This window comes from Melanotaenia boesemani, chromosome 12, assembly GCF_017639745.1.
Source record: "Melanotaenia boesemani isolate fMelBoe1 chromosome 12, fMelBoe1.pri, whole genome shotgun sequence".
Classification (NCBI taxonomy): Eukaryota; Metazoa; Chordata; class Actinopteri; order Atheriniformes; family Melanotaeniidae; genus Melanotaenia; species Melanotaenia boesemani.
In genome coordinates, this window is record NC_055693.1 from 12,248,210 (window position 1) to 12,319,653 (window position 71,444).

A 71,444-nucleotide genomic window follows, 5' to 3' on the forward strand; every position below is an offset into this window, starting at 1 on the left:
CTTAAATGCATGATGTTTTTTTTTTTTTTGCTTCCACCTAGCTACCTTTTCTTTTGATTTCACTGAGAGAGGAAACACTTCTTTCAATTCCTCTGGCCTCTTAATCCAAACTTTTGGACAGTTTGGCCTTCAAGGTGAGCTTAGCTTTTAAACGCATCCATATGTGAGCGCTCTGTGAGCTTTGTGTTTATTTGTGTATGACTGTCTGGTTTGACTCCCACTTTCAACAGCTGTGGCAAATACAGCCAGACCTTCCATTGCCAAGTCTCCCTCTTACTCCTACTCTTGCTTCTGTCCGTCTGTCTGCTAGCATTTCTCTGTGCATCCCCCTCTCCTTCACACACACACACACACATGCAGGCACATGATGCACACACCTCAGGCTTGATATTCATAGCCTCCTCCTCCTTTACTTGACATGGGAGCCTTAACAGATGTGCCCCAGCCTTGAGCTGCCTCCCCCTCCATCCCCCACTCTCTCTTACTCTCTGTCTCTGCTACCCTGTGTTTCACAGATTTATCTTATCTCTAGTCTTGGAATAAAACCTAAATTGACATTTAATTTGAATACATCCTCAAATAATGTCTTGAAGGAATGTGGACAATGTTAAAAAGTGCGATGTCAGAAACACATGGATAGAGTTTACCTTAATTAGGTTTATTAAAATAAAGCAACTTTGCATATTGTCTTTTGTTTCATTATTCACACACACTTAAAAAGGACTATTTGCATAAAAATGTATTTAAACTTTGCCAGTAAAGCTTAATCTTTATCTTTCATATTGAAATATAAAATGTATGATTGCGCCTACGTGCTTTACATCATTTCCATTTTTGGGTTAGATTTTATTTTTATTGCTCCTATTATTGCTGCATTTTCAGCCTGATGTCTGCTTAAAACCTCGCCTATTCCTGTTTTGGAGTTTCAGCGGAGCCTCTGTGTGTTTGTGTGTGTGTGTATGTGTGTGTGTCTCCGTTTATGTGTGCGCGCGCAGCCCAGTGCCGTGCGCTGGAGGCTTATGGTAATTGCGGTCTCCCGACTGGCCTTCTGGGTAGAGTCTGCGCGAGTGGGAGTGGAGCGAGTCGTTCGGTCTCGGCAGCGTTCATCCATTCTGTGCGGCACTCCCCGTACAGCTCCGTGCGTCCTCGGTGTAAACCGAGGGCTCCGACCGGACTGTTCTCAGCGATTCTGGAAAGGACAAAAGCGGGACGAAAAGCTTACGCGGAATAACCTTCAGCGAAACCCTTCGACACACGGACTGCGCTGTTTTGAGAGGACATGGAGTGACGGAGAGCGGGAGAAAGGGGCTTTTTCCGAGGACGGCGTGCTCCGTTGAAACCCAACATGGCGCTGCTGCGAGGTACGGCCGAGCTGAATTAATTTCTCCGCGAATCCGCCGACCTCGCCACCTGTATCTTTTGAGGGTCAAACGGCGCATTGCTTTCTGACTTATAGGACCTTGGCGGATTTTTTTTTGTGGATTTCCCCATATCCTGACATTCGTTTCTTTTTCTTTTCACGGCGCAAGATATTTTTTTTGTTGCTGTGTGGAATCCCAAGTGACATTTTTAGCTTATAAAAAGTCCGTTTAAAATCCATGATATGGATGAGAGTTCTTTGTAGACAGTAAAACCAAGCCCAAGATGTTTATGTTTAAGATTTGTTTTGTTCTGTGACAAGTGGATAACCTGTTAGACACTTTTAGTTTTTCTTTGCTCGGGATCGTCTGTCTCCAGCAGACGGGACCGTAACCGGGCCAGTCTAGGTACGCACCGATCGCTGCTCTCCCTGTTAACTTGGGAGAAAAAAAAACTGGAAAAAGGCGTGAGTTGGACTGCGGTTGGAACCGACACCAATTAATCAGGTGAGAAAATCAATGACAAATCAAATGTTATTTCCATCAACATGTGTCTTTGGCGATCTGAAATCCCCTGCCGGAGGACAGAAAACGTGCTGCTCTTTAACGGTACCTTCTGTAAGAGCCGAGATGTTTCTAAACGAGTCATTTCATGTGATGGGTTTTGATTTAAACAGCAGTCTTCTTGTGAGCTTGAATCTGATCGTGATAGTCTGCGGTGCGCAGAGACTGGGGAGAGGATCGGCCACTTCTAAGAATAGCGCATAGGGTGGTCTTTGTGCGTTTCGGCGGGGCAGAGGCATGTGGTTGATAAATAACACACCCGCGCTAGCACACGCGTACACGCACACAATGGTCCCACCACCAGTTTGGTCTCTCTCTCTCTGCTTTCTCCGTCTCTCTCTCTCTATCTCTCTCTTTTAAACAACTGTTCTGTCAACCGGACGGAGGCGAGAAGGACGTCCTGGAGATTAGCGAACTTGAAAGTGGCGCCGTCCTCGATGGTGACTATTCAGGCTCTTCGCACCCTGTTGGGTGACGAAGAGCGTATGCCTTGTGGGGCGAGGGTTGGCGTTTGTATGTACGCGTGTGCGTGCGCGCACACGGAGCTTCTGCGCTAAAAAACAAGGTTACGGAATCCAGCCTCGCCCTTTTAACCAAAGGCGAGCATGCGGTGATCCGTTGACACACAGTTCAGTTCAGTTGGAGGGCATCCCCGCGATGAGTGTGTGCTGTTGTGACAGCTGAGTGTTTGTGTGCGTGGATTCATGGAGGGAGGAGGTGCGTGTTTGGGGGGGGGGCTTTGTTTGTACAGAGTGGACGTTGATCAGTCGTCTCATGGGTCCCTGAGGTGATGGTGGGGGTGGGGGGAGTTGTGGAAAGAGACGGGACGCGGGACTGCACCGCTCACCTTCCTGTCTAGTTGATGGAAACCGCTTTGGCTTTGTGCCAGCTCTCTCTGCCTGGCTCTCTCACTCTCTCATCATGTCTTGCAGGTGTTCTCGGATATGACTTTGCACTAGTCTGTTGTTCCACTCTTGTACGCAGTCTTACGAGACTAGTTGCTGCTGTGCGCACAACAGATCAGTGTAGTGCCAAAGGACTCCCCTCTTTTATATAAAACCGTTATGTGAACCACATCTTTTAAAGTTAGGCTAATTGAAGGAGTGTTGGATGTCATCCAAACGGAATCATAACGATTTTTGGAAGCTCCTCTGCGAACATACACTGTTTTGACGACCAGCAAAAGCGGTATTCAGCCCAGAATTTTTCCTAAAACGAGCTCCCTCCTTTGTCACCCCTTGGCTGCTGCCTGTCCTGGAGCCACACGGGGCACTAATTAGGGGGACGCTCTTCCCAGGACGATCGATACGCCTCATATTGGCTGGCTCCAGCTCATTGACGACCATAGCAAGGGAAGCGAATACTAAAAGAGCACTTCAGCTCCTAGTAGCCAATCCGCGCAGGAATAGACTGCAAGATCGCTTATAACGCGAACGTCTGCACGGCTGACTGCGCTGTAGATTGGAGGAGCAGGACGTCGAGTTGGGAGGTTTCGCAGGAAAACGGGGGGGGGGATTTGATGTAGAATGAGAGATTTGTTGCACTTGGATTAGGCAGTCTCTAATGGCAAGGTAAAGCGCACCTGGAAAGCTTCTGAAGTTAGATTAGATTTTTAAAGCGATTAACAGAATTTTCGCACATGTTGAAATCTGGATGGATGTTTACTTTGCTTTATAGATGCTTCTGCTTCTTTTACTTTCAGTCTGGAACTCTGTAGTTTTAGCCGTGACCTTTAGTTTGGGTCAAATTTTTATTTTATTTTTATGCTACAGTGGTATTGTTATTATTATTATTATTTCAAACTATGAAACCTGCTTTTTTAACATGCAACAAATTGACGACTGCTTTAAAGTAACGGACTTTTCCCTTCAAGTGCATGCTTTGCAGGACAAGTCAAATACTTCACATTTTGTGTGGTCCGAGTTTATTTTTAGTGCTACCCGTTGGACTGTTTTGGGCCCCCCTTCCTGTGCGCTCTGAAGTTGGTGTGGGACAGATCTGTTTTCCAGGTGTTGGCGCACAGAAGGGGAGGGCTTCTTCCCATTCTGCCTTTTAATTTTCCCCCCTTTAATATGAGAGGACTTAACACTTCTCCTACCACCTGTGTTTTATTGCCCAGATCTATTCGTTTTCCAAAATGGGCGTTAGGATGCTAATATTGTTCAGTTTAAAATAAAAAAAAGTAAAAAAAGCCTCACAAATCACATTTTGTAGGCATTTTTCTCTTATAGATTCACTGTAAAACATGCCGCGATTTCAGGAATGGTGTTGCTAACATTACACAGCCGAGAAGCCACGTTTTGTACTTCAGTTTCCAGTTGTTAAAGGGTGCTTGCATGTTGATGGGCAAATAAATAAATAAGCAAATAAAAACTTGAAGGCAGCACCAGCTCCGGGCCTGCTGGGGTTTGTTGTCATTCTGAGTGACGTGTGACAGTGCTTGTGTCAAAAGGAGGACTCCATAGGGTGGATAGAGGACCTGCTGAGTTTAAGGGAATAGAAGCATCCACACCACCTCCATTTTAAACCCATTAGCCTCCTGTTTGTCCTTTTTTTTCTAATCTGGAATCAATAGGGATCACGCGGGGAATATTACGCAGAGAGAGTGAGAGAGTGTCAATACAATCACGGGGCCACTTTTGCTTATCAAACCAAAATGCGTTTGGGAAACAGAGGAGGAAATTATAATTCGTGAAAAGATTCAGCGGTGTTGTATTTAGATCCAGACAGAGGCACGAGATCTGTTTTATTGTTGTCGCGCTTGCTGCTTCTCTTTTTTCCCCTTTGGTCTGGGTATAAAACAGTCTCATCGCTGCCGGCGCTGCACTCGCTGCTGAGGCGAGATGCGTGTGAACAAAAGCTGAGGCACGACACAGAGCCGCGGAGAGATCGGTTTTCCAGGCGCTGCGCAGGTCCCGGAGGAGACGTCACGGTTTGATTGAAGCTGTGCTCCGTGGTGGCCTCCCGGGAGTTTGCGATGAAACGGGAGAGCCCCCCTCTTTTTCTCCCCCCCTCCCCTTTTCCATCTCCCTCTCTTTCTCTCACTCAGCGCTCTACAAAGCTTTTTGTTTCGACGAGGTCCTAAGCGCACGGGTCACTTACCCGCAGAGACGTGTCGGGCCCCCAGAGTACTGTATCACCCGCGCGTAGGGACGAGCAGGACGCAGTCACTTCATATTATTCTCCACTCCTTCAGCTGTCTGGCATTATTAAAGCTGATGTTTCCGCAACCAGTTATATCTGAGTTTTTAAGACATTTTAGGTTCCTTATTATTATTGGTGGTGTTATTGATGTTATTAGTCACCAAAAGCAACATCTGGCCGGGTTCATATATACCCACTAGAAGCAGTGACTTGATTTGAAACGAATAAAGGGATCTATAAATACAATCTAAATCTCACCACGATTGCGCTCAGCTTTGCTGACCTCGCTGTGGCCTATCGGAAGATTGATTTGGCAGCAGAACGCGGATGACACACCTCACCTCCCCTCCTCTGCGTCTGTGCAGGCACGGTCTTGATCAAGCCCTCCTCGTTTGTTTTTAGACGTCGGTGCCTCGGGCATCTCTGACGAAATCCCACAGATTCTTGGCAGCGCAGCAGGGAAATGGCAGGAAGAGTTTATTACACCATAGCCTTCAAAGCTGGAATGTGTTATACTGTTCAGATGGGGTTAAGGTTGGATACAAAGCTTTTTACATGGAATAGGGGGTCCTAAAAGTCAGTGTGGATGAGTATTTTTAGGTGTGAAAGATTTGGCCTCCCTCTTTATTAATGCTACTTTTCTGTTAAGAAAAAAGTGGTCCACAAATTAAGTCGATCAGCTGCATTATCAGATGGTTCAGACTCTCAGCATCACGCGTCCTTTTTATCAGGAATGTCCAATACATGAGAGCAATCCCAGTATGCCAGAATCTCCCCCCAAAAAAAGCTTTGGAAAACGCGGGCCGACTCGTGCATGCGCATCTCTATTACAATCGGGTCCTTTGGTGGCATAAAGGGCCATTTAGTCCTCATTTGGCCCGGGATGAATAGAGTCAGTTCAGCGGCCGCCGCCCGGGCCCCAGTGACAGCACAGGAGGGGTAGAGTAGGGGTGGGGGGTGTTCACAATGTCACCGTTGTTGACGACCGTGCTGCCGAGAGGGGGAATTGAACCGTGCACCGACTTGCATGCGGCTGTGTAGCGGCCCGGGAGGACGAAGGGGCCCCTTGTTTACAACTCGGTCGCTAATAATGTGACAGCTGAAGGGCCGCCGCCATCTCCTTCCAGCTCTGCGCTCCAGCGGCATCAGCGTGCGCCCTCCGTGCAAGCATACACCGTGTCTCCATCATCCCTCCCTTTCGGTTCCCTCCTCTTGTCGTTTTTTTTTTTTTTTATCTAAAACTACACTGAGAAACGACGTGCCAACTCTTCACAGGGTCTTCATTGTGATGATCAATTGGACCATTTGGCACGCGTCAGCCTGATAATCAATAACAATTAAAATTGCGCTGGCGTTCTCTTCCTCGCTTTTTTCCTCATTATGATGCTGGGGTGTTGATGCTGGTGAGAGTCTGGCCTGAGGCGGAATAGTTTGCAGCCTGGCTGCACTTTTTCTTTCCTTTTTTTTTAAATCACACTCTCTTCGCGTGTTTCTCTCAGATTTGTTCCCACTGATTTTCTGTTTTGTTCACCTGCGGCGTGCGCAGAATTCCTGTCGTTCTGGGGGCGCACACACGCATGAAGTTTGTGTGTGGTTTGTGAGAGGGTGTGTGTGTGTCTGTGCGAGAGCTCGCATTTAATCCATGTTTATCCTTACCCCACCCCCGTCGCTGCGGAGATTATCCTGCGTCACACTGCATTTTTTTTAGAGCTGATCGGAGCTCTGCGCTTCAGAGAGCTGGCCTGGCAAAGCTCCAGGGACAAAGAGTGAGAGGGCGCTTACAGCCGACACACACATAGACCTACATTCTCCGCTTTGTTGTTATTCTAGTGAACTTAAAAAAATAACTACACGAAGATCAGATCATAAAATAAGTTTTTTTTTCCTTTCTTACATCTCTTAGCCATCAAACTTGTTAGAGATGAAGATTTTGGTGACACCACACTACTTCTCACACCACCACTGTGTCAAACAGTCTGCACAGGGAATAGAGAGGCCTCAGTCGTGGAGAAGATGAGCTTGGCCGGTGTTTGTTTTAGTTTCCACACCGTGGGTCACAGAGAGTTCAAGTCGCTGTCTTCAGGAGCATAAAACAAAGGGAAAGAGGAGAGAAGACGGGTTGTTTTCTCCATTTGTTTGTCCATCCTTTTTATCTGTGGTTACTGTGTCCTTGTTAAGGCCTCCATTTATAAGCTTAAACGAGAAACAATGCAGAAAAAAGAAAAAGAAAGAAAAAAAGGTGGTTTTGTGTTTAATCATGCGAGACGGAGCTGCGCTCAGCGGTCTGCTTTTTAAACACAGCACCGACCGCTTCTCTCCCCCTGACATCCCCCCGCTAGCTACTGCTTCCGCCGACCACAGTGATGGATTGGACGACCGTCGGGAGTTGTTTGTTGCACAAACTATTCTTAGCTGCGGGGATGGGCGTCAACACACTGTCTTTTCCTCCTTTCCTATCTCCTACCTCTCTTCCTCTCTGTCCTTCCCGTCATGTTGTAATATTATGTCCAGATTTGGTCCCCCCCTCCTCGAAAATCCTTACCAGACTTGCTGACTTCTCGTACAAGACTTGGATATTTGACACCCTGCAGGCCTGCTTTTCATCTCTTCCATAGATTATTGATGTGAACCTTAGATGAGCAGTATCGCCTCTATGATACGTAAAACTTCAAATTGAGTTTATTCAAGCGTATATCAAGGTGATCCATTTGAGTAATTTTACAATAATAAGGTAATATTTTAGTTTTGGTGACACAAATGAGACTTTCCTGAGTGTTGGTGGTTTTTAAGGATTTGAGTACTTCAGGGCCTGTAGAAGTACAAGAAATGTGATTTATTTTCTGTATTCAAGCTGCGCTACCAGTTGCTTATAGCCTCCAACCCCTCATTGTTGCAGAATATAATTATTTTAATAATGAAATAATCAAGACTAAGACGATGTGTTGGTTAAAACACCGTCAAAAGACACCAAAAGTCTTTTAGTTGTTGTTGAGCAAATACGTTCTTCTCTGTGGTTCCCCTGCAGTTTTTTTCCCCCATTTCTGGGGAATTAACGTAGATGTAGGCTATATTTGTGCCGCAGGTGTATTATTAGTCTGCTTAATTGTGGGTTGAGAGATGTCCATAAGGCGTACTGATTCTTCACGTGTCAGTAAACGCTGTGAAGCTCCACTCAGTACACAGGAAATGGGAGAGATGTGGTTTCTCAATAGTGTCTGCTCTTTAGTAGGTGAAACGCACACGTGGCCCACACACACGTTCGTTGCGCTATTACGCGCACACTGTTTCGGTTCCGTCACGCGGATGTTGGTGAATTCAGGACCGCCAGCCGCGGCTGAGCTGTGACCATGAGGAGGAGGGGGGAGATGGTACGAATTTGCTGAGACTGGGAGAAGTCGTGTAGAGGGGGGGCTCTCGGCAGGCTGATTAATGTGCCCCAGGTCACGGCAATAAAAGTGGCGTGCCAGCGGCGCGGCAGCGAGGCGTTTCTCCGCAGTGATCGAGGAGCCGAGTTTCTCTGCTGCTCTCAGCGCTGCTGAGCACCGCCAAAGCCTCACTTTTTCTATTTAAAGCTGCTTCTTCCTCTGCCTCCCACTTCATTTTTTTCTGCTGGCTCTTCTGACAGGGCTGTTTTTGAAGAGAAGAAAAAAAGTCCACACTAAAAAGTAATCAAGTTATCTTTACAATTTTAATTTTTCCAGTAAAATAATTCCAAATGTCCACGTTGTTTTGATTAAACCTCTTCAAATCAGGCAGATTACTTTGATAAAGTTAGATTCACTATAGCTCCTTAAAGTTGTTTTTACCACACAACAGATTTATCATTACCAAATCTGTTCGGTTAGGCAGTTTTTTCTTCTTTTTTTTGCCCAACACCCACTAATGTACACAGCTGTTTAGGCAAATTGATATAAACAGGTTTAACTGTTGCAGCAGTGAATAATTTGTCATTGGCCTATTGGAGCCTCAATGTTTAGAGATTAAAGAATATTTCCTCCCTATTGTCATGTTCAGCACAGTTTTCAACAGCTTAAAAGAAACACAGTTTTCATTAGTTATTTTTTACTTTTTATGACTTACATCTTGTCAAACGCATTCATTTTCCATAGTTGTTTCCTTTTTCCTACATGCTCTACTTTTTGAGTGTGTGCTCTGGTGTGAATGTATTGTTGATCTGTGGCTCTGTGTTGGCGGGTGGTAAATGGTCTCCCACCGAAGTGGTCTGTGATGCATAATCTTCCCTCGCTCTGCTGGCTGAGGCAGCCGAGAGAGCAGGTCAGAGAGGGCACAGAAAAACCAGTGTGTGAGGAACGTGACTGAATAGAAGTGGCCCCGCCGTGCTCGTCTAGCCCACGGGGTGGGCAGATTGAGGGGATAAAGGGAGGGGTGAAAGAGAGGAGGATGGGGGGGGGGGGGGTGTTGATGGATGAGAGAGGAACCCACACAGTGCTTCATTGGATGATGCCATTGTGCTTCTTTGTATTTTCACCCTACTGTCTTATTTTACTTGCACATATCTGTATCAATAATGTATTATAATCTGGACCAGCAATGATGCATAAATGATTATTCAGATATACGTAGCTATTTATCATTACTTGTAGTGTCTTTTTGAGATTTTTTAAATGGGTTATTTTTGTCCTGTCAAATTTTAGTGGCATGGAAACATAGCTGTGGTGTCTGTGACAGAGCCAAGACACTGACTGCTAACTGTTTGCTCATCTCCACAGGGCAACATCTGTTCGTGATGTCGATACTGAGGCATAAACCAACCTGGAACTGAGACAAGGAAACCACATCACACAAAACATGGCAAGTCCCTGTGTTCATTTAAGTACTGATGATACTTATTTGTCAGAAGTCAGTGTTGTGTGGGGTAAAAATCTGAGGTGTTGCATGCAATGTCAAATAGCTCATTAAATATTTTCCTCTGTTCTAATAAACACATTCTTTTTTTCTTTGTTGCTGCAGGTGGATGCAAGGTTGACGCCCCTAGCAGCAATGGGGCTAGACCGAAGCACTCTGTTACACGACGGTCTACGTCTCCACAGTGGAGTTATGTACCCAGGCATCAGAGCACTGTCAGCAGAGAAGAGCCGAGAAACACCCGCCCTCCCACTGAGTTATAACAGGGATGGACTCCCAGAACTAATTTATAAGCCTGATGGCCCTTTGGACAGCCGTAAACCTGCCAATGGATACTTGGGCCTCTACAAAGGGACCCATCCAAGCCTTCACAAGCCTCTACTGGTTCCTGGAGCTGGAGCTGAGGGTCTAAGCTTGGAGCGCAGAGTGGGGCCTGGAGAAAAAGCCTCAGAACTTGGCTTGGCAGGTGCTGGTGGTAGCTACCTCCGTATGCCATGGCTCAGCCCTTACCCCGAAGCGAGCATGTATCCTTTTATGGACACATCCAAGTATGCAGCTCTAAACATGTACAAAGCCTCCTTGCTCAGCCAGCCAACCCATATCTTCCCCAAACACCTGCCTTACCCACCTCTGTGTGCAACCCAGGGGCTAATGTTACCTCTGCTGCAGCTGCCTCTGCTGCTGAGAGGCTGTATTATATGCCTCCCTATCCTCCCTCTCCCATTTCTTCTCCCTGGTGGGCGCCTCCTATGAGGATTCCTACAGTCACAGTGGCCCCCACATCACTGGTACACTGCCAAGACAAAGGCCTTGGTGGTTGCATCTCCATTTACACAGCAGCTTCACCAACCTTCTCCTCATCCTCAGCACCATCAGGCCGCTATAGACAGAGAACCGGTCTCCAAGCAGGAGCAGCAGACCAAGCAGACCTCCTTCTAGGGAAGGGCTCCAGCAACAACAATAACACCAGTAATTCCAGCACCAGTGGCACCAGTATTGGGAATATAACAGTCTGCCCGCTGATTCCTCTCATATGTCTTCTCGCCTCCCTCAAACCTCCCCCCCCACCTGCTCTTATTGACAAAGCGCTGGATATGCAAAGGCCAGTTGCCAGGATAGGACAGCCACCACCCTCCTCCTCGCCTTCAATATCCGTGTCATCCTCCTCTACGCAGTCCATTCCTCATCCTTTCTCTGTTAGCAGCATGGCATCTGAGCAACCCTCTCCTGCACGACCAGCCCCCACAAACCCAGGCCGAGAGATGGGGCCCCTGAGCACAGAGTGTAGGGGTTGAGAAAGGACGCAGCAGGTCTCCTTCCCAAGTCAATTTGAGAGGCCTGCTCATCAACCCCAGGCTACCAAGACTCAGCAAGAGAAGCCCCTGGACCTTGTCTGGAAGAATACTGGAGTTTGGGCTGCCTGCAAAATGGATTCCCTGTTAAAAATGGACACTATAGCAGCAGGCGCACGTTATGGACTTCCACCGAGCGGGAGCTACTAAGGAAAATATGTACCCTGTCTCCTTCTTCCCATCCTCATTCTGTGGTCAGCAGCACTTCTTCAAAGGTCTCTGAGAGGACCAGAGATGATCAGCACTTTACAACTCCTCTTGGGTCGTACCAAGCCCAATCTCCCTCCCACACACCAGCACACATCAGGCATGCCACCCTCTCCGAGGCCTAACACAGACCATGGCCTATTCACAACCCAAAGTTTCCCCCCGCCCTCTGTAATTAAAAACAAGGGCCTAGATAGAGTTCACCCTCAGCAACGGAGCTCATCCTGTCCAAGGATAGGGGGAGCCTAATGCAAATGTTCCCTCCTCTCAACACTCTGGCTCCTCTCTGGCCAACTCTATAGCTATTTCTCCTAAACCCAACGTGAGTGGGTCAAACATAGCCCCAGTCAGTCAGAGCATCAAAGAGAGGGAACAGAGAAGTCCTCCATGTTATGAAGAGAAGTGAAACAACTCAAGATGTACCGTCATACAAGAGACCATGTTTAGAGAACGGTCACCCTTCGGGCCACCTTTACCTTCCTCAAAGGTGAAGCTTATCTGAACCACAGCTTGGCTTATGCCAATAGGTATCTGCACTACCCCATCCCTGATGGAATGTCACTGCACTCTGTGCCTATTTCAGGAAAGGGCCCAGTCTAACCCTCATCCAGTACTGCTGGGCAACACAGCCTTTACCCAACCCACTGGCAGCAAAACACCCTTTAACCTACCACAATCTCCCAGCTGGTCCGGCCGGGAGTAACTCAGTTATAACTCGCAGGAGATGTCCATCCCTTGATGCAGACACACTCTGACAACAAGCTGCCAGAGAGAGCTGATGCGACAATTAAGCACCGGGGGACAGAGAACCTCGGGGGAGCTGTGGAAGAATGTGGGAGCCACAGAGACCACAACACTGGGAAAGAGACAAGTGAAGGCAACCAAATGAGGCCTGATAGGGAAGCAGGGGTTCAAGGCAGAGTGGCAGTCCAAAGCAAAAATTCTCTTCATCTGCAGTATCCCGAGAAAGATCGTCTGCATTGAACCTTGTAAACTCAGACACAGATATGGAGTCTGCTCCAACAGTCCATAAACAGTCCCTTACTGGAGATGGCACCAAGGTTAACCAAATGAATGTCATAGTAACCAAAATTTGACAAAAACTGACTTTGAGCCAAAAACACCAACACCATCCTTATCCAACCCTCACTGGAGAAAGCTCCAACCTAAAGTCGACCACACTGACGGACAGCCAGAAGCTCACCTTTGGGAAAACAAAGATTCATCCAGGATCAGGCTGTCCTGGAGTTCACAATCTAATACATCCCAACTTCTCCAGGGCAGGTGTCCGAAGGAGAGGAGAGCTCGGAGGAGCAGAGCCCCAGCCAGGACCCTGGAGACCAAGACCAAAGCACCTTGCGCTGTGCTCGTACCTCAGGGGAGCGCAGCTCTGGTAAAGACAAAGGAGACAAAAACATCCGGGCTCCTCATCTTATTCAGAACTGCACAGAGTTGGCGAAGGAGTTAGACCGAGACAACGTGTGCAAGAGGGAGGCAGAAAAGGAGGACAGTATTGTTGATCTTGGGGAATTCCAAGGAGAAGGTGATGAGGAAGAGGAAGAGGGTAGTCACACTTCATCTAAAAACTCTCGTAGATCCAGCCTGGCCAAAAGGATAGCTAACTCCTCAGGCTACGTTGGCGACCGCTTTAAATGTGTCACCACAGAGCTGTACGCCGACTCCAGCAAACTGAGCCGCGAACAGAGAGCGCTGCAGGTAAGTCCAACAACATTTATACAGTAAATCACTTTGATGGTGAGCTCTAGAGAGGTCATTATGACCAAAGGTTTTCATGTGCAGACATTTCAGACTTTAAATTGTAACATATAGAGCCTCACAGGAATAAACCCCCCCCCCCCCCCCCCCCCCCCCCCCATGGGCCACATTTTTTATTGCTTGCTGCAAATATTCACGCTGCTGTGACCAATCTGCATGATATTGGCATAACTTTGCATTTACAGCACAGTAGAGAATAATATAAGTGCAGTCATGCTACTGTCTGGCCGTAGGTTTGATTTTGCCCCGAGTTTATCATTGCCTTGAGTTCAGGCACTCCTTCAGGTGTGGGCGGGTTCAAAAGTTAAACATGACTGCCATCTCTGTGTTGACTTGGTGAGCGGCCGTTGTAAAGGTATTTCTTGTGCGTGCGTGTTTGTGTGTCCGTACGTGCTTGTCCTTGTGTGACTGCCATGGGGCCTAAAGCATGTGTAGTGCTGACTATGCTATACAGACACTTACAGTGGCTCCAGAGCATGACTGTGGCACTCTCAGAGTTCACGCTGCCTTTGGCTATGCTTAACCCCAAGGTTAGGGGCAGTGGAGGGCTTGTACTGTGCTTAATGACAACAGCTGCCCTTTTGGGGTTCCTTTAAAGGCTTTCTGCATGCCCCCAACCAACCTCCCACTGACGGTCTGTGCTGCCCTGCTTGGTTGCCGTCCAAGGTTATAATTTTCTCCATCCTATTGGCTAAAAGGCCCCGTTTCCTAACATGCATCACATGACCTACTATTAAACAACACAATTACAGCAATATCCCCCATGCACTTGGCTCTCATCCAGTGTCATTCGTGCACACAGATTGAATTACTCATTTTGAACTGTTATCTCTGAAGTTCTTTAGTTCCAGTGCTCAAGAATACAAAGAAGCTCTGACATATAAACTACTGGCTCTCAGGCAGATATCTTAATAGGTTGCAGATGTCTGTCTATGTTGTGAATGCACTCTAGAAAATGTGGATTTGTCTGTGTCATGCTCGTCAATGCACAGCCGCAACAAAGCTATCAAATGTTGATTCTTGACATGTAAAATTGACAATACTGTTTGGATGATTAAAACTGAATTGGTGTCTGGAATAATTAAAATGATTGTAAACAACTTTTTTAAATTGAGCACCCATACAATTCAGAAATGACTTGATGGCTTTGATGCGGTGTTAATTGACCTGTTGAGTCACTTTGATTGTGTCATTTTGTGGGATTGTGGCTGCCATTTGTGTGTAAAGAAACATGGAGAAAACATTCATTCATTTAAAAAAAAAAAAAAAGACAATGAAATGCTGGACAGATATATTGAGCCACCATTCTAATTGCTTAGATGGAAGTCATTTCACGAGAGGGGAGTAAATATAAGCCAACCTGCAGCTAACTGGGAGGTCAGTTCTTTACATTTCTGATCACATCTGCCTCTGACAGGCTCTGTCTACTTTTTTACTCTGTATCGCTACACACTCCTTCCTCTTTCCCTGCTCCCTCTTCTTTCCTCTCTTTACTTCCCTCTCTCTGCCTCAGGGCTTAGATGTATATGTCCTAGCCATGTTTATGTTTCAGAAGGGAGATGCCAGAATTAAGCCCAAGAGCGCATGGACTCACAGTGGCTGCAGCAGTATTAACCTGTGTCTTGATGCCATGCTTGTGATTTATCTGTCTCCTTTTTTTGTCTGTGTGTGTGTATGGTGTGAGTGTGTGTTGATCTTCTTGGCATTTTCTACTATTTTATGACAGTGTGATTTCTGATGCAGTTTTGCTTCTGTAGCTGTTGAGGCCAGATTGAAGGCTTAGGAGAGGTGTGTGTGTGTGTGTGTTTGCACGGCGTGGGCAGATAATGAGTGTTTTCATGGGGTCCTCTCTGCATCTTTGTGTGTCTGTTGTGTGTACACGCAGCGGGCAATGATGCGGTTCTCGGAGCTGGAGCTGAAGGAGAAGGAGGGCGGGCGGCTGGTGGTGTGTGTGTGTCTGCCTCGGCAGCGGCAGCAGGACGGGAGCCTTGGCAGACGGCCAGCGCAGAGAGCAAATGCTGGAGCACTGCCAACACACCACCAGGCAGGCAGAGAGGGATGGGTGAGTAACAGCAACCACACACACAGACGCACTAATATCTAGAAGAGACACACACAACAATAGTTGCGCGTGCCACAGTCGCTGACATGCACTTGCAGCAAATGCTGAGGCAAGGCTGGGGTCACTCTAAAAAAAAGACACTCTTCTGCACAAAAACACACATTTGCACACACACTCTTACACAAGCCGGGCAGGCCAATGAGCGCACAAGGGAGACAAACGAGGGGGAGTTTTATTTTCAAGAACTCTTTTGTGCTTATCTGTGCGGAGAGACGAAGGAGAGGGAGGGCAAGAAGAGGAGGAGGAGCAGAGATTGCGTGAGTGAAAGCAGGGGGAGAGTTGGTGGGTGAAAGCGGATGGGAGAGCGCAATGGAAAGAGGGGGGGGTAGTTACATTGGCTCGGAGCCCAGCTGTGTGTTGGAGCGAGGCCGCGACTGACGTGTGAGCCTAATTATGGCATGGAGAGAGACAGGAGAGAGAGAGTGGTGGTGGTGGTGGGGTTAAGAGAGTCACGCTCTGTGTGAGAAGGGCGTGGTGCGGTCATGCCGTGGGGGAGGACAGAGAAAGAAGGGAGAGCAGGGATGGGAGTTGCGGTGCGCAACGTGTGCACAGGATGTTTCTTGCCTGTCATTGCTGGAAGTGCAGGCAGGCGGCTGCAGTGTAACCATCAGGTCGCTGGCTCAGCTCACATCAGATTAAAAAGTCTTTACCCCATCAAAGTTTTACTGCCTGTCTTAAAAGCAGAATAAAGCTGGCGTGGTGTTTAACTGGAATTCATCCCTCTGTCAAATTCTCCACCTCTTCTTGCTCGTCTGTCTGGATTGTGGTCTGTCTGCATTTTCTGCTTATCTCTGTCACCTTTTATCTCACTTTACTCATTCCCCACCTGCTCTACCAATGCTTCTCTGCTTTGCTCAGGTGTCCGACCAGCGTACTCAAACAACCGAGTACCAGTTCTCCAGAGGTGTGGGGGCCAGAGGGAGCCTTTGTCCTCAGATCATGGGACTCAGGATGGGGCCTGCCAAGGAGGGCTGAAGGATGGAGCCAAGAAAAGAGACTCTGAGGAAGTCTTTGTGCGCCACCCACTCTGACACCATCAAAAGGGTTCTTCAAAGAGAAGCCCAAGCCCCGGCTTTGGACCCGCCAGGAAACGCCCAGTTGTTCTCAAGGCTGAGGAAGAGACGCAAGAAGGAGAGAGGGGTTGTCCCACCCAGAGAAAAGAGCAAAGCTTTCTACTGGTGAGGAATTTCACGAACGTCTCATCAGTCACACTTTAAATCATCTGCACCCTGTTTTCCTCTGCTTCCCATGCCAACTCTCATTGCGCTGCATTTCAAGTCTGTGATGCTGAGCCACTGTCTCATCCCTTATTCTTTTAAAAAAAACAAAAAAAACAACAAAAAAAAACTTCCTTTTCTTTTGTGGTTCCCTAGTTCCCATCAGTCCCACCTTAAACGTGCCTCCATCACAACCCTGACCTTCCTCCCCTTTCCTCTCTGTCCGCGCTCCACTCTGTGTGGCAGCCAGCTCTGAGGAGTGTGTTTAATCCTGCCTTTGAGCGGGAGAGGGAGAGAGAGAAGCGAGGAAGAGGGACAGCCATTCTTTCTCCTGCCGTTCCTCCGCTGTGCTTACCCACCCTCTTCAAAGCTGCTCTTTTTCCTCCTTTCATCTCTTTTCTTTTTTCCTCGTCCTGTTTGGGTTTACCTTCTTTCTTTTTTTTTTTCGTTTTGGCACGCGGTATCCTGCTTGCTCTCTTTGGCACTGGCAGACGAGTCAAATACCCATCCCCTAGTGAATTTCTGAAGGGAGAATCCTCCCTTTGCATCTCTAGTTTTTTCTTTTTGCTTTTTTCTACTTGATTCTTAACTTCTCTCCTCTTTCACTCCTCAATCTGCTCTTGCCTAAGTGTATGTTAATGGAGGGCTTAGATTGGGTTTTACTAGCCATAAGAAGGGTGTCATGTCTTTGTTCCTAGTGCTTTGTGGCTTTCATGCCTCTCTGTACATGTGATTTTTATGTTGGAATAATGATTGCCTAAAAACAGATTATATTTGATATTTAATGTTTTTTTATTTACCTCTTGCAAATGTGGAGTAAGAAATCTTTTTAATGCATAAAGCATCCAAGCACTGCAGTGTATGAGAACAAATAATGTAAGTTTTATGGTTTTGTTGTCTGCAGATGAGCGTGAGCTGGTCAGTCATGATGAAGATGATGATGATGATGTGCGGAAGCTCAAAGTCTGTATTGAGCTGAAAGGACTGCGGCTCAGCAAGCCTGCTGCAGGTGCTCTTTCACCGGACGGGTCCCAAATTAAGCAGGAAAGGCCGTGGACCCAGCCCCGATTGGTAAACATGGTCCAGAGCCAACGGGAACGCAAGATCAGGGCAGGTGAGCCCGAGGACAGAGCCATAGCGCAGAAAAACGACATCAATAGGAAATGGGGCTGCGAGAAGCTGCTTAATGGTAAGAATGAACCGCCAGTCATACAAACCACTGTTTCTTCTCCAAGTTCAGCTAGGGTAACGGAAATCTATCTTTGGCTCACGTTTCACTTTACTTTTGTTGAGCAGACAGTCTTTAGGGGATTTCCCGAGAGCAGTGTGAGAAGGAGGGGGCAGAGTGAAGCAGGGTAGGGGCTCTTCCTCCTGCCAAATGAAAAGATGGAGAGTCAGAAAAGGGACACAGGGGCCACACGCTTCTTCTTTTTTTCTTTTTTTTTCTTTTTTTTTATTAAAGTGCTTTGCGGCAGGCTCTGTGAAAGATCAAATAAGGGAAGTGGCCATGTGAGATACGCATGGGGCAGGTGTGGTGTGGACTAATGTGTGATCAATGATTTCTCTTCTTTTTTTTCCCTCTTATGACCAGTTATTGAGAAGAGTGGATGGGGGGGTTTGCTTCAGGGAAAAGGGGTCCTATTAAAACTAGGACTCCATAACTGAGGGTGGGCACAGAGAATAAAAGAGGAGGGGAGAGATTAAAGGAAATGAACCAAACAGGACATTTCTGGTTTATATTCACTATAGACACAGCAGGCCTTGATTAGACCACTGAATCTTCTTTCTTTTTTTTTTTCCTTTCACCTTTATAGATAGCAATCACCTGGCAACTTGCTGTTTAACAATGACTGTGGTTATTCTGCTGTGTCTGTCAGGGTTGTATTTTATTTATTTATTCCTAGAATACTACTAATGGTACGAACACAGATAAAAATTTCAGTTTTTGTGATTTTCTTTCCTTCTGCAGGAATTATGTAGAAAGTGTTTCTCTTATTTAACTCTTAAGTACCAGAAATGTGATAAGAAATTGTCATTTTTGTGTTGCTGCGACAGGTTAAGCATAGGCGAGATGCCATAATATCACTTGCTCGCTTTCTTAGTCCAAGAATGGATAAATGAATATTTAAGCTGGTCTGCAGCTTAATTTCAGACCTAAGATACAAAACGGTTTGCAAACAATCATTCAGAGTAAATGTCTTTCTAATAAGCTATAAAACCACATCTTGGATGTTGGGTTTTAAGGGCGCGTATTTTTTATTTTTGCGTAAATATATGAATTCTAAAAGGATGAGACCAACAAATTGTCACATTCTTTTAAAAGGTGATACTTGTAGTTGTCCTTCATGCAGCAGTGAATAATACACAACACACTATAGGGGTGTTTATGTGAGCCTGTGTTGTGCGTGCTAAGGTGTTTTTGATTTGGCTTTCTGTTTTTTTCTTCCTGGGTAAGTAGGCATGCTGTGCTCCCAGACAGCTCTGTGTGCTCATTAATAAACCAACACAGGGCCAGAGATGGCCTTGCAATACCTTCCTGTCCTCCTCTTCCACTGAGCTCTCCATCCTCTTCTTCCCTCTTTTCCTCTCCTCTTGCTCCAGGAGTGGCTGCCTCTGCCCTTCCCCCCAGCCAGCTGAAGGACAGATCACACCCGCCGAACCCCTTCTCAGGTGACCAGTGGCCTCAAAGAGCCCAGGAGGGGCCCCCCCTTCCCCGGCCCCAGAACCGTGCATGGGTGGCAACCCTCCCCTCAAGCCCCGTCGCCATGGTGACACGGACAACCCAAGGGCAAACGGCCGTGCAAGACCAAACACACCAGCCAGAGGGAGCGAGAGCGAGAGAAGAGGAAAGAGGCCGCACCTAATAGCCTGGGCCAGCGCTCTGTGGCTGATCTCGGAGCAGCTGAGGATGACAAGGTGAGTGCTGATAGGGTGTCCTGGCCTCCATACAGGCATCTGGATGTTTGCAGCACCAACGGAGTCTGTTTCAGTATGCTTGTCGGCGCCTCTGATTATGCAGCTGGGAAAGGGAGGGAGGGATAGAGGAAGGAAGGTATGTTTACAATGTTTAGAGGGCTTGCTGGAGCTTTGACCTCCCCGTGCCCTTAGCGACTCCCTGCGGAGGGCCCAAGTGTGCATGTGTGTTTGTCTCCAGCCTTAATTGTCAAACGTGTGTCATCTGTGCTATTTGCGTGCGAGTGAGTGTCCTAAGCATTGGCCGCATTCCTAACAACAAAACCTCAGAGCAAATTATGGCATCACACTCAGTCCTGAGTGAGTGTGAGGAATGTGGCAAGCCATGGTGGAGAGCGCACAAAGTTCAAAAGAGGGGAAAGGGAGGAAAAAAAGAGCACTGGGGAAAAACTGAGGGAGGAAAAAAAATAAAGCTATTTGTTTTCCGCCTGTGCTGCTCTCCTCCCATGTTCCTCCTCAGCCTGACAGCTGCTCCGACATGGAATTCCACGGAGAGGGGCACACACAAACACACACACACTCTCACACACAGACAGGCAACTCCCTCTTTGGTGCGTTGTGCTCTGAGGGCTCTGTTGGTTTAGCGGTTAAAGTAAAGTGATGTGCCAGCCTGCAGTGTCTGGGGCGTAAACACTGGGTGTGAAAGCCGAGTATTTCCCATTGATTTATAATGTGTCCTCCAAGCAGAATCAGGTGTTGTTAATAGAACAATCCATCTATGTATGTGTAGTATGCTAAAGAGGCAGTTTAGAAGTCATGAAAGGTGATGAGTGAAATTAGACAAAACTTGTTTTTTTCTGAGTTAAATTAGAAAAGATGGGACTTTTCCTCCCACGTAAATGTTATGCATAAACCAGGTTCACATGACTTGTCTGTGTGTGTGTCTGTGTGTGTATGTGCCATGCGTGCCTCTCTGCGTGATCAAATCTGCCACATTCATGTGCTGTTGTGTCTGTCTGCTATGTGGCAGCGGCTCTTACTCTCTTCTCCCCGTCTCTCACTCTCCCCTCAGCTGACTGAGCAGCGCAGCGCTCCGAGAAGAGAGCCGCGTCTCCTAATCATTATCCCTGCTCTCAAGTCAAGCCTTGCTCCCCCATTGCGCTCTGGTCCGGCCGCCCTGCAGCCCCAGGCAAATGGCAGAGCTCCACCGGAGGTGGTGGGGCTGCACAGGACACCCCCTGCCGAGTCTTCCGCCGTGCGCCCCGATCCCACCGGAGGCTCGCCGTTTGATCGTGAACAAGAACGCTGGGGAGACTCTGCTGCAGAGAGCCGCGCGGCTGGGGCTACGAGGTAATATATGCTTCGCAGAAAGTCATCCTCTTTCCTCATCTCTTCCTTTTTTCACATTCGACAGTCTTCCACCTTGTCTCCTGCAAATTTTCACTCGTTTCCTAAATTGAGCTCATTTTCTCCCCTGACTTTGTTCCTGTCTGTGCCACTGGTAGATGCCGTTCAGCTCTCTTAAGAATTCTTTAGATTCCTCTCTTGCATCTCTCCTACTCATCTTCTTTCTAGCTCCTTGTTTTTCTTTTTGCATAATTTCCTTCTATCTCACCCTTACTCATGATTTTGTCTTCACACGCTCCATCTTTTTTGCTCCTACTCTCGTTCTCTCTCAGGTTTCCACTCTCTCCCTCCCCCCCTTTCCTCTCAGCGCTCTTTCTCTTCCTCTCTTTGTGACTCAGATTGTCGTTGGCACCCCCCTTCCCTCCTCCTCTCGCTCACTCAAACACACACACACGCACACACACACACACACACAGCCTACCCTTCTCTTGCCTCGCACCGCTCTCACATCTCATTAATTTTCCGTGAGGCGAAGTGTGACACACGCAGGCGCACACGAACATGCGCAGGCAGCATGAGGGATTGCTGGGATCATTACACGGAGACTGATGCTCGCCGTCTTTCTCCAGCATCAGGAGTTTGTTCTCCGTCTTTGAGCGTAGTTGCCGATCATTCGCTTCTAAACCAGATATTAGAATCGTTCTCTGCAAATATAGTGAAAAAAAAGGATTTGTGTGTTTTTTGCTGAATTGCTCTACCCCCGTTGCTCTTAAAGCTTTTAATTAAAGTTGGATGCCCCGCTGTCTTGCTCTCCTGTGTGTTTCTGTTCGCATGCTTGAACATTTCTCCCCAATGTGACAGATTTTACAAACTGATTATTGATCTCAGTAGCTTTAATGCCTCCTGAGCTGCAGATCTTGCTGCGTCCATGATTTCTGTCTCCTTTGATGTTGTCCTTATGTGTGTTGGTGTGTGCGTGAGCAGATTATTCTTCACCTTTTGTGTATTGTTTTCCTTATTCTTGAGTTGCTTTATGGCTGTGTGTTCGTCGGACACGTTTATGATGATGAGGAGTGCGCGTCGGTGATTATGTGTGAGGCTGAATGGGAGAGAGCAAGAGTGTGAATGAGAGGTAAGCACTGGGAGTATAATCGCGTTCTAATGGCCCTCTAATGTGCCGTGGTGACTGTGGTTAGCAGTGGCGGCGGCTGTTTTTCTCCCTGGCTTTCACACACACACACACACAAGCACACACGGGTTGCAGCACAGCAGCAGGGTTCAGTCAGCCGTGCTCGAGAGAAGCTGGCTCGTCTCTCTGATTTATGCGTCTCTCTCGAACGTTTTTTTTCCCTCCCTCTCCTTTTTTTTCCCCCCCTCTTCACATTTTTTTTCCCTTCCTGCGCTCCTCATGTGGAGAGACAAAGAGGGAGGAGGGAGGAGAAAACCTGAGACTACACAAACAAGGCGCTGACCGCTGCGCAAACAACACCGCCACCCCCTCCGCTCCCTCCCACCCTTTCTTTCTCTCCATCTCCCTCTCTCAGGAAGCTCGTCTCTCACTGCCTGTGTGTGATAAGCCTGGGGCAGGCCCCTGGGGCTCCCACGCGCACACACACACACACAGAGACACACAGACGTGCACAGAGACACACCAGTTTATGCATACTGCCTCACAAACACGCACACACAAGCCTGTAGTTGCACAGAGCGCTTGTCTCACGCTGGTGTTTTAGTGCCGCGAGCTCTGGGCTTATCACACGCAGGCAGAGAGATACGAGGGCCTGTGAGACAGCAGCACACACACAGCTCACATGCTGATTATGAGCATGCAAGGAAATATGCACAGAGAAACGCCTCTCTGACCCAGTAAGCACATGCACAGGCATCCCTGACGTGTTCCTCTCCATATGCTGCTCAGAGAGAGACAACTCCACACTCGCTGCTGCTGTCACACACCCACACAGACCTGCGCACACACATCCAGATCCACCTCATGCACACAGACGCACAACAACTTGCAGCTACAAGCATGAATAGAGACTCACCAGTTGTTTGCACGCACACAGACATCCGCTCTGAGCCCGTTCACGCAGAATTACCTCATGCACACATGCACACAATCTAGCACACACACGCACTGTTCTGTGCTTTTCCTGATGCCCGGCCGGCACTGTGCATATTTCATGTTCACTTAGTTTTGCAATCCGTGCCTCTGCACATGAAAGCCCACTCTCCCTGTCTTCCTTCCTCCCTCACTCCCCTTTTATTCTCCCGTTCTCCCTCGTGTGCCTCGCTCTCCGAGCATTTGAAATGGTAATGAGGAGAGATTCTGCGGATGTCTTCATCCCTCTCGTGCCGGTGCTCGGGGCCCCCTCAGCTCTGCCCATTGAAAGCTCAGATAAAGGTTGAATCTGTCATTTATTCTCCTCCCATGAATCCCTCTTGATTTTCTTCCTTAAAATCAACGTGTGATCCAAGCAAAGGCTAAAACTAGGTTTCATTTAAGTGCTCTGTTGGACCAGCATCTATGGTGGCAAAACTTTGAAGGGAAATCGCTGCAGTCGAGATTAGTTGACTGATGGAAAACAGGCTTGAACCATGGCTTCTGTTTTACAAAACAGAGAGAGCATCAAACTAGCTACACCAGCCAATTGAATTTTACACATAATAATTTGCTTGGCCCAAGTTTTCTTTTTTCCACTATAGCATGGTACGAAGCACAATAAGACTCTGTAGATATTAGTACAGAACATTTCTTTGACTACCCCACTGGAAATTGATATGTTGAGGTAGTTAGTTTCAACTCATGGTATCTACCTTGCAAGTCTGGATTGGATCCAAGTAAATCCTTCCTGGAATTCCAACCCTCCATGTGTAAACCCAAAAATTATCGACTACGTTGATAGTTAAGATTGCCTATGACGGTAATGCACTTGAGCCAGGGAAATAAATTGTGTGGCCTGTTTTGAGGAGGAAACGCATAGAGATTGAACAATGCGTTCATTATTAAGAGAACAAATCTACAAGGACACATGTACCACTTTTTTTTTTATTTTTTAAACTTGTTTAGAAAAACACAAAGAGGAGCTGCTCTTTGTGTTGTCTTGTGGTTCTTTTTTGTTAACTAATATCCATGCATGCAGTGTTGAAGTCTTAAAGTCTGTACCTGCTGTTGTGTCTTTAAGACATGCACGGGATTGATATCAATGAAAATGCCGATGCCGTGATGCTGTTAAAGTTAACAATAACCTTAGTGCTCAGTAAACTAATTCCACAAATACATGTCATGTTTTCACCAACATAAGATCTTTGCAGTCAGCAACTTGTGTGAAGCTTCTTGAATCACTTGGTTTCTTGGTTAAGTGTTAACATGCAGAGCAAATTACTGGTTGGGCATGAAGATGTTTTAATTTGAACCAGTCCACAGAAAAACAGGGTGGCTGGGTTCCTCCTTTCTGTCTTTCTCAGTCGGGTTGATGGACTATAAGTGATTCCTTGTTAGATTAACTCTGAGATAATCAGTGGCTGCATTCTGGTTTGATCAAGAGGCAGGCTGTTACACATGGCAAAGACATCCACACATTTAACTTGTCTGAGCACGCACCAACTTCCCTCACCCAGTGAAACGTGATCGTGCTGGCAAAGCCGGTCATGCATCATCTATACGGATGATACGCGTTCACATATACGTGCACACATCCTCTGTATGCGACGACTCAGAAGGCACTGCTGGAAGGGGTTAAATGTCTGAGTGATGCATTGATTGCAGGGGAGCGCAGGGAAGCATTCGAGAGAGGGAGATTAGAGGACGGAGGGAAAGAGCGAAAGAGAGGAGGGGGAGGGTTGTCTCATTTTACTGCGGAGGAGTGTGTGTGTGTCTCTATGTGTGTCTTGTGTGTCTGGCGGGAAGCCGGGGCTCTCGTGCTAAGCTCCTCGCTCTCTCCCAGTGATATTAAACACGGCTCCGGAGGTTTAGCGCTGCACCTCCTCCATAGCCACACGCACACATAAGCTCTACAAAAATACACATGTGGAGATGCATGCACGCACACACTCATACACACATACACACTTTGGCAAGCTGCATATCAACACTCCCTGCCCGTCAGTCTCTCTAACACTTGCTCTGTGTGTTTGTGACTGAGAGCAAGTGGAAACCCCGAGGGGAGCTTCAGCACAGCGCTCCTGAATCTCTCTCCAGCAGGCAAACAGTGTGTTGGCAATGAGAGAAAACGAGTTGGAGCATCTTCTAACCGCCGCTCCCCTTTCTTAATTTTTCTCTTTCTTTTGCACTTTTACTTACTCTCACTTGCTCACTGTTTTATCTCAATTCTGATTTTCACTTCTCCCTCTTTTCCTCACCATCGCTCCTTCCTTCCCGGCTTCAGTCGCTCAGTATCACTCCTATCACCACATCCCCTTCCAGTTTCACACTACCACCCACACACCCCACCCTTTCATCTCTTGTTATTATCAGCTGTGGCCCAAAGGACGGCCCCAGCAGATTTCATCCTCAGATTCATTTATCTGTCATCTGCTGGGGTGTTGCCTCTCTTCTTTCCCATTCCTCCGTCCTCTGCTCATCCTTCTGTCAAGTCTGTTTTTTTTTCTCTTTCTCTTTACTGCCTGATTTCCCTCCCTCCACCCTCCCTCCATCCTCTCTACGCTGAAGGAGGAGAAGGTGAGAACGAGATAAACACTTGGACTAGATGGGAGGCCAGAATTAGCATAGAAATGGAAGTTTGGAGTCGTTTCCCAGATTCATATGAGCCCATGCCCCCTGTTTACTGGACAGAGTATAAATGCATGTGGATATATGAGTCTCCCATTCATTCACACAAGAAACAATAATTCTAACAAAAAATTTTTGAATATTGTTTGTTTTTGATGGTCATATCCAAAAAGAAGCAAACGCCCACAGTGTTGAACTGTGCTGCCTGACTCAGACAGGACCTTTATCAATGTCAGGCAGCTTTCTGTCTCTCTGTATCCTCTCTGTTTAATAGCAGCAGACGCTGCTCCAGTCTAATAAAAAAAAAAAAAACTACTCTGACTACTTAGTGCTAGATGCCCAACTGTCACAGCCTTAGACCAGAGAAAACGCTTCCAGCTCTTGAGCGCCTCTATCAAATCTCTTTGTTCCGCTTCCATTATGCTGTGTTCAGAGCCCAGCCATTGTAACTAGCTGCTACAGCAGTGTCCAGGCCCAGCCATGGCACACAGACCCACACAATCACACACTCTCATATATGCACGAGCAAAATCTGGCAGGCAACATACAGTTGAGTCACTCTTAGTCTCCTCAATGTGTTTGGCGCCAGCTCTGGTATTATGGAGCATTTCTGTGCGCCTGTGTGTGTTTGTCCAGCACAGGAACACACTCAGTTCCTCCTTTCCCTAATTTCTCTCCCACAGGAACTGTAAAGGGAAGGACTGTTTGAGTATGCGTCTGCTCCGTCTGACTGGTGTGTTTTTGGTCTAGCAGGCCTTGGTTCGTCATCAAACATAAAAAAACAACCCCGCACGCTAAGTCCTGTTCTCCCTCTGTGTCTGCTTGTTTTGTTTGTTTTTAGGAGGTGGTGTTGTACTGTCTGGAGAACCGAGTCTGTGAGGTGAATCACAGAGACTACGCTGGCTACTGTGCTCTGCACGAGGCATGCGCCCATGGCTGGCTAAGCATAGTCCAACACCTGCTGGATTACGGCGCCGACATCAACTGCAGCGCACTAGACGGCACCAGGTAAGCAAACACTTGAATGCACACAGAAACCTGTGCCTCCTTGAAGTCTTTCCTCCTCACAATTCAAACATGATGGAATTTCCTATGTGCCCAACCAAGGCTTAGTCATCAACACTGTGTCCGAAGCTTTGCTCATAATTACATTTCTGGGATTTATGGGACATTATTGTACAAGAGCAGCGATTTCAAGATTAGCTCCAGCTTTAAAGGGGGAATGGCTTTTGCTTTCAGTGCTGTGTTATTAAAATTTACAGTAGGGGGTCAGTTTTGGAAAATGTTTCAGAGGTCTTAAAGGAACATTGTTTTAGATTTCATTATAACATTACTATATTTTAAACAATTGCATTAATACGGTACATTGATGAGACGGCGTAGAAGGAAGACATGTAATGAAAGTGTTTGTGATTTTAGTTTGACTAAATGGTAAATACTACTATTACATATCGTTTTCAACATGTTAATTCTCATTAGTTGACACTGATGTGTGAACATTGTTTATGTGGGATATTCAGAATTACTTCTGGAGACAAATCAGGATTTGGTGAACAGAATAAGACCTTACTGAGTATCTTTCTAACATTTTATCCATGTAACTGTCTTTGTGTGTCAAGACCCATTCATGATGCCGTGGAGAATGACCACCTGGACGTGGTTCGAGTCCTGCTGTCTTATGGAGCTGATCCCACCCTGGCCACATATTCCGGACGCGGTCTCCTCAAAATGACCCACAGTGACGGCATGGAGCAGTTCTTAACTGGCAAGTCTGATTTCCATTATATGAAAAAACTGACATTTACCCCTGTGTTTTGATTTCAGTGAGAAACGTTAGTTTTATTTTTAGGCTGTTAGAGAAATAGGAAGATGCATGTCCCAGAAAAGGGGACTTCATGCAATACACGTGCAGATTTTCTTTATTTTTTTTTTTTTTTTTGTTGTTAGTTTTTTTTTTTTTTTTACATTTTGGCCTGATTGTGTTGAGTTTGAATAATGGCTTACAAATAACAGGCCCACAGAGTGTTGCACGCCATGCGCACACAGGCAAGTTTAATTTTGTATCTGTAAGTTTGGAAAATCCCTCCCATCCTCACAAAAATAAATGCAGAATTTTAAATTTACTTGCCTGATTAAAACTTCATACCTTCAACTGACTCTTTTTGTAGTTAGCGCAGTGGTAAAATTTGTCAGGATATTTGAAGAACTATGCACATTTTGAAAATAAATCATTAAATGAAAAATGCTAGAAAAGTAGGTAAAGCCAAAGAGGGACACCAGGGAGTGAACCTCTAAGGTTAGGGCAGGGTAAACTGTTCACCCAACCAGTTCCCAAAAGCCTCTGCCTTGGCTCATTCACTGTTTTCTGTTCTTTCAATGCTTCGACCTCTGTGCAACCTCCTGGCATGAGTCCCACTCTGTAAATCCTCATCCTCTACCTCTGAGCAACAGCTCGACATGTCCATCGCTGTCATCCCATCTCCCCTCTGGTGCCCTCCCGCACTCCTCTTCCCCTCCCTCAACCACCTGTTAGATAGGGAGTCTCTGCCCGCCGGGGTGCGTGCTGCTGTCTCTGAGCTCTTCTATCTGGTTACTTAGCAACGGTGACAGTGTTTGCTCAGCGTACGTGTGGAAAGGGGCTTCACTCTGGCTGGAGAGTCTGCTTTTGTTTGCGAGCGCTTGTCGTTTCACCAGGCAGCCACGCTGGAGTCTGACGTGGTCTGTGTTAGGAACGTGTGTGCTGTGAGGGCTTGTCTGAATGTTTGTAGTTAAGTTGAATCAACACAAGTCTGAGCACAGAAGGAGAGGGAAATGAAAACATGCACAGGACCGCACTTCCTCTGTAGCCAGCTGCCTTATATTACCTGAAAATCCTAACTAGTTAAGCCCAATTGCGTGAGAGAAAGCTGCAGCTCAGACCGCAAGGAACGATAGCAGAGTGAGGGTGAAAACGAACAGGTGGCAAAGGGAGGTTTACATGTCGACAACTGGAAAGATTGTGTTGAATTCTGAATGGAGGCTGGATGGATAGATCGATGTCAGGAGGGAGATGGAGCACCGGAGAAAATGAGTGAGCACGAGCGATTGCTGCCCTCCCTCCACCTGGTCCCACTCATCTGGAGGCTGTTAATCCCTCCAAACACACGCCAGACGCCCCACGCCTCAGCACTGGCACAAAGCCCAGCTCTCACTCTGCAAATGTGCGCTAGTGCGTGCACGGCTGCTGAATACACACTCCGCTCGTGCCGAGTGCGCTTATCCAGGTCTCTGTGCTTGTTTCCAGCTCTCTCTCTCGCTCTGTGTATGTGTGTGCTTGCACTCAGTCGACTGTGTGTGGTTCTTGTTTGATTCCTGGCAGCCGTCTGTGGCCCGGCTCTGAACTGAGCCAGCTCTAACCCAGCGGAGACAGTCACTCTCCTCCCCCGCTGTACAGCCGCTGGCCTCTGACCATCGGCCTCAACCCCCTCCCTCTCCTCCACCCCCCCCGAAACATTTGCTCTGTTTGTTTCTCTTTTCTCTCTTGACACTCCCCCTCCTCCTCCTCCTCTTCTATTTTACTGTGCTCTTTATCCATTTTTCTGCTGTAGTCTCCAAGGGCAATTGTATTTGCCTCGTTGCCTGTCCCCGGGGCTCTGGCTCTTGAATAACAGGCTTCGCTTCTTTCCTCTCTCCACAGATTATTTTGCTGACCTTCAGGGCCGCTCAGATGACGACCCAGGGCTTTATTGGGAATTCTATGGCAGCGTTGTGTGTGGTGAGTACTGATCAGCCCTCTGCGTGTGTCCTCTAGTGCTTACGAAGTCTTTATTTTTAAATACCATCAGCGTTAGTACGTCCCCTTTTTTAGTTGAGGCAGCTTTATGGTAATGTTGATGCTTACTCAAAATGTGTGCTTTTAGAGTCCAGCGAAGAAGGCGGCATTCATGACATCCTGGCAGACCCGCCAGGCCCAGATGATGAGGATGAGGATGATAAAAGGGAGGTGTTTGAGTTTGAGTTCTCTGACCGACCCCTACTGCCTTGCTACAACATCCAGGTGTCCCTCTCCCAGGGGTGAGCTTTGATCTCAGAAGCAGACATATTTTTGTAAATTCTTTCCACCTCCGCCGGCTCTCATTTCTCAACGCTTGTCCTCTTTCAGACCAAGAAACTGGCTGCTGCTGTCCGACGTGCTTCGGCGGCTGCGGATGTCCGCTCGCGCTTTCCGACAGGCCTTCCCCCACATGGAGGTGGTGACAGTGGCAGAGGCGGAGTTTTACCGGCAAGCATCTCTGTCGCAGCTCTTCTCTTGCCCGGAGGAGCTGGAGGGCTTCCACCCAGACAGCAAGGACCTGCTGGATCTGGTGGAAGACAGCGCAGAGCTGGCAGCACTGCTGGGATCAACACTGGAGTGTCTGGACGACCGCTGGGACCACCCAGGAGACAAACTTAAGGACAAAATCAAGGCACTTGGCAAGTTGGGCTCATCCTGACCCTTTGACCTGCCGAACTCTGACCTTGTTCTTTACCAACTGGAGTTAGCTTTAGAACCAGCCAGAGGTTATGATGACATGCCTTAGCCTGACCCTTAGTTCCTGCGCTTTGGCCCTTTTTTTGGACCAGCACTGGTGCACTGTACAGACCTACTGGCTAACTGGGCTGCTGAAACATTTCCCTCCGTTAACTGAGGATCAATACATTTGTGACTCAAGAGACTTAATGATGGTCTTATTTTTATAAATTAATATATGTATAAATAAAAATATATATACAGTATATATAATATCAAGAGATTTTTTTTTCTTTTTTGAGATGTTGCTCATGACTCTTGAAAGATTTTGTATGGCAACAGAGCACAGCTGTGTTGTTAGCAGTTAGATGGAGTGTGTGAGCGCGCAACACATTGTGCATGTGTGTAGCTGTACAGAATAGTACTGAGGCTGTGCTATTGAATGTGGTATTTGTGTTCATAGGAAGCACATGATGTCCCTTTTTTCCTCTCCTCAGACTTTAGTGCTCACTTGAGCCTCAGGGGCTATTTTGTTGTATTTCTTTTTTCTTTTTTTTCAGTTTTTGCTTCCTGTTCATTCTGTAATTTAACATGCAAAACTGCAAAAGTTGTTTGTATTATATAGTTTTAAGACGATGTTGATATTCACCCTGCAGCATAGAGCTTGTATATAACAGGGAGGCTTCTGCAGTAAAGTAATTTTGGTGTGTTCATTTTTTGTTCTTGTTTTAACTTTGTAATTATAATATCTCATAATTTGTATTTATATTTTACAAAAGAAGTTGCTCTAAAATAAATATACAAACGGCAAGATGAACTAAGTGTTCTATTCCTCCTTGTGTCTAATTGATTTCAAGTCAGAGATGAAGAGTTTCAATGGACACCCTGCCAAAAACCGTCTGATTGTCTAATTATCCTGTGTGTGACCACAGTGTGAGTGCAATCCTATATTGCCATCTCTTGGAAAATGTTGGCCTCTGGCAGTTTAATGCTGCAGCCATGAGAGAATAAGCTGCCAACTCATTTTTGCTGCTGAAAAGGTGGTGGTGTGCAGCGCTCTCTAGTGTCCGAATATGAAAACGACTCGTGAGTTGAATTTTAATTCCAATTTCTGGATACTGATGCTGCATTAGCTTGGCCAAAAAACAAAACAACAAAAAACTATACAGATAACTATTTGACATTTCAGCCTAAAAAGAGTTTAGTAGTTCTTATCATGGCTGGACTGAGAGGATGGTGTGATTTGAACAACTCTACCATTAATAAAGGTAATAATGTGGCCAAATTTTTCCTTTTTTTATTCTATCCATCAATCAGTAAAATTAATTGTATATTGTACAAATTTTGGGGAAATTAAAACAGTGAGGACAGCTGTATTAAATATATACAGTTCTGTGTATAGATCTTTCAGCTGGAAACAATATGTTGAAATTAAAAGAAAACATACTAAATGCCAGCCATATCAAAAGGAGTCTGTCTGGAGAGTCACATTAACTTGATCTCCAGCAATGGGAAATATCCCATCTGGTGGAGATGCTGTTATGGTTTAAGGACAACAGTATAGATCTGAATGAGGAGATGCTCTATGGGACCCTGGTGGAGAATCAGAAGTGGTGGGTACTGTTGGTGTTCACATCTCGGAAGACCTCAGACCACCCACATTTCCACCATGGTGAAGAAGGCAAATGTGTCTGTAATTGGTCACTAACATTATTAGGTATAAAGACAAAATCTCACAGAGATTAAATCAATTGGGATTTAAAATTTTCCAACACAAAAATTTTCTGCTCTTTTCAAAGGAAAACTTATGGCTGTGATAACTGAGCTCAAATGCAGCTCTTCAAAGAAACAGACATAATCCTGTGGTGGAAATCTTGCATGGTCTCAGGAACACCTCTTTAAACCACTGACAGTAAATACAAATTGAGATAGAACCAAAGGAAAGAAGATAAAATCTAGGGGCACCACCATCTTTGTGCAGAAAAACTATCCTAAGGAAATGATAAAAACAAAATTCTAAGTTATTTTTTAAACAATTGAATCTGTGTCCTCTGGGCTGCAGAGCACAGGGACCACCTGGCTTAATTGCACGGTTCCAAAACCCAATCTCTACTTTTTAGCACAAGTTGCTGAAATTAAGTTAAAAGTTAGCATTTTTTTCCGAAAACAATAACATTTGCAAAATGTCGACATCTGACAAGTTATTTTTTTACTATTCTTTGTGGAAACCAAGATGACCACGAACTGAAAATTTTTGTATTCTGTCTTCATCTAAAGTTTCCACAGCACCCTGATTTCTTTTTGAACATATAATTAAAAACAGATAGATTGCTGCAAAATCCAACATCTTACTTTACCATGATGCTTTTGTGTTATTTGAAGTCAGTGTCACACAGTCACACAAAAAGTGCTAATGATAGTCCCCAACATATGGACTACAAAAACTACTGTGGGTTATTATCCATATATGTAGCACAAAACAATAAGTATTTTTCTGTATTATTTCTTTGTTCTAACAATGCTTCTTAGCAGTAAATCTTATATCAATGGAAAGCCTGTTTATTTCCCTTTAGATGGTACCGGACTTGTAAGAAAAATGCATTTGTGGGATGAGCAGCAGAGTTGAGTATGTGGGTTGTGGCCAGTAAAAACTTGCCAAATCTTCTCTCCCAACACCAAAAATCTTATACTGATATGGCCACTTGTTTGGTTTTGGATGATTGAATTATGAAGAAATTAGACACACTGTCAATTTAACAAATAATTCATTTAACAAACAAGGGCCTCAGTAGCATGTGGAAGAACCATGCATAACCACAACAGCCTGGCACCTCATCCTCATGCTGGTCACCAGCTTGGTCACACACGGCTCTGTCATGGCATCCCAGCATTCAACCAGCATTTGCTGCAAGTCAGTCTGTATGGTTGTGTTGGTCATTCTGGCAAATCCCCATAGTGCAGCACTCAGCATAGCACTCTCTGTATTTTATTCACACTTTGAGCCTCCAGCCCAAATACCATCGGCAGAATCTGGACTCTTTGTGGAACATAACATTTCTCTATATGTTCAGATTCTAGTGCACATGTTGCTGACACCAGGAAAAACAGGCAGTGAAGGGCAATCATGACAGTCAGCAGAATTAGCTGGCAGAGAATATTTGACAAGTTTTTCACTGGTGCAACCTATATAATCAACTCTGCTGATCCCACAAATGCACATACTTTCAAATGTGGCACCATTTAAATGGTAAATAAAGAGGCTTTCAACAATAAAGGAATTAATAGAAAGGACTGTTATAACAAAGAAATAATCCAACAAACACAAATTTCCTTACTTTTTGTGCTAAGTTTAGACTAGAAGCAATGATTTGACACAAGTTTCTGGCATCATCTGCTTCTTAAAGATTCATGTGACATCCCCAGCAAGCACAAGGGACGCATCGCTTCAAAGTATGGGAGAACTGGTTGGTACTTAAGATCTTAGGCAAATCATAATGTAAGCTGTGTGGCTGGATCCATTCAGTGAGGTTTGGTGAGGCTTACAGAAAGTTTTTGATTGCCCACACTGGATTCATTCAACAATTATTCGCCAGATCTTAAGTACTCTTTCTTCTCCTCTCCCATTTGAATTCCTCCAATCAGTTGCTGAATATCTGGATTGCAAAGCTGCTGCAGACAAAAGCATCAATCTGCGAGAAAAGTACTGAAGTCGCTCAAACAAAGCAGTTAGAGTTCACACTAAATCCCCAACTGCTCTGTATTCTCAGAGTGGTTGCAAAAAGATCCATTTCAAGCTGCCAATGAAAATAAAAGAGAATTTTTCTTGTTTGTTTTTTATATGTTGGGCTACAAGCTGATGATGAAGGTTTAAATAGGGACATGTGCAATCAGCCCTCTTAGTCTATAAATAAACCTGTGGAGAACTGCACGAGCATTTAGCAGCAAAGTTCAAGAGAGTTTCGTGGAATGAAGTCTGAGATTTCGCCGCTGCCTGCGGGCGGAGAAGAGGTGGTCCACTGCACGCACCCAGGCGAAAATGTCAGACTGGTGTCAGCTGTCAGGGGCTGTCAAACAGCTAATTGAGATGTTGAAAAAGAAGTGAAGTCAGAGAGTTTTATCCTGAGGCAAAAAAAAAAGCAGGATGGTCAAACTCTGCTCTACTCTAACCAACTTCTCTTTCAAATAAAATGTAGAATGTAATTATACATTTATGGTCACTTCTGAACATAACCACTTATTATGGTTTATGAATGGACGTCATCTAAGTAAAAAAAAAAGAGATGAAGATATTACACAGGACCACAGCAAATGGTCACCTACTTCAGAGAGAGAGGCTTTTTCTTACTAATCATGGCAAAATTATTGCTTGTGTGAAGCTCCATTTGGCTGTTAGTGTCTACTTCAGTGAGTTTCTTCTGCATTATTAATGTATTCCTCAGAGAGGTTTAACTGGTGCCTAATATTGAAGGAATTGTAGCCACTGTTGTGGGAAAGACATTAAATCTCATCTTCTCTGGCCCATATAACAGCTTGTCAGAGAGAGATATTTTCAATCTCATAACTGCTTTTGAAAGGCGGCCATTTTCTTTGTATTCTTACCAGTTTTGATGATTTCAGAGCAACGCTCTCCTACTGAGACTGAACTCAAGAAAAGCTTTATTTGTCTTGTTTCTTTTTCAGAGCAATTTTGAAGAGCTTGTTGACATTTAAGGGATGAGTGTGAATAGATTTGAACATATGCCCATGCTAAGACAGAACCATTCTCTTTGTCAGTATTTAAGAGAAACAATCAATGCTTAAATAAAAGATACTAGAAGATGAAATAATGGGGAGAATGTATCCTGACATAGCTGGGTGATATTTTACTTTGACCAATTAACCACTTAAAATCCCTCAATTTTTGCCTAAAACTAAATTTTATAGACAAAAAACAATTTGTTATGGACCAACCATTTTTTGTAATTTATTTATATATTTATAATTTCCATTGAGCAATTTATTCCTTTAACCATTAACTGTCAGAAAATATAAAAAAGATATATGTGTAGCATTCTCAATGATGTCTTTAAAATGATTTATTAAAATCTGACTACTCCAAAGATATTTCAATTAGCTTTTAAAGTAAAACAGAGAACATGGCACTAAGTGTAGAAGCTTAAGTACTTCTTTAATGATCTATGATCAAAAGGAATTAATCTTTCATCTGCTTTTCTAGTGTCACTTCTTAAGGTAAAACAAAACCAAGTAGAGTTTAAAACAAAAACAAACAAACAAACAAACAAATAAATAAATACATACATATAGACCCCTGCCAAAGCAGTTCATAAAATATATTATTTACATTTATAGCTGCATAACAGTGTACACTTAGTACACTGGTGCCTAGTTGGACCTCTTTTGCCTTCAGAACTGTCTTAATTCTTCATGTCTTCATGTGATAGATTGTTGTACAGTCATCAGACAGTTTGGTCCATATTTACATGATTACATTACTAAGTTGCTGCAGATTTGTTGGCTGCTCATCCAAGATGCCACTCTCCTGTTCTACTACATCCCAAAGATGCTCGATAGGATTGAAATCTGGTGACTATGCAAGTCATTGGAGTACAGTGACATCATTTACATTTTCAAGAAACCAGTTTGACATGATTTGAGCTTTGTGACATGATGCATTATCCTGCTATAAGTAGCCATCAGAAGATGAGTACACTGTGGTAAATAATAATAATAATAATAATAATAATAATAATAATAATAATAATAATAATAAAATAAAATTTTAAAAAAGTGCCATGGTCAGCAACATTATTTAGTGGTTGTGGCCATTTGAATTACTATTGCTCTTCTAAAATCTCCAACCAGTCTAGCCATTCTCCTCTGAACTCTAGAATCACCAAGGTATATTGTCTGGACAACAGCAACTCAATTGATATTTTCTCTTTTTTGGACCATTCTCTGTAAACCCTAGAGGTGGTTGTGTGTGAAAATCTCAGGAGATCATAAGTTTCTCAAGCAGTCCAGCTTGTCTGGCACCACCAACCATGCCATATTCAAAGTCAGTAAAATACCCTTTCTTCCCTACTCTGATGCTCACTTTGAACTCCAGCAAGTTATGTTGAGTGTGTCTACATACCTAAATGCATTGGGTTGATGTTATTGGTGTTTTTTGTTAAGTGTTTCTATTTTTACATGATCTGATATCAGTTTTAACCCATGATCTTGCTCTGTGTTTGATAACCAACCATCAACTATATTTCGTCTCACATTTAAAGCTTATAAAAAAGTTCGAGTTATATTTAATGTGGCGTTATAGTTCCATTGATGCTGTTGTCTTTTAACTATAGTTAAATAGGGAAAGAAAAAAATTATAAAGAAATCAAGAAAAAACAAACAAGAATAAGTTTTTTGGATATAACTTATTATATATTTAAAAGTGGTAATAACATAGCTTTCTTACATAAAGGTTCGCTGTCCAGCTGGTATCACACTCCCGGCATGCTTTGCTCTAACGTGACGTCTGGTCAGCTGACCGCTGCTGCCGCAAGGAGAAAGATGTCGCTGACGAGCTGCCGAAGGATGGAGGCTGTTTCCGTCGTTGCTATCTTCTGCTTCTTTGTCACAACTGGTAATAAATTAACTGCATTTTACAGCATTTATTCGCATGCTGTAAGGCTTCCCTCTAATTTAATTATGATGTTGTAGCGTGGTGTTTGAACTAAAAGTGAATGACAGATACCGAATCAATTCAGGAACATCGTTAGCATTGGCATTTAGCTTACTCATATCACTGTGTCAGGTCGCGTAGTGTCGCATGTATAGGTGGATATAGGCGAGAACATGTAAAGATACCTTTTAATAATATTTTTATTAATAGCTATTAATAGCTTGGGCTATATCAACCCGATTAGCAGCCCAAGACGCCAACGTTAGCTTCTTGCTAACAGCTTCAAAGCAATAGCAATTTTAAAGCTATTAATTTAAACGACATTGAGGATCGTTAGCTTATTCCTGTGGAGCATAAAGGTGAAATGTAAAAGTAATACACAACAATGTACTTCCTAGTATTTGATACTTATTACCACGAGCTATCATGTGACAGGCTCCAAGCTGGTAGTTCCTCTTTAGCGTCCTTACGCTCCCTGTCACGAGTGTATGCCTCCATCCATTGCAATACGGCGATAAAATGTTAACTTTGTAAATTATTTGTAACGCACATTTTACATTCACTCAAGTTCCGAAGTATTTAGGCTCCACTTTAATTCCCAAGACTCACAATTTTAAATACAAACTCTAAACTTTAATTTGATATCACACATATCCAAACTCGAAGAAGGTTACGAAATTTTGACAACATGAACGCATGAATTTTACTATTCTAACATCATACAGACAAGAATAGAGCATTATTGGCGAGATTACCTCGTGTTATTAAAGTCAATCTGAAAAAAAAGACTATAGTAAAAAAGAGTTCATCACAAGGTGTAAAACTATGAGCCAAGATGAGAGAAGACCAAAAAGATAGAAATAGAAAGAAAGAAAGAAAATAGAAAGAAAATAGCCAGAGTATTGATTGAACAAATTTCTTTGGATAAACTGACCTAAGATTAACCTATATCAGAAAGTTAGACAGGGGGAAAAAGCTGATGATCCAAAGAATATATACTATTTACAAAACATGTGGACACAGTGTGATACGTGGCTTCTAGAGCAACTGAATCTCTAGTGTTTACTGATGATGCAAAAGAACCAGTCATATGAGTTCAGAACTGTCTCAGTCAATTACCCTAACCCAGTAAAACAACCCAGGAAATTTGTATGTATAAAAGTGTAATAATCTACAGTGGTTGTGACAGTCTTTTGATTTACTTGTCAATCTCTATTCAATGGAGCTGCATTAAAACTTGATTTGTGGTTCACGATGCTCCTGTTTGAATTTCCAGCTGGAGAAACTGCTATCAGAAGCAAGTCATGGAAAGTTGACAAAGCATATAGAAAATGATTGCACACTCAGCATTAAACAGTTATGGAAAATGCTTTGCAACATGTTGGGCACATACATAAAAAAACAAAACAAAAAAAACGCGATAAGCACTCATCACTCATTTTGTTCAGATATAAATTTATTTTTTAAAGTGTTGTTTTGTTTGGACTGATGGTCCTCTCATTTGCTCCACAGGTGTGCTTGGAGACAGCCTGACGGTGCTGCAGGCTCCAGAGTTTGTGTCATTCCAGAAAGGCGACTGGCCCGTATCTGGAGAGAGGGTCCCTGACATGGTGGCGCTCACCATGGGCTTTTCTGTTCAAGAGGTGCTTTTGTTTTTGGAGTAATGCAGTTTTAATCATGTTTTGTGTTTATAGAAGCAACTTAACTTCAAGGTTGTGCTAGCCTAGTGTTTAATGTGTTTTTTTATTTTTACAGGATCTGTCCTGGCCAGGTCTCCAGGCTGGGCCACTGTTTCAGCGACCCCGGGCTAATGTGTTAGTTGTGGTGAGAGGAGTTGATAGTCTGGACTTGCCTCAGAATGTGGCCTCCTACCCCCTGGAGAATGTGAGATCATTCTTTTCACATGTTAAACTAATTAAAAGCAACATTGTAATAAGTAATGACTGTAATGTAATAAATAGGGTAAATAATGCAATAATATTGACTTTGCTTATTTTGTCTGTGCTTTATCCTCCTCCATCCAGCCTGTCCCCTTCACCCTGGATAGTGTTGCAGAGACTGTTCACTCTTTGTTTGCTGAGTACACCCCTGTAGTGCTTCAGCTGGCTCCCAGTGAGGAGGTAATCACATTCTGTTAACACAGTACAAGAAACAACAAGCATCTGTTACAGCACTGGTAAGACACTCCTGTTATTTTTTCGTTAACCTGTTGATATCTCTCTGTCAGCGGCTCTATATGCTGGGCAAAGCCAACGCTGTGTTTGAAGACTTGCCAGTCACCTTGCAGCAAATCCGTGCTCGTCTGTCCCAGGACGGGTCAGTGCTGACTTCTCTTCCTCTCAACTCTCTCAGCAGAAATTCAGAGGTCAGTTTTTAAAGGCTAAAGAACCAACCCTTAGCTTTAACAGATCTTTCATGGAGCAGAATTGTGATATGACTTTAATCCAACCCATTAAAAATCAGTTTTTTTTTCTCTCTTTTGTTTTATAGGCTGATTTGCTTTTCCTGTCTGAAGTCCAAGTACTGCATGATATCACGGCTCTGGTAAGTGACCAAACCTGATGGAGGTGTTTACACCCCTCTCCCCACCAAAAAAAAAAAAAAAAAAAAAAAAAAAAGATTGTATCAGGTTTGAATCAAAAAATCAAAAGGCTATGTTGTATCCTCCACCTACAGCTGCAGAGGCACAGACATTTGGCCAAGGACTACTCCCCAGACTTGTACTCACTGGAATTGTCTGGCTTGGAGGAGCTGAGTCGGATTTATGGCAAAGACTCTCCTCAGTACCGCGACGCCACAGCCATTCTTGCATCTGTGCTTCAAAAGGTAAAAATTAGAGCTAAAGGAGAATTGCAGCTCCGCAGCTTTTTATTTTAATTGATTTAAACTGGGTGTATGCTTTTCTTTATAGTTTGGAGAAGATGTGTATCGTCTCTATGGTAACAGCGCTGTGGTAGAGGTTGTCACAGTGAAGACCTTTGAAGCTCCTCTGACCAGGAAGTCCCGTTCAATCCTGGAATCTAAACAGATTGTAAGTCTGAGGGGGCCCATTATTTTCATGAACTGTATACTTTAATCTTTATAATTATTAAGTAGTCTTAACCATTTATGTTGATAAAGATTCAGTAAATTTTAGAAAAAGATCAGTATTTTGCAAAAAAAAAAAAAAAAAACATCAGCAAACTTAACTAAAAATTATTAAGACAGTTCTTTAACAATTTTAGCAAATACTACGGCATTAGTTGTGCTTACCTGGCTAGACGTTTTTCTCATTCCTTTTTGAGAAGTGTCTTGACATTCCACATGTGCTGCCCCTTTGCCACGACATTAACTGAATAGATTTCATTCAATACAAGTAAGCTAGCTAAACTCTTACGCCAGAGCGTCTTTGTATAGTCATCATATGATGCAACCAGTTTCTGTTGCAGCATTTGGTGAAATCCTAGCTGAGTTTTCTGCAGTTCATCAGGCAACATGGTGCTCTTTGACTTCATAGTAGCTCACAAACAAGATATTTGGCATTAATGGATTAATATGCATTCAGCAAATGTTATAAGAAAACTGTAGCTCTACAAGAACTTGGTTTATGTTTAGATGGTTTAATCTTTCTTCTGATAGTCATGGTATACAGATGTAATATTCAGGTAACTGCAAATAAACGTAAGACTGCTCCATAACCTTAAATATCTGCAAAACTGAAATTATAAGCTGCTTCTACTTAAGATCACATTTAACACACATTCAACACTAGTAGCATACTTTTTATAAACCATCCCTGTTTTGTACTGCCCAATATTGCACAAATGCCAAATACTGTACACTGTAGCTCTTTCCAGCTCAATGGAACCATAAATGTCACATATCACATATTTTAAGTACCGGTACTTAAAAACAAACTAGCATGTGGTTATTTATAGCTTGTTGAGTTTGATAAAAGAGATTAAACATTTTATTAGACTGCAGAATTATCTTTGTGTGCATTCTCTTGTTTTCATTGTTGTTAAAATACATATTTTTCCAGAGTAACCCAGGCAGCCCGTACAACCTGGCATACAAGTACAATTTTCAGTACGCTGTGGTATTTAACATTGTGCTGTGGCTGATGATCGCTTTGGCCCTTGCTGTCATCGTCATTGCCTACAACCTGTGGAACATGGATCCAGGATATGACAGCATCATCTACAGGATGACCAATCAGAAGATCAGGATGGACTAAGTCTTGACCATCTACACTCCTGCTGTCCCCTTAAACCCTTCTTGTGAATGTTTGTGTTTTTTGTGCAAGGTCTTGTGTCGTGAAAAAGTTCTTGTTTGATAGGAGGAAGCGCACAACACCGAAACACCTTTGTGTTTACAGTACTGGCAAGGTAACGGACAAAAATCTCGGCATTGCAGTGGTGGCTCTGTAGCCTGTCTGCAGATGTATCTTTCTCCTCTGGGGAACATAATAAACAAATTCAAACTTCCTCCTTTCAACTTCACAGCTCCCATCATTCCTTACAACTTAAACTCCTCACTAACTTTGTTTCATGCTTCCCTTGGTGATTGCAACTGTATTTTTTTATTGTAAAAACAATTCTATTGTAATATTATGAAAGAAGTAGATTCATCTGGATTCCTTGTGCTTGTTTTGCTGTGTGAAAATGTTTAAGTTAAATTTATGTGTATATATTGAATATACAAATATGTAAGAGAAACTGCTGTAGTCTCATCGTGAAAGATGTGTTCAGATAAAGATCTATTCCAGATGAAAAATGTTTGTTGGGTTAAATAAAAACTTGATCATTTTTGTTGTTAAGATTGAAAAATGATAAGTGAAGCGCTGTAAATTGCAAGAAATGCTTAACAATAAATTATTTCACTGAACAACCTGATCTGTACTCAATCTGCAGTTAAGAATAAATACAGTACAGGGGAGAGTGAGGTAAGATGAGCCACTTTTTACTTATGTTGTCTTAAAAATAGGGAAAAATGGCAGAAATACAGACAACGGTGAACAACAGCAAATGCCATTCTCTGTTTATAATCGGCTGGTCATTCTTTTCTTGATATAATTTTCTAGATGCGTTCCAGTTTGTTATTAAATAATCAATGCAATAACCATAATGTAAGCTTAAGATAAGACTTCTTTGTCTTCTTCTTTCTGCTACCTTCATATGCCAGGAGAGGGCGCAGCCTTGTGGGGCCGGCTAAAAGCCAGAAAGTCTGGTCTTAAGGACTGAAGATTGTAGTTTAAATTACAAGCAAAAAAAGGGGGTTCATAACAAAACAAGCAAAAACAAAGCATAAAAAAAAAAACTTTTCACATGTCACAGCAGTCCTGCCCATCACTAAATTCCAATTAGTTCCCCCAGTTTTCAATTTCCAAAGAAACCTGGCAAAAATAGCTAATAGGTTGCTTATTTCTGTGTAAGATGTCTTTACAGTCACAAATGACTATTTAAAGTGGCAAAACCCCTGTTTTATTATAGTTTTTCACCAGAAAGCACATTACTCTTTCATAAGTAAATAAGTGTTTTTCACCTGGATTTTAAAGTTTATATTCATGGTTCACTTCTTTCATCGCTGGCGCTCGAATGCTCAGAAGTGTCATCAAATAGGATGATTTTCGTCTGGGTTTGTTTCCTCTTCAGCTTTCCTCTAGGTGCTCTCGATGTTTCTTCCTCTTTTCCTTTCTGATTATTTTTCTTCTTTTCATAAGTGCATTCAATTGCCTGCTTTTCTGGCATATCAGTCAGGATTCTTGTATTCACACGCTTTCAGCTTGTTTGTTTTCTGGACTGCTGACTACTGGTAAGGGTAGAATCTAACTAGTGTCTGTGTCGCTTGGTGAAAACCACACATGTGCAGTGCATGGAGAAGATAGCTCAGCAGAAAGGGAGATTGAAACCATGGGTGCATCACTTGCAGCTGAAGGCTGCTGCTCCGGGTTGGACCTGTCTAACTCTATAGATGGTTCAAACTCTGCATCGGAGAAGACATCTCTGTTGTAAAGGAAAATCCCAATGGATCTGAATCCAGAGGAGGAATTCTGTGGTGTCATTGCTGACATGAAAGCATCCCCCTTCACTTTATTGAAGACTGTAGCCCTTCTCAAAGATGTCGCTTTGGTATACAACAGGAGAGATGGTGGTGTGCCATAAAATTTTTTAACTAATCTTTACTTAAAAATATAATGATACTTTACTGAACTACAAAAAAATGAATGAATCTCTGCTAACCTACTGAGTCATGTCATTTCTTGCACCGGCTAAACCATTCTCTCTCCAGTTGCTGGGGGTAGGAGTATTGTTCCTTCCAATGTTAGTTCACCTCATTTTTTAGGAGTAAGGCTACGGAACTGATCCGAGAACTTCTTGTTATTGTCCAATAGCTCCTTCTTCCTCTCCTCTCTGAAGACCCACTTTGCTTCTGCAGTTCCACCGCACCCGACTATTTTAACTTCTTTTGCTTCCCTCTTGTCCATGTGCCTCCTGAAAAGCGAGCTATCAACATTTCTCTCTTTTGTGACTGATCTGATGGACTTTCAACCCTTGACAACACTGGCTGCTTTCTCCATCTCTTCAAGGGATGTTGAGCCCCAGTTTGTCTTCCTCTTGTAGGTTTGCCAAATTATACCTTTTCTACGATGGTTAACATTTGACATACCAGACCAGTTTAGTACACTCAAATTAAATATAATTTTATATGCCAGAGACTTAACAAAATTTCATTACCCCTCTTATGGAGGGATAAGTTGAACCAACATGTATGATATATAATTAAGAACTGGATAAATTAGCTTTGACATAACACTAATTTTACCTGATATGCAGAAATTTTACTTTGACAAGCCAAAATTTATTTATTTATTTTTTAAAAATGTAAACAGAATACAAAACTCTTCTCCCACGTGCTTCTAAACATCACAGCAAGATAGAAAAGATGGGTGTGTCCTGAATTTATGGTCACGTGAAGAAACATATGCAAGGTTACTTAGATACAAGCGGTGTGTCAGCTTATCCACTGGCTCGTCTTATCTCATTCTTCCCTACTAATGAAACAATATGATTAGTTAAAACGACTACATGACTACAGTCTAACGTCAAGTAACATGATTCCTACATTCCTTAGAAGTTTGTAATTCTAGGCTAAATAAAAATTGTTACAAGTAACAGATTATTTCCAGTAACAGATTGTTTGCAAGAAATTACTTATTAACTGCGGTTTTTATATTTGGATTTTTTTGTAATATTTTAAGACTTTTTGCTAATATGGCTCATTAAATCTGTTAGATGCATTAAAGTGCAGAAAATCAAAAGCTCCCACTTTTACGAAATTATATAAAATTTAGCAAGTGTTTATAGGGACTTACGTCTGAAATACGAGGAAATGAATCAGGATTGTTATTGTTTGCGTTACAGGTTACATTGAACAAGTTATGAAGTCATCCCTGCACATAGATTGCGCTGGTGAAGCTCATCGATCCTTTCTTTTCTTGTTTTCTACAGTCCCCTCCCTGTACGCACGTTTTATACTACGTAACCATTCAGCCAATCACAATCCAGAGAAGCTCTGAAATCCCCACCCCTAACGTTTTGCGTGGTATGTAATTGGCTGTATGCTTTTGTAACATTGGAGTATTACAGGATATGCTTTGGTTGTATATGCTTTTGTAACATTGGAGGAACACTCAGGAACCAGACAGTTTCGACAAACGAAGTAATAATTTTACTGCCTAAAACGGAAAAACAATGGTGTGACTGTTGATAAAAGGTGAGAGAGAATTGTTTTATTATTGCTTTGTATATCACGTGACCCCGCATGTCTCATTTTAGACAGGTTTTTCTGTTTATGAGGCTGTTACCGAAATTGAAACGGACGGCTTGCGGTACTCACGTTGCGTTGTGTGTTATTATACTTATATAACGTAGCATTGGATTGTTTTGCTCTATATTTATTCTCATACTTGTCACATGTTACTTTGTCTCTTCAAATAATTAAAAATAAATCTAATAATCAAATTTGTATATTATTATATCTATAATATATTATAATTATATTGTGTTATGCGATAAGATGCAAATCTACGAACAGGTGAAGAAAATCTGTTTATGTGAGTCCATGTGGAAGTTGGAATCCATTGGTCCACTAAAAATATATATATATATATATATATATAGCCTACATATATAAATTTTAGTTTTGTACTTATTCACAATCTGACTTATCGTGTTTTACTTACAGCTAGTGTCTACGTGGTCAGGAAGATCCGGGCATCCATTGCTCAGGGAGAGCAAAAAGAAGAGCCCATCCTGACACCATGTAGTGCTAAAGGTAAGGCATTGACAACGGATATCAGCAGATAATTCTCATAAACTCTATGGTTACTGTGACATTTCAGTGAAAAACTGATTGTATTGCTGTATTCATATGCTGTTCAACATCAGATGGAAACATAACATGTTTAAAATTAAGAAACACTTTGCTTTTATATAATTGGTCTTAATTTATCTGACCATTACATTACATGTCTATGAGATTAGGAGTATTAGAGGTAAAGACAAAGACAGAAGTTCAATGTAGGTTCATGTAAGATTTAAACTGTGTTACGTTTCATTTGCAGCTCAAAGAAGAGTGGGGCAGAAGCCGATAGGATCCTCCTCCACTGATGCACTTAACCCAGAACCTGCTGAACACGTCGGTGGAGCAGCAGGGTCAGGGATGACAGTCGTGGAGAAATGTGGTTCTTGACGCTAAAGACCTGGCTGGATACTGGCACTAGGATCAACTTAATGGCCAAACAATTATGATTTATTATATGTCTGTATTTAAAGTACAGGGAAATGATATATTTTAATTTATGAATATTTTTTTCAGGATTTTTTGGCAAAACACATATCTATAAAACAGACTCAAAGTGCATTATTTTAGTATTTTTATTTAAAGCATTCAAGTTGTACTTAGTGACCAATGTCCAGCTCAGAATAACACTCAAGATGGTCTTTTTCACAACAGACATGTTGACTCTCCAGAAAATAAATGCAAGTAATAAATAAAATGTTTTCACTTTTCTGAGCTACCCTGCTCTGTACAGTGATGTGCTTTGGAACATCTGATTGTAAACTTGTTTGTTTTGAAGTGTAACTGGTTAGTCACCATGTTGTGACAAAAGTTGAAAGTTATGTACTGCAGTGTTTGAAGGCTGACTCATCAACCTCTCTGTTCAGGGGCTGAGTAGACCTGATGTTTCTGTTGATACATTATTAAATAAATTGGTGTAAAAAGTACTGTTTGGGTGATATTACTTGGATTTTCTAATCATGTTACATAGGGTAATAAGTATGCTATTAGATAAGATAAACATTGTAAGATAATTAAACAAATTATAATGTAATTGTTTATTTAGAAATACTCAACTATAGCAAAAAAAAATGCATAAAATGCATTTTTTATATTACCAAGATTTTGGCATTAGTAATTTTGTTCTGTTGTCTATTTTAGTTAGTTGTAGAAAAATGGATAAGTTAAAATTTCTTCAAGAACATGATATAGGAAAAACACTGGACAAAAACTGTGTTAGTGGAGTTGCATGATTAAAAGCAGGGTATGAGGAATATTCCTACAAGAACAATATTTTAATTCACACAAAGGTCCTTTTAATTACCAACATGGTGGGTTTTTTCTGGTGAGGTACCTTCTGTTGGATTCCTTGATTCTTTTTTGGATGTTTGTGGGTTGGGACCTTCGGTTGGAAAATATGAGGACAAAACAAATAAACAAACAAACAAACAAACAAACAAACAAAAAACAAAAAAACAAAAACAACAAAACAGTTTCATGTTACAATTGTTCTCCCAGTACTGATTTTATCCTTTGTTTTCATTTCCATAATGCTGTTAGTCAACCCATGGTGTTCTTAGCATTAAAAAAGATATAATGCAGTTAAATGTGTATGTTGTGGACTTAACATCAAACTTCAATGGAAGAATAGACAAATTAAGAAAATACCTAATTTCACATTTAATTTCTGAGCAAAATACCACCACCACTGTGTTTACTTTGTTCAGACATTGCTCAGATATTTACATAATAAAAATTAATTAGATGCAAAAGAAGAAATAATATTAAATTCTGTGCCTAAAATAAAGACTAATTAAATTCTGGTAAGTGTGGAAAAGTTAATGTCTTCTTTTTCCTTCTCTTCCTTCCTACTCTTCTTATAATTATACTAATGCAAACACACAATAGTAGAGGCAATAATCAATCCTATTATGTGATAACTAAACAACAAACCCAGTCTAGAAATGAATTTCTGTTCTAAAAACATCAGCTTACTCATCCCCAACAAGTGGCATAGACAGCCTTAAGGGAAACTATGTAAATGGGGAGGTAAATCCACATTTTTAAATGTTAAATTAAAATCTGTTTATTCCAGTATTTGTACAAACCTATATACTTTGCATATTCAAATCCTGAAATTCCACCATGTTCCCGTGCCTTAGTGGAAAATTTATTCATTTATTTATTTGTTCACGTTAAATGTGAACATTTTTGTATAATCACTTTTGATTGCCCGTTAAAAATAACAAATAATTAATTAGTTGGTCATTTTGTTTAGTTATCCAATATCTATACACTTTTATCAGTATCTGTTTACACGTAAAAAGTTATCGACTAGTTAAAAGTTAATCTCACAGGCAACTTTTATTATTTAATAAAAAAAAAATAATAAATAAAAAAAAAAATGAAGAAGAAGAAGGAACTCGCGCTCGTCGGTTTTTTTTTTCTCCCCCTCTAGATTCCCTTCCGCCTGTCACCGGAAGTTACTGAGGAAAATAGAGGCGCCTGTTCAGTCCACAATCGCGCATAGGGAAATGTGCGCATTCTGTACTTTGTGTACCTACAAGGTGCGGGCCGACACATTTATGGAAAAGTAGTTGTCTCCTATTTACAAACACAGTGAATACAAGAGGAGGTCTCCTGGCCAGGGGTAAGCTTTAGCTCTGCTACATTCAGCATGCATCGTTGATAAGGTGTGACGTTAACTGGGCTAGCTGCACCGGCTAGCTGTAGCTAATGAGATTTTTAACTTTCTTTTGGATTCACGCAGAAAAGAAACATGCTGTTTAATCGAGCATTTTGTATTTGATTGTTTGTACGTAACCACAACAGTTGGACTGTGTATCATGCTTTAGAACGATACAGGTTCTAAAACAAGCAAAACGTTCATCAGCTCCAATGACAAAAGAAACTGAGTTGCTTGCTAAACTTGCACAATAGACCTATGTAGTCAGATGCAAATTGGTCATTATACATAAACCATGCTAGTTTCGATTTGAATGGTCTTCCAGACACGTCTGGGTTCAAATATATGTATAGGAGTAACTTATATCTATACAGTCTGCTTGTTAGACGTATACTCTGTTGTGTAACAAGTAGATTTTTTGTAGGTATAAGTTAACTAAACTATTGTGATCTTCCTTTGCCTTTGTTCTGTTGTCTTTTTTTTAGTTTTAGGTGATTTTATTTACCCAGTTGGACTCAGACCACCAAAAGAAGCACAATTAAATAACATTTCTTCTAATCCATATTTATCTCTTGTTTGTATTTCATCAATCCTAACCATACTGTAGGCCACTACCCAGATTATCAAAACTGCATTGTTAGCACATTTCTGCACATCCCGTTTGGCATTGTGCATACCATATCTGCACTTTGGTATGATACTTTATATGTGGTAGGGCTTCACAATAAATTGAAAATGTATTAACATCAGTATGCCCACCTCAAAGACATCTTGACTTGAAATAAAACAAGCATAGTGTGTTGTGTTTAGGAACAGAGGAAGTTCTGCACATGTGCACGTTTTTCAGCAAAGCAAAACAAAACAAACTTAAAAAAAAACAAACAACAACAAAAAACCTTACCACAATGAACTATTACAGAAGTGGAATGCAACCTGTACAATTCATATTGATGTTTGAAATTTGTTTATAAATCACCCACCATCCGTTTACTTCCGGAGGACCGTTGGTCATGTCTGATGCAGGTATTAGTTTAAACATTCTGCTGATCTAGCTTTCCTAGTCTCTTTCTGGGTGTATATCTAAAGGTGCTAAACAAATAAAACTTTTTCTTATTATTATTAGGGAACCTTTTAAAATTTTACTTGACTGCAGATTTTTATTTGTGTGTTGACTAAAAAGCTGCCCTTCAATTTTATTGTATTTTATGTTTGTTTTTGTTTTTGTTTCAGGCTGTTTTACATGATTTAAATTTTATCTGCTACTGTGTGAAGCCCTTTGTAACGTTTATTTAGAAAATATCTTTAATTTAAAGTTTTAATATTATTTATTATAAAATGTAACAATCTGTTGGCATGATGAAGGTATTTGAGTTTGTGTACTAGAGTTTTTACTTGGGGAAAATCTAAACTTGCATGACTTTTTTCACAGTTTGTTTTTAATTCTTTTTATGTTTCTTTTCCTCTTTTTTTTCCCCAGAGGTTTTTTGCTGTGCCTTATAGCCTCTTGGACCATGATGGAGCGACGAAGAGCCTTAACTATTCCATTTACTGTTGACAAAGATAAGCTGGTAAAAGACTTTATTTAATAACCAGTTTCGTCTTAGCTTGTTAGTTTGTCACATTAACATGATTGTATGAAAGGATAATACAATAATAATGCTTGATTTATACCTGCTGACAAGGATGTTTCATTCATATATTTATGTATATATGTGTGTGTACTTACAGATGTTTTTACAGTACCCTTTTTTTTTCTTGAAGTGAGGTAGTGTGTTTATTAGTTTTGGCATTTTGGTATTATCTGGCAAAATCACTATGCAGGTAACTTTAAGAAAAGATTTGTGGAGTGAGTTCAGCTAAGCTTAGATTAAAGAAGATCTTGCACAGTGAAAAATGTCTCAAACATTTACTCACACAGTCTAACATATTACATTGTAGGACATGCTTTGGTCAGTATCCCTCCTGTACATGAAATCTGGGACAAGGATGATGGCCCAGTTAAATATCCAAGTGAAACTATCTTGAATCAGCTGTAATTGTACTAACTTATAATTAAATTAAGTCCATTTCATTATTATAGGATTCACTATATGTCATTCATAAAAACTTGTCCTGTGAAGGGAACCGATGGATCAAATCTTCACATTGATCTTAACTCTGTCCTGAGCATGCATGGTTCAGTGGGACACAGTAGAGTGGAAAAACTGCCTTTTAGCAGGATCATGCCTCCAATAGAATCAGACATATGAAGGGTGGCTATCTGTCTTGACCAATAGCGGCTTGAGAAGACAGAGCACTGACATAAACTCACCAGGGGCCTGTTTCAGAAAGGAGGTTAAGCTAACTCTGGGTCTAAAAAGAAACTCGGGGTTAAGCTGAACTGAGCAACTCTGCTGCTGTGAGTTGGTTAGATCTACTCGGAATACCTTTACCCAGAATTGGAAACCACAACAAAAAGCCAAATAAAATAGAGCACAAATACCTGGATTCACCATGGCAACCGCTAACAAAAAGCTAGTTATTTTACCCGATTGGAGTGAGAGGAACTTATTGAAGCATATTTGAAGAGGTATTTCATAAAAAAGGGAACACTGCTGCTAAAGAAAGAGAAGCATTGTTGAAGAAAACTGCTTCCTGAGTCCATGTGGAAGTTAGAATCCACAGGTCCACTGACTGAATGTTTAGCGTCATTAAAACTGTAGCATGTGGGTTAAAATATTGGTGGATAGAAAAAATGTTAATGTAGGCTTACTCACACTGGGAAAAAACACATGGAGAAAACTGAAGATGAAGTATAAAGACATCTTTTAGAAATGTAATGTATTAGTACTGGATCGGGTTAACTTGCCAGTTAGGAGGTTCACTTCACGGAGTCAGTTTCCATGGGAACAGACTTATAGTAAGACTTACCTTGCTTTCTGGAACCCAGAGTTTCCTTCAACCCAGGGTTAACGTACTCAGAGTTTCAACATAACCCACTTTCTGGAACAGGCCCCAGGTTATTGATTCCTGCCATAGTAAATAAGAGAAGTACTAGTAGACTAACTAAAGGGGTGGCTTATTCTCAAAACTGAGAGCATTCTGACTTCTGTTCACTGAAGTTAAGACACTGATGACATATAAGTACTTCACACAACCCCACTTCAACAAAAAAAGAAAATAATATCAAGGCTTTACTTTGGGACAGGTCTGCTCTTGTGATGTCAGTATTGCTTTCAGTGAGCATGCTCTCTGCAGTAATGGTAAAACCCGTCACCTTGCTCATAAGAAGCTGCCGTCCAGGGTACTTTTGCATAATCGTGGCATAAAAACAGCATGAGGACTGCATCTCTTAGTTATTATTACCAGTTAATCTGCTGATTATTTCTTTTTTTTATGATTAGAATTTTTTATTGACTTTTTCAACATAATACAAAGCAGCACAGCCAAAGATACAAAATATATAAAAGGTAAGAGAAAAACACAAAGGGATACAAAAGAAAAAAAAAGAAAAAACAAACAGAAAAACAATTAATAAAATAAAGCATGAGTCACCCAGTGAGAGAATTAAGCACTCTAGAAAAGAATACTAATAAAACAGTCTTACCATCACCAGAAATGAATAGGGAAGGAATCATAAAACACTGAGTAGTCTCATTTAAGCTGGAGAGATATGCATCCCACTTCAGATGGAAATCATCCATTTTATCTAGCAGCTTGTATGAAAGGCGTTTCAGTGCAGCTAATTTACCAAGATGATTGTGCCATAAGGAAACAGGGGGAGCTAACTGGGACTTCCACTGAGAAACAATAAGTTTACGACCCAACATTAGTGCAGTCTGGACCCATTTGGCATCGTTTGAGGGAAAATTATCAAGAGATGATGGGTCACCTAAAATAAAAAGCCGCTGAGAGAGGGGTATATTGTGTTTAACAATCTGTGTGACATACCAATGGATTTCCATCCAGAAGTTCTGAACTTTGGGGCAAGTCCAAAGCATATGAGTGAACGTGCCCTCATCCCTTCCACATCTCCAGCAAGCCGTAATCTTCTGATTATTTCTGTTTTCATCGGGTTGATTTATCTATAGATTATCCAAATCTGGGAATAACCACTGTTTAGGAAGTGTATAATTCCAGAGTTGATCCTCTAATATGGTTACATTACCATCAGCCAAGAACCTCAGTTTAAATTCACACAAATAAAAAAACAAGGTCCTAACTGCTGAGATGCTGAAACCAGGCAAATTTATTTTTAATAACTGCCTTAAAACAATGCACCAGCCCTGTCATAGCTGCATGTTCACTCTTCGGTGATTGACTCATAAACCAACATATCAGCTAATTTAGGGCTTCAGTTGCTATAAGTGCACCACAAATGTGCAGATCACCGTGCTTTATTCCCAATTTGACCAACAAATACCACCTCATGCTTTCTATATTTACATTTCTCATCAGAGCACAAGCTTTACATATTTGCTTTTGCTATTGCTGCATTTCTGTGGTACTCATTGTACGCTTTTTGGGTTTTGTCTGTATTACATTTTAAAACAAACTTATTAACTATTCACCCTGTGAATTTTAGGAGGAACACCCATTCAGAATCCCCATGACATATCTTTCATCAGACTGTAGGAAGTTAGAAGGACAGGTACAGCAAAAAAAATTGCTTTGTTAAACCACACAAACAGCAGCATTCTTAACTTAAACAGTTTTTTTTCCTTGTTGTGTTTAAAAAAAGGTTTCCTGGACGGCGTTTGCTGGATGCAAATTGAGATCTTGTAATTCGACGCATAAAAATGGATCCATGACGTTTGATCAAAACCACATGACCATGATCGCTTTGGGAGCAGCCAGGTAAGCCGGTAACGAGAGTTCAGGTGGATGGACTCTGAATATTGTTTTTGGGTGTGGGGAGTGATGTGAACTGAAGTGTGACGTTCACTGATGTGAGTGATGAGGATTTCAGATGTTTGGTGGAATATTTACTCATTAAAAAAAAATGGGCACAGCCTTTTTGTTTACATGATTAAATTCTTGGTGATCTGCCAATTTAAGATTAAATAGAGCTCCTTGGTGAGTTTGGTTGTGTTCATTGCAATTTCTTAAACTTTCACAAGATGGAGCTCTCACACCTACCTATGAGGTAATTAAGTGAAGTGCAGAAGAGTTTCTTTGATTTGTTTCAGATGTGGTGCAAACCCCATTCAGCCCACCAATTATAAAGAGTCAGTTTTACAAATTACTGTTGCTCCATAATCTAATTAAGTCATTCTTTTCTCAGTTATGGCCTCTCAGTTTGAGGTAATGTAATAATTCAGTCATATTTCTGCATTGATCTTTATGTCTTGTAAATTTTTTTCCCTCAAATTTGAACATATTTGGCCAAATTTCTTAATCTTTCATCCATGCCCCTTGCATACATGCAAAATAATAACTTCCTACGCTGCTTCAAGTTACATTACTTGAAGAAAGGATGACTTCTGCGCACCATGACTTAAAAGCAGAGCTTATCATGACCACACATGCGCCTTATCTGCAGCACTTGGCCACTCCCTGTTGATGAGCTGGTTTTCACTTGTGTTATCTACAATGAAAATTTTGCATTAAGTTAGAAACGTTTGGACAATGATGATGCAGAGAAGGTGTGTCCGTGGGAAGGTTTGGGGTAAACATTTCTCTGTTTGTCCTTAAGGAGGAAAGCTCGTGTGGTACTAAAAGATGTCTTAAAGACAGAGCTGGGAAAGGATCATTTGGAAAGGATCAAAAAGAGTAACACCATGAGAAGTAGGGAACAGCTCGCAAGTCCACAGAAAGACAGTGGTTGGTGCAAAGAGGAGCCTCTGACCTGCAGTGACACGTGGCACAGTGTGAGGGAAACCAGGAATATGAGCAAATCTGTAACTCCTACAAGCAACCAGAGGACTACCCAAACTCCTACAAGCAACCAGAAGACTACCCAAACTCCTACAAGCAACCAGAAGCCTACCCAAACTCCTACAAGCAACCAGAAGACTACCCAAACTCCTACAAGCAACCAGAGGACTACCCAAACTCCTACAAGCAACCAGAAGACTACCCAAACTCCTACAAGCAACCAGAAGACTACCCAAACTCCTACAAGCAACCAGAAGGCTACCACAATTCCTGAAAGCAACCAGAAGACTACCCAAATTCCTACAAGCAACCAGAAGACTACCACAACTTCTAAAAGCAACCAGAAGACTACCACAATTCCTGAAAGCAACCAGAAGACTACCACAACTCCTAAAAGCAACCAGAAGGCTATCACAACTCCTAAAAGCAACCAGAAGACTACCACAATTCCTGAAAGCAACCAGAAGACTACCACAATTCCTGAAAGCAACCAGAAGACTGCCCAAATTCCTACAAGCAACCAGAAGACTACCCAAACTCGTACAAGCAACCAGAAGGCTATCACAACTCCTAAAAGAAACCAGAAGGCTATCACAACTCCTAAAAGCAACCAGAAGGCTATCACAACTCCTAAAAGCAACCAGAAGGCTATCACAACTCCTAAAAGAAACCAGAAGGCTATCACAACTCCTAAAAGAAACCAGAAGGCTATCACAACTCCTAAAAGAAACCAGAAGGCTATCACAACTCCTAAAAGCAACCAGAAGACTACCCCATCCTCCTCCTCTCAAAGGTAGGAAACTATTGTAAAAGCCCCACGTCACTCCCAAAAAAGACTAAAGCTGCTTAGTTTGGCAAAAAAAAAAAAAAAAGAAAATCTGATTACCAGCACTATTAAACACATATGGCTCATCCTTAAATGCTTATAAGCTTAAATGGAAAAAAAATGCAGGTTGCTGTTTGACAGCAGGGAGCAGTAGCTGTTCATAAGAAATGTCATGAATATTTGGTTGCTAAGAAACCAAATATTTTCATTAAAAAAAACTGAATGAAGTGACTGTAGAAAACCAACAAAGAGTCAGTCAGAAAAAAAGCTAATCTTTCTCCAGTGAAAGCTGCTCAATCTGCACATTACAATTAGCTTCTTTATAACGCTGATATCAGCTGCCAGCACGCAAGGCTGATCGAAAGACACCATTTATCTTTAGACTTATTTAAAGAGATATTCAATCAGTTTTTTCTTAATCTCTCCACATGATATTTCACAATGACAAAGGGAGAAGAGGCTTTAAAGATCGTTCTGACGATTTATTAAAATAAACGTCCTAATTCCCATTTATATAAGTATCCAGTGCAGTCCTTGTTGTTTGAGCAACTGAAGTTTTGACTTGAGTCTGCCTGTGCCTAATTGGATTTAATGGACATGATTATTAAGACACCCACATGTCTGCTAAAGGTCTCACAGGTAATTGTTGTTGTCTGAGTGAAGAGCAACCACTTTCATGAAACTGAGAGAAATGTCTTTAGATCTGAAGGCAGGATTGTATCAAGGGAGAGTTTGGGGGAAATGTCCCATAGAGGTTAAGTGACTGAAAGCACAATAGGCTTTATTTAAAGAGAATCTTTGTAACCTTAAAGATACTGTCTTGTACTGGTTGTCAGGCCAAAATAACGAGACCAAAGAGCTATGATCAGATGAGTAACCAACAAGCTAATGAATAGGAAGCTGGGCGTTGAGTATCCTAGACTGAGGTCAAGGCTTACGCAACAATTAGACAACCAGAAGTATGCTGCCAAGAAAACACAGAAGTGGTTTCTGGGCAACTTTAGGGAACTGAGCCAATTAAAGTCTGGACTTGTGGAGCCATCCATCCGTTAATTTAGAGGGACGAAATGCTCTGCTTACAGCTCAAAGCTTTTACATTTAGACAGAATGACACCACCCAATTTTTTCTGAAGAGAAGATGGCAGAGATTCCTTCTGCTCTCTTATTGCCTCCAGTCAGCACTACTTTTCATTTGGTTGCTTTTTCAAATGTGCTCTATGATTATGCTTCATGTTTCTGATTAGGTTTGTGGTTCCTAACTTTTTTTTTTTGTAGATGTTTATTTACGGCTCGCTTTGACCAGGCAGTCATTACAGCTTGTGAATTTCTGTGAAATTCATCGTTTGTAATAAAAAATCTTGAATAAAGTGGCCAAAACAAACTGACCAAAAATGTGTTAGAAGGTCATACAACAAATATTAAATTCTGCTCTGTTTTTAATTTGATTTTTACATCTTTAGGTCAAAACTCAGGAGAAGAACAAAAGATGCAGATGTTGAGGAGGCGAAAGAAGAAAACCAAGATATTGAGGATGTGATAACAGGAAAAAACTGTGAAGGAGAAAAGTTTGCTGAGGTTGTAGGTAGGTCAGCACCTCTGTTGCACTAGTTGTTTTATGACTGTTGGATATATGTATGAATGATGATATATCCTTTGAAAACCACCATAATTTCTTCAACCCTTCTCAATTCTTGCTGGAGGAGATTTTTATGTATTGTTTTTAAAAAAATTTTAATTATTTGTGTGCTATTAAAATTTCCCAATTGTGACAGCCTGACTTAACATGACAGCTTTTAAACTTTGTGTTGGTTTGTTAGGAAAGTTCTTCCTAAATTCCTCCGCAGTCTTCAGTCTCTCTGTGATTCTCTTCTGGGTTCGGACGGGTATTTGAGATCCGGCTTGAAGGACCAATATGTTAAAAAAATTATTCCCAACACCAAACACTGCAAAGTTAAACCTTCACAATTTTACTTTTAAAAAGGACTGCACACCATACCAGGTTGATACACACTGAACTGTTTCACACATCATTGTAAGGGAGGTTCATGAAGTCCTTCCCTCAAACATCACTCACTTCAGAATTACACAAGTCTCAGGTTACAGCACTTTCACTAAAGATAAGACATTGACAAAATAGGAGGCATGAGTAGGTTAGTGTCCGGTCACCTTTCATCTCGTCCATGGCCTTGACTTTCTATTCCTCCAGACTCAACATGAAACATAATGATAATATACATGATTCTTCTTACATGATCAATATTAATTTAGTTGTCATTTAAAAAGTATTTGTTGCACATCGTGATAAACTGTTATTCCCATCAGCATATTTACCCAAAATACAATGATGAATCAAGTTTCTTTTAATAGATTGGTCTTAATAGATGTTTAATGTAATTTTTAACTGTATCTTAACATTGAATCTGCAACAGATTCTCCAGTGCAGGACCACCGTATGGACCCAAACCTGTCTTGAGCAATGCCTCTGAACAAGTCGATGCAGATACAGTAGTGCATCTTAAAGCTGTTAAAGTGAATTTTACCAGCTTTGAGATGTAACTATCCAATTAAAAATATATAGCAGATACCATAAGTGCATTGAGTGATAAACTTTGATAAATTACAGATTTATAGTTTTCTTCCAGCATTTCGATCGTTTCTCTGTGTAATGTTATGCTATAATACAGGGGTGGCCAACGTCGGTCCTCAAGAGCCACAATCCTGCAGGTTTTCCATGCATCCCTGCACCGACACACCTTACTAAAACTAATGAGTCATTGTGCAGATCCTTATAGGCTGTTGGATCCACTTAATTTGAGTCAGGTGTGTTGGTGCAGGGATGCATGGAAAACCTGCAGGACTGTGGCTCTTGAGGACCTACGTTGGTCACCCCTGCTATAATAACTTATTTGAGTTTTCCTCATTTGATTGATTGTCATTGATGTATTTGGACACAGGCTGATAAGTGTTTGTCTTATACAGGCTGTGGATTGTCATTGAGCCGGGAGCCCTCTGAGGATGGAGCCGACAGTGATTTCTCCCCAGACGGCATCAAGGTCAGGTTGACTGATCCTGACGCTGACAAAGATGTACAATGCATTTTGGTGGGTACAAGTTTTTAAGCTGAATATTTTAACCAAGATCGAAGATATCTAATGAAACCCATTCCCGACAGAAAAAGTACAACAGAAGCACAGGTGTGCACGTTGTGTAAATCATGTAAATGTTGTGGTAGCTATTTTTAATTTTGGCTTAATGTTTTGAATACAGCCATAAGATACGTCTCCATAAAATCTGCCATGTTTCTTAACCATCAGTTTAAATGTTCATCCATTCAGGATAACTCATTCATGTTAAGCAGTGTTGTTTTTAGGCAGCTGGTATTCCAGATGTACACGTCATTCTTTACTTGATCATTTAATGCAACATTTCAAAGTTAGTAAAGTTTTCTGCAGTTATTTTATTGGCTGAAATCTTTCAGTCATCTTTGAAAATCTTTAATGACGGGGCTCTTGTTATTGTTAGTCTTATTTGTGACTGTATTTGTGATTGCAGTTGTTACTGTGAAGCACTTTGGGTGACTGAAGTTGTTTTTAAATGTGTAAATTAATAAATTTAAAATGAATTGAAAGGCACAGCAGTATTAATAAAGCTCAGAAAAGCATTATTTTATTTTATATTTAGATTATATTTGTTATTGTACTTGAATATAGATTCTGTACTGATTCCTAAATCTACTTTTAATGCCTGTTGTATAGTCATCAAAATCAACCCATTTATGTCTCAACAGAGTCGTAAAAGAAGGAACTTGGTGTCCCAGTTTAATGGAGAAAGCACTCCAAAACGCAGCCGTAAGGGTGTTCATCACCTCCCTGCAGACACAGGAGATGAAGAACCAGACCCTACACCTGACAGTGAGGAGGAAATGGAGGAAGATGTAGATATTGAGAATCTGGACCGATGCATTGTACAATTCACAGTCGGGGAGGATGATAGGATGGAAGCTCTGGTTCCACTCATCACTCCCACTTTAGAAGATGGAGACATTATTAGCAACAAGAGACAAAGCTTATTATCCAGCCAGGACAGTACTCACACCAGCCCCTCTGAACCAAGTAAGTACACAGAAGTGATTGTCCTTGTTACTGGGTAGTGTTTTTTTTATCTACTACTAGTCTTTTTTTTCTTTTCTAAAGGTGAAGAGATAATATTAAGTTTTGTTTTATTCTGCTTTCTGTGTGTGTTCATACACTTCCAACCCAACTTATGAGACAGAGAATGTACTGTATATATGCAGAAATCAATCATAATATTGAAATCACTGTCTGGTAACACTGTTTTATTCATGTGGCTGCTAAGAAGGGACATTTTCCCTATTCGTCTGTCCGTCCGTCCGTCCGTCCATCCATCCATCCATCCATCCATCCATCCATCCATCCATCCATCCATCCATCACCACGGGAAGCCAGCAGTGATGCCAGTTGATTTCTGTAGAGAGAAAATCGGCCAGGTTTAATACCTGATAGACGTTTATAACAGCTACATATTTATGGGTTCTGAAAGAGCAGACCGTGTTGGGTGTTGCTGGTCTGCTGTGATTAGTATCTACTAAAGAGAGTCCAGGGAATGTAACTAGTGACCCAGAAACAGGGTCATAGACATAGGGTTAATTAATTCCCACAAAAGAGCTACTGTTACAGAACTAGATGAAAAATGTCATGCATGCTAAAATAAAGAAGGTCAAGACAAAGTACTTTAGTTCTTGCTGCCTCTACAGCTGCATTGCTGCAGACTTATCAAAATTCCCCCACTGACTCCGCTGTAGGACTAAAAGCATCTTTTGGAATTCATATATTGTAGTTGCTTCTTTCAGGATGACGTGACCTCCAAAATACCCTGGAGATCAATCTGATCAAGTACTGAGGGGATAGGTGATTGGTTTGGGTGAGATCAGGCAGGTTTTAATCAGCTGATGCTTTAGCAAAGGCTGGCATTAGGGTGACTTTTGAGTTTAGAAACAACCAAATAAGTGTTTTTTTATTTTTTTTTTTAAAGTGCACATTTGTCTTAAAACAATCCAACAGGAGAGTGTGCCCTTGCCTTTGGAGCTAAAGCTTGAAACACACAAAACATAACTGGGAACCATCTCATTGGCTTTTTATGACCTCGTCTTTCATTGGCCGTTTCATGGATTTCATCAAGGAGATGATTTCTAAATTTGAAGTGTGTGTACCTTTACATATGTGTATTTGAGCAGTTCATGCTGGCTTGACACTTTCTTCATGTTTGTGTTTCAGTTGTGCTTTCTAGTGATGATGAGGAGAGTGGTGGCAACACACAGCGCCGCAGCCAAGGGGCCCACAAGCTGGCCACAGTGCAGGACATTGTAAAACAAAGCAAGACGTCAAAGGAGGCTGTTCCCGGACAGCAAGGCGCTTCTGATACACAAGAAATGGAGGTTGGTTGAAAATGCAATTCTCATTTGGTCCTTTTCACTCCAGTGTATGAGAACATGTTTCAAACTGATCCGAACAGTATTTCTGAGGCTCTTAAACCATTTGTACAGTTTTTTAAATAGTCCGTGGAAAAAGAGCTCAAGCAGGTTTCTATACTGTGCTGAGTTAATGCCCAGATTAAGACAATCAAATGTATCTTAGACAGAGGTTGATAAGGTTACACTCAGACTGAATAACCTTTTTTAGGAATATTTTTGGTTAATATTGATCATTTATTTAACATGATTACTCATTGTGCTGAGGCAGGACATTCTCCTCGGGCGTAACACTAGCCACAACTGCCTCTGCTTTAGTTTTTTGTTTATTCATTTATTGATGAAATTGTTGGCAATAATTGCCGAAATAAGTACCGGCAGGGGTGCATAACACCAGGACTCCTGTGGGACAGGGGACGAGTTCAGGGCAGCACTGCTAATTGAGAAGAATAAGAATATTTCCCTTCACGTCAGTCTCCTAAGTCTCCAATAACTAAACCCAGTTCTACCAATAACACCCCAAAAGTTGCTCGATTTGTCACTAGCCACTTTTTTTTAAAAAAAGAATTGAATACTTGATAAATATAGCAACAAATTCATTAAGCTGGCAACTAGTCAGCAGCAGTGACGGAGGGTCTACTTCTGTTTTTTTCCCTGGATTTTACTTTAGAAGCGGCTTCAGAAGCAATGTGCCATTCGAAACATGGAACAAAATAGCAGAGCGTAATATGACAGAATTATTTTAATAATATATATATATTTTATTTATTTATTTTTGTCTATAAATGTTTTTGTCATCGTTTGGAGCCAAAATCAAAATATATTGTACAGACAGCCGTAGCCAAGACCTTTTGCGCTACAGTAGGTAAAAAAAGCACCTTAGTTTAGTTTAGTTTATAATAATGGGCCCCAGGCTTCATCAGTTACACATGCATATTAAAATATACTGCAAGGAAATTATGGTTTCTTTGGCTGTACTGAACTGTAGTGAGAAATATGACTCCCATGTTTAAGTAGTTTTAAATCAACGACTGCAGTAGTGCTCATAAAAATGAAAAAATACTTTCTTCATCTCAGAGAGAAATTATATCATTTTAATTTTTTTTATTTGTATGTGTGTGTTTGGTCTGCTGCGGTTAGATTTCACACAACCTGCATCAGAGTTTATTCAGCATTTAACACAGATTGTTCTATTTTAATGGATCTATTTTGGTGCACATCAAGATTCAGGTTACAGTGTTTAATATTATTTAAACAAACGTTTTTTTAACAGAGCAGTTGCGCCACAGTTTAATTTAATTTAAAATTTTCAAGATTTAATGCAGCTTTAAGTTCCTGCACAGATAGTAAAGTTTGTTCAAAAGAAAGGAGGAAATATGGTTCCAGCCAGTTTTGTAATAAACTTTAGGTTTCACTGACTAACTAACCCAATGCATTATAGTGATTAATAATCACACTTAAACCATAAATTATTTTTTAATCCCCTTTAAGATCATATTAACATGTGCACTGCATTGTCATCAAATTAAGGTCATTCTTATGTCCACCACTATATGGAGCCTTAATAAGCAATATTCATAGCCCACACAGTGAGTTTAAGGTATTGAAATTTAACTAAAGAAACAAAGAAACTTAAATCAAACTCAACTAGCTTTCTTTGTATCAGAGTGGTTATCAGGATGTCATGCATATTTATGTCTGCTACATCACCCTACTTGGCTTTGTGTTGCAAATGCTGCAGGTCGTAGTTGACGGGGCTTCGTGTTCTGGGCTACCCTCTCCTGTCTCCGTTGTGGAGTACAACTGCTGGAGTGTGGGCTTCCACACTCTGCACTGTGGAGGTTTCAAAGGGAAAGCAAACGGAGGCCTCGTGGTAATCCCCCAGTTTAAACTACAATACATGTATTTAATGTTCGTGTCAGAATTTCTGTCCAACTCTTCTTTTTCTTCCTCTACAGATGGCAAAAGAGCGAATTATAATCCCACTTAAAGGTAAGATTGTGTTGGTTTATATATTTACATCCATGCTGCAATTAATCATGTGAACCAGTTCTTGTAGCTCATCTCTGCAGCAGTTCTTATTTCTTTTAAATCTGGAAGACGTGATGAACGTGTGTGACCATAGTGTTTACAGTAAAGTCAGATGTGTAGCATATCTGACCTTCAGCGTGGGTCATAATGACCTCATCTCAGAAAGAACCCATCTCATTTTGTTTCCGTCTTTCTGTCTGCGCACCACCCTCTCCAAGCTTAGTGATCTATTTCAGTTAATTGTGTTTGTGCTCTTGGATTAGAGCTTCTAGACCCCAGAGCACTTTTACTTCTGAGCCACTGAATCTTATCTTAATGGAGCAAAGGTCAGTGTTCAGTGAGGTGGCTCACAAAGGAAGCCTTAACAAATTTTATGAATGGCAACATTTTTGTTTCCTTAAAAGATGTAAATTTGTACTCCAGACCATTAAAATCCTGGATTAAATTAGGAAAAAAAAAGAAGCTTGTATGTGAAAGAAGATATCGGCTTTTTTTAAGGAAACCTTTTTTTAAACTCCACTTAAGCATCAGGAGGCAGCTGTGTGGACCATCTCTATGTAAAACCCAACGGCTGTGTAGTGTCTGTTAAGATTTGTGCATCAATACATTAAAGATCCATCTGATGAAATTCAAGGTTCTAAATCAAATATGTCCTAATTTTCTTTTAATATGCTTGAAGACATATCAGGAGTTAAACACGGCAGTGCCTGGCTGAGCATCTGCTGCAGCACATCTGTGACCTTCTCAAATTGACAAACTCAGACAGCCAGAGGGAATAAAAATGGACCTGAAGAACGAGTCCTGTTAGCTTGCAGGATGGGACTAATTTTTCAGAGCTGGTTTCACATTATCAGCTGTTTAATATTTTATATGTCAGGCCAAAGTTTTTATTATTTTTTTTTAGTGTTTTGGAGAGCTATACATGAGAAACAGCCTGTTAAACTTTCATTTAAAAGCAGCACAGTGCTGTAGTTGTTTTGCTGGTGTTACTGCTTTTTCTTCTTTTTCTGACAATTTAGAACAAAGTGAATAATCGTCATTTAGTACATATCTTTAAGTTTGAATCTTGCTCATACTTCATAAGAGCTTCAAACTTTTTAATACTAAAAGGCTTGTGGTGCAGTAGAGTTATGCAGCAGGACCTGTGAAACACAAAAACGTATCTAAAATCTGTCACATGGAGACGGTGTGTTTTTGACACAGTGATTGGGCCATATTGCAAACAAAAAGCACATCCTCATCAGTCCACTGTTGACTGTGCCTTTGCTAATTAGCATAGACCAAACAGAGGGGGCTCAGCGCTGCATCAGTGGGTGCTTAGACTGGAAGCCTGCATGTTGTGATCAGCTGAGTGAAAACAGTATGATTTGTGGTGTGTTCTTCATACTCACACTGAACATCATTGTGCAGAAAATGTGTTTCAGTCCCACCTTCAATTCAGGCCGTGTGAAAAGGTCTAACCACTGAGTTTGGTTAAAGAGGTTTACTGAACGCTTTTACTCGTGTGTTTTATTTAGATATGTCTGTGTTATGTGTGATTTGTTATTTGTTTCAGTTTTCATCATGTGATTCATAAGCTGGGAAATAGTCACTTAACCTGACACCCTCTTGTCCTCAGACACAAGTAAGCAGAAGGACGTAGTGTTAACTTTAGAGCGCAAAGAGCTCAGGCGGTACAGCGTTTGGGACCAAGAGGAGCTGGAGGCGCGGGGGATTTGCTTTGAGGGAAACGAAGAGCCTTTTCCCGCTGGTGTCTTGCTGTTTTGTGTGTCAGAAACTGCAGCAGCCTCTATCCAGCAGGACCTTCATCCTCTCTGCGTTGAAGAAGATGAGGGCATAAATACTGGTGAGAATAGCAGAAAAATATATTGTCACATTCACATGACAAACATGTTTAAGTTTTAAGGAATTTGTGCTAGCTTTTCATTTAAATTATCATCTGTGTTTAATTTTACAAAATTCTTCATATTTCTACCATGATTTCTGTTTATATCAGAATGTGTTTTATTCATTTTACTTTAATAGGGAAAAGTAGCCCCTTTGTCCTGCTGACTCTCCGAGATCCTCTGGTGGGAATGGAGGGAGCTTTACTCCGCTCTGTCCTTGATATGGACTGCCTCAGCAGTCTGGAACAGCAAACAACTGCAGCCCATGAAGAAGATGGATTTTATAGTAGTCTCAGCCTCAATTCTCCTATTCTTTCTCTGGATGATAGCTTAGAGCTGATAAAAAAAAGTGGGCTGGACCCGCACTTGGTCTTGATGCTGGGTTTGAAGAGCCCTGATGCAGAAGTGTGTGCAGACCAGGAGAGTTCACATTCAGATCCAGATGAAATCCCTGCATGCCACATCTGGCTGGATAATGACTTGCAGAAAGAGCCAGCACAGGAGCTGGAGACGGCGCCAGAAGAAAACACGGAGACACAACCTGAACCAGAGGCAGATCAAAAAGAGGAAGAGCCCACTGAGCAGCCTGATGTAAGTTGGTCACAACTTTTAAAGTAAAGTAAAGTCCTTCTCTTAGAGTTGTTTATGCAAAGCCATTTCCTCATATTTGGCTGATTTGTAGTCATAAGAAAGAAAAGCCAAATTTTTTTTACTACTACTTGGGTTCTTCACTCCCAGGGTAAAAACCTCCATATTAAATGCCTCTATTCCTACAGCAACAAAAGGAGGAAGCCATGCCTGTATACACACTTTGCCGTCGCAGAACCAGAGGGTCCTACTCTGTGTCACTGAAAAAACCAAGCTCCAACTGGATTAAATATAAGCATAAGGGTCTACCCCACAGGCAAGTCAAAACATGGCTGTATATGTACTGCATAGCCTGGTGCATACAGTATCCTACATGAGTAAACCACATCATTATCCTCCTTTCTTCCTTTGTTTAGGTTGATCCTGTTTCCTCCACCACCATTAAAAGGAGGAATAACTGTTACAATGGAAGACCTTCAGTGCCTCGACAGTGGGCAGTATCTCAATGATGTCATCATTGATTTTTACCTAAAGTAAGTGACATTTACAATCTCAAGGCAGTAAAAAAAACTGGTTTGAGTTTGTGGAGTGAAGAGCCACATTTAAATTGTGTTGACATGTTTTTGAATCAGATACCTTCTCCAGAATGCATCTGCTGCTGTGGCTGAGCGCTCCCACATCTTCAGCAGCTTTTTTTACAAGCAGCTGACGCGCCGGGACAACGCAAGTGAAGGTGGCAACAGTGACTTGTAAGTGGAGTTTGGTATGCTTTGGGTCTTCAAAACTCTGTTAAAAAAAGTTGGGATGCAGTGAAAGTTTTATCTACATGAAACTGGAATGTTTAATATATATAAAACTTTTTTAGGTTTTCAGAATCAGCCTCAACTAAGTGATGTTTCTTCTTGTTGCTAGGTGACCTAATTAGTTGTGGGACGTTCCACGAATGTTATTAAAACATGTTGCCAGCATCACATTTAAATAAACTCTTGTATTTTTGTTTGCTCCCAGCTGTCAGAGGCAGAGGCGGCATCAGCGAGTGAAGACGTGGACACGACATGTGGACATCTTCAAAAAAGACTTTTTGTTTGTGCCTGTCAATCAGGAGTAAGTTAAATATATGGAGAAGAGAAAGAAGTCTTACTTTTTTCCCTTTAGTTTAAACATAAACACATCTTATTGCTCTTACTCTCTTTAGAGCTCACTGGTATTTAGTTGTCATTTGCTTTCCTGGCTCGGATGAGCCTGTTTCTGAGGACTGGATGGGAGACGATGAGGCCCAAGGATGTAACGGCTCTAAAGATGTTACAGAGCCACTACCGACATTAAAATGCAGTAACAGCATAGACACGAAAACAGGTATGTCTTCTATTTTCAGGGTCATGATGATCTTCTTTTACTTTCTGTGAATATTTGAAGCTTTGATTGTGATGTCAATAGTAGCAGCTGAGTGAGAAAAGCTGAAGTTGATGTGTCTTTTTTTATGTTTTAGAAAATACTCAAGAAGAATCAACCAAAGATCCAGCACCTTGTCCAGTAGTAAGAAATATTTTATGTTTAAATAATATCTTTGTGCTGTTCAATTTCTCCACCAATTAGCTTTGCCACATCTGTTCAATGTGATTGTTTTCATTTATAGAGCTGCACAGAGGGGACATGCCAGAGGAAGACTGTTTGCAAGAGGTGAGTTTGGTGGCTCGGTTTCCATAGTAACCTGCCTGATCAGATATGATGCCCTTTTTGCACTTGTCACCTTCTTGATAATATATCCATAGATTTCCAGTTTCTGAAAACTCAGCTTTATTTATTTTTAATTCAAGCTTTACAGAATTGTTACTTTTTTGTAGGTTTTGGTCTCCAGTACAATATGAAGGAGTTTTTCCAACAAGTGCAGAATATATTAAAACAGTATGTGCTTAAAGCAGTATATATGCTTAGAATGGATTATTTTGATATCTGTTTGAGTAGTGGGTCTTTCTGCATGGGAGAAGAATCATGTTAAACACAAAAGGAAAGTTAAAGAAAACTATTGTGAATATGATTTGGCAATACGAACCACAACAACTATTATACACTGCTTCCTTAATTAAAAAAAAATCACTGAACTTTGGAAAAAAAGCCTAAAAGTATTTATGCTAATTTAAGGTGGTTTTTGCCTTTTTCAAAGAGAGTAAAAATGCATTAAAGCAAATGGAATTTGCTTAAAGCAAGCCATGGTACACACATTAAGATTTTTGGGCTGTTTTTGTCCTGATTTAGCCTCTTCCCGACCTCGGACGGCAAACGCCCGATCATGGTGAGATTTCCCTGTCCAATCAACATTTGGTCTGTGGTGTGTTACTAGCAGGGTATGTCCTGATAATCCGAAACGGGTCGTAGCCGACAATTCCCGATTTCTGAGAAACACCGACGACTCGTGCATTCTGACTGTGTGGATGGTGATGAGGCACGGAATGTAGCCAATCAGAGAGCGAACTGGTTGGGGAACAAGGAAGTAAATAAAATCCGTGTTCACGTCGTTTTTTTTTCATTTCTGTATTTTTCTATTAACAATAGTCCCAAGACCATCATTCCCTCATCCTATATATCCTCTTTCATGCTGTGTGTTGTTTTCCGATTGTTACAATGGTTCTTTTTCGTTTTTTGCCGGTTGTTACTATGGTTCTTCTTCGTTTTTAGCCGGTTGTTGCTATGGTTCTTCTTCGTTTTTAGCCGGTTGTTGCTATGGTGCTTCTTCTTCGTTTTTTGCCGGTTGTTACTATGGTACTTCTTCGTTTTTAGCCGGTTGTTGCTATGGTGCTTCTTCTTCGTTTTTTGCCGGTTGTTGCTATGGTTCTTCTTCGTTTTTAGCCGGTTGTTGCTATGGTTCTTCTTCTACGTTTTGACGTTCAGTTTTCGGCGGCTCGGAGGACTAGATTGAAGATGAATTGTGGGACAGCATCGTTGTGTGTGTTGTTCTGTGATCACATTATCGGAGCACACCACACAATACGATGAAAACTGATTTTTTTATTTTCACATGTGAGGTCTCAACCAGATAAAAAATCTCAAGATTAAAAAAATCATTATGTGTGTATCAGGTTTAAGATGTGATGCGTATCTGTCACTGCTATCTGTACGATGTATCAGCTGTTTCCGCCTTTAAAGAATCAACATGGCCCACAATCACTAAACATGAAAAAGTAATCAAAACCTAATGATTAAAAAATGCATTTTCTTTTTCTCGCCATGCAATATCTAGTCTGAATAACACCTTCAGATGATACTACGTAGTAGTTTATTTGCTCCAAATCAGACGATGGACATTCACTAGGATCAATCAATTGCTGCACATTCACTTGACAAATATATAGAAACTAGTATAGTTCTCTTGCTGGTATTTCATGTTTAACCTTAAAAATGTGGGAAAGAAAGCACACTTAATGTGGACTCTCACCACTGACTTGCATGTGTTTCCTCTCTGTAGGCCGTGTATTCTCATCATGGATTCCCTCAAACTTTCACTTCACGAGCGTGTCTTCAAACTCCTACGGGAGTAAGTATGAAACCTTGAGTTCACTTTGAATTTGTTTGTGTTTATCAGTGCACTTGAATATGACACACATTTGTTTCTCAGGTACTTGCAGTCAGAGTGGGAAGTCCGTCGTGGATCAACAAGGGACTTTGGTCCCGATCAGATGAAAAGCTCACACTGCCAAGTCCCCCTTCAGGACAACAGCAGCGACTGTGGCCTTTACCTACTTCAATATGTTGAGTGTTTTTTAAAAGTAAGGATCTTAGTTTTTGTTTTACAAGTGAAAATTTGGTTTTAAATTTCTTTAGCTGACAATTAATGTGACTAAATGTTTTGTGCCTCTGCATCCAGGACCCTGTGGTACACTTTGACCTCCCTCTACAATTACGACAGTGGTTCCCACGGCAGCAGGTTCGGAGGAAACGAGATGAGATCAGAGATCTGATACTTAACCTTTACCGACATCAGAAGATGGATAAGGAACACAAAAAGCAGCTCTCCTGCTGAGCCCATTGCATTCCTGTAGACTTTTTACATCACTGCTCATACTGAGCATTCAGTCATTTCAGTTTGAACTGAAACTAGTTCCTTTACATTAGAGTGTTAGTTAGTCTTCAGCTCACACACAACACATGAGTGTTCAAGTGTGTGGCCCCAGCGAGTGAGTGTGAATGCTATCATAAAACTAAAGGTATCTGTCCATCCAAACAAAATGACTTACAGTATCTAGACATTAAAAGGTTTGTACACCCCAAAACTTTTTACTGTTTGTTTTTATGTTTATTAGGTATTTTATAAAGATGAATATTTGTATTTAATTTTCTATTTCTCAGTTACAAATAGAACCACCCATTGGTTTGATTTACAAGTGAATCAGTGGTAAAACCTTGTTTGCAAAGGAGAAATAAAAAAAAAAGTTTTTGCAAAGTTTTTTCTACATTTGTCAGACATTTAATGCAATTTGTGACCAGTAGTTTGGTTCAGTTCTCAAACACAGCTTGTGTGATCAAAGTTGTTAGATGCTTTTGTCAGAACATATTTACATGTTATTTATCTGTGACTGCACTGCAATCTATTACAGACCCAAAATTAATACAGGGATACTGATGTTTGCTGAGTAACTATTGATTGTGCGAGCTGTCATATAAAATATTCTAAATCAGTAATTTGGAAATTTTCTTTACACTATGTGGCCACCTGTTTGTCCTAATATGACAATTTATGTTACCTTCATTATGTGCGCAGCAGAATAAGAGGAAACATTTTAGTATAAATTGCTGGACAGTTTGTTGTCCCTCATATGGCGTAAAGCAGGAAAAAATTTGACAATTCAAAGTAAGTCGGCATCTTTTTTTAAAATTTTTTTTTAATCTTTCTATTTTTAACACTTATAAAAGAAAAAATAAGAATTTTTTTTTTTTTTAATTTAAACACTTTGCAAAAGGTTTAGGGGTGCGCTCACTCTGGCATGTGTTACAATATGCTTCCAGATAAAAGCTGAAGACATGTCATCATCTCACACACTTCAATCCGCTACCATGCAAATCCCCGCACTGTCTGACTCAGTTGAGATGGATCTCGATATAATGTACTTTTTCTTTTGCATTTTGTTCAGATGTATGTTTCTTTTATGCATTAAATTACCCCCAAATTTTGTAGAGTTTGTGTTGGATGAAAGTCAAATAGCTGATTCAAAAATGCATTTGGCTTCAAGTATATATTAAAATTTGAAAAAAGAAAAAAAAGAAAAAAGTCAATCTGGTCTTGTTTTCTCCTTGAAACTCTCAACAGGGAAACAAGTTTTGCACAGTAGTTCATGATCCATGAAATTCCGTCACATTTTTCTTTTTTTTTTATTTACTTTTTCAATATTTTGTTTCTTCAACTGTGTTTTTTTTATGTATTTGAATTTCTTACCCATTTTCTTCATCTTAGATTGAATGAAAAGTTTTATTTGGGGGGCAGGTACCATAATTGGTTGAGCAAGTATCCCATTCACAGAGGCTTTTACATGCCATCCCTGATCCCTTTTCTGTCAAGCTACTTTTGAATCAAGCCACTAGTGTCTAAAAGGCCTTTTAAAAAACAAAACAAAAAAATGCAGTACTTGCGAGTATAATCTGTCTAGTGTTACATGGTCAGCTTAAGTGTATTTACTGTCTCAGATCCCCTCACTGTCTGACTCTAATCCTCTCACTGATCTGTGCAGCATTGTGTTGTAGCCATTCAACTATAAACACTAAGTTTATAGATACAAAAAGTCCTTCCCAATGTCAGTACACAGTGAGTGTTGCTTGTGGCCTTATTTAAAGTAGAGGATTGCAGCTTCAGTCACAAGCAGGACTTTGCTTCATGGTTTCATCTTACAGGATCAATCACAAACAAATATAAACATTGTTCAGTCACCTGTGGCACAAACACGTTCACTATCAAAGTGTTTGGCTTTGTGCCATACAGAACAAGTTCAACACCCTTTTCTTTAAAATTTAGAGCAGTCACTTAATTTTTTTTTTAAAATTGAAAACTCAAAATATAGAAAGTAGTTATATCTTTTAGAGATGTCAACTTGGTTGCAGTCAGGTCTTTTTGAGCAATGTGAGTAGTGTGACTTAGGACAAGGTTGTGGTGGTCTTTTGTACAAAAAGATTTTGTCTCAAGGGAATATTATTTGGTCATTTTCTATTTACAACAGTCACCATAATTTATAAACAATTTAAAAGTTGACATTTTGACTAGATATCCTTTATACTAGAACCTGCAATTGAACTGAATTAGCCATATGCTAGCTAGCAGGCTAAAATAAGGTTCTCTTTATCAGCTATCATGTTAGCATTATCACTGTTAGCCTGTTAACTTGTGGATGGTGTAAATAGCTTGTAGACATGGTATTTGTTCTGAGTGCTTCTTAGAATACTCATTTAGACAAACCTCAGTTTCAACTTTCCTTGATGGATGGAAAACAGAATGGCTAGCTAAATATCTGAGACACAGAAAAACTCAGAAAATAAAAAAGTGCCTACACAATATCTCACAGCTTTGTAATTACAACTAGTTTATTACAACTATGTAAAGATAAAGTCACTTGAAATATATCAAAGTTCCAAAAGGAAATGTAATGCATGCAAACTGGACAAACCAACAGAATAAAACAAACAAAAACATAAAATGATCGATATACAAATGAACTATTAAGAGAAATACAAAATGCTAAATCACTGTGTTTACATATTAATGTCTAGGAAGACAAATATTCATACAAAGCAATTTGACCCCTTTTCCTCCATAGTACAGGTGGGGGTGCTATTGTCTGATAAAGTGTGCATTTCTTTGATTTTTCTTATTTTTACACACACACACACACACACAAAGAAAAGCACATCTCCCTTATGCAAACAGGATAAAACGAGGAAGAAGAGCTTCATGTTGATGGCTGACTCTAAAGCCCATGACTCATTGCTGTCATATGGAAGCAGTGAGAGGATTTCATTTGTTTTTAATG

General features: G+C 41.5%; 2 protein-coding genes, 1 long non-coding RNA gene and 1 pseudogene across 8 annotated transcripts; all 4 read left to right on the top strand.

The window, feature by feature from the left end:
* Window positions 1-1,057: 1,057 nt before the first annotated feature.
* Window positions 1,058-30,904, top strand: LOC121649909 (annotated as a pseudogene).
* A 5,687-nt stretch (window positions 30,905-36,591) lies between these two features.
* On the top strand, window positions 36,592-41,617 carry atp6ap2 (ATPase H+ transporting accessory protein 2). The gene is made up of 9 exons (XM_042001029.1): window positions 36,592-36,712; window positions 38,264-38,394; window positions 38,507-38,635; window positions 38,776-38,871; window positions 38,979-39,116; window positions 39,242-39,295; window positions 39,428-39,577; window positions 39,663-39,782; window positions 40,773-41,617. The coding sequence occupies exons 1-9, from the start codon at window positions 36,640-36,642 to the stop codon at window positions 40,965-40,967; spliced, it is 1,086 nt and encodes a 361-aa protein (XP_041856963.1). The 5' UTR covers window positions 36,592-36,639; the 3' UTR covers window positions 40,968-41,617.
* A 2,733-nt stretch (window positions 41,618-44,350) lies between these two features.
* LOC121649910 lies at window positions 44,351-46,010 on the top strand. Its single transcript, XR_006012180.1, has 3 exons — window positions 44,351-44,506; window positions 44,978-45,067; window positions 45,357-46,010. It is a non-coding gene; the product is annotated as an uncharacterized LOC121649910 (long non-coding RNA).
* Window positions 46,011-47,556: 1,546 nt separating this feature from the next.
* senp7 (SUMO specific peptidase 7) lies at window positions 47,557-69,673 on the top strand. 6 transcript variants are annotated; one of them, XM_042001677.1, is made up of 24 exons: window positions 47,557-47,723; window positions 49,237-49,327; window positions 52,324-52,389; window positions 52,480-52,595; window positions 53,434-54,322; window positions 54,353-54,408; window positions 55,902-56,023; window positions 57,421-57,542; window positions 58,229-58,553; window positions 59,736-59,896; window positions 61,671-61,802; window positions 61,888-61,921; window positions 63,579-63,806; window positions 63,986-64,437; window positions 64,623-64,750; window positions 64,851-64,967; window positions 65,067-65,183; window positions 65,443-65,538; window positions 65,630-65,790; window positions 65,924-65,970; window positions 66,071-66,114; window positions 67,898-67,966; window positions 68,048-68,198; window positions 68,297-69,673. In XM_042001677.1, exons 2-24 carry the CDS (start codon window positions 49,271-49,273, stop codon window positions 68,450-68,452), a joined length of 3,846 nt encoding a protein of 1,281 aa, XP_041857611.1. In that variant the 5' UTR covers window positions 47,557-47,723; window positions 49,237-49,270; the 3' UTR covers window positions 68,453-69,673. The 6 variants fall into 6 exon arrangements, with proteins under 6 accessions (XP_041857611.1, XP_041857610.1, XP_041857613.1 ...); XM_042001676.1 differs by having other exon boundaries at window positions 53,434-53,872; window positions 53,903-54,408; XM_042001679.1 differs by having other exon boundaries at window positions 53,434-53,872; window positions 54,143-54,408.
* Window positions 69,674-71,444: the final 1,771 nt, after the last annotated feature.

What these genes read in the sequence shown, in the direction of transcription:
- atp6ap2 (XM_042001029.1), top strand. Translation starts at nt 36,640, where the DNA reads ATGTCGCTGACGAGCTGCCGAAGGATGGAGGCTGTTTCCGTCGTTGCT. An exon ending in CTGCTTCTTTGTCACAACTG is followed by an intron (nt 36,713 to 38,263) that starts GTAATAAATTAA and finishes TTTGCTCCACAG; the next exon opens with GTGTGCTTGGAGACAGCCTG. An exon ending in CTCTCAGCAGAAATTCAGAG is followed by an intron (nt 39,117 to 39,241) that starts GTCAGTTTTTAA and finishes TTTGTTTTATAG; the next exon opens with GCTGATTTGCTTTTCCTGTC.
- senp7 (XM_042001674.1), top strand. Translation starts at nt 49,271, where the DNA reads ATGATGGAGCGACGAAGAGCCTTAACTATTCCATTTACTGTTGACAAA. An exon ending in CTGATACACAAGAAATGGAG is followed by an intron (nt 59,897 to 61,670) that starts GTTGGTTGAAAA and finishes CAAATGCTGCAG; the next exon opens with GTCGTAGTTGACGGGGCTTC. An exon ending in AGGAAGACTGTTTGCAAGAG is followed by an intron (nt 66,115 to 67,897) that starts GTGAGTTTGGTG and finishes TCCTCTCTGTAG; the next exon opens with GCCGTGTATTCTCATCATGG.